Source organism: Gopherus evgoodei, chromosome 4 (assembly GCF_007399415.2).
Source record: "Gopherus evgoodei ecotype Sinaloan lineage chromosome 4, rGopEvg1_v1.p, whole genome shotgun sequence".
NCBI classification, from domain to species: domain Eukaryota; kingdom Metazoa; phylum Chordata; order Testudines; family Testudinidae; genus Gopherus; species Gopherus evgoodei.
The window spans coordinates 17,056,479-17,117,426 of NC_044325.1; the positions used below are offsets into that span (position 1 = coordinate 17,056,479).

General features: G+C 43.7%; 1 protein-coding gene across 1 annotated transcript; it reads right to left on the reverse strand.

Annotated features, from left to right (window-relative positions):
- Positions 1-24,606: 24,606 nt before the first annotated feature.
- LOC115649708 (serine/threonine-protein phosphatase 2A 56 kDa regulatory subunit epsilon isoform-like) lies at positions 24,607-37,004 on the reverse strand. The gene is made up of 3 exons (XM_030558549.1): positions 36,960-37,004; positions 33,518-33,678; positions 24,607-24,789 (listed from the first exon to the last, which is right to left on the reverse strand). Coding segments are annotated over exons 1-3 (261 nt in total). The 5' UTR covers positions 36,962-37,004; the 3' UTR covers positions 24,607-24,691.
- Positions 37,005-60,948: the final 23,944 nt, after the last annotated feature.

Genomic DNA, 60,948 nt, shown 5'->3' on the forward strand with positions numbered 1-60,948 from the left:
CATATAGTTAATTGCAATAATTTTCTTTGTGCTGCAGCAGACAAACCATTAAAACACATTACCTATATACAGAAGGCCGGAAACCTGAGTTTCATTAAGTGCTCTCAATATATTAACCAAGGGCTTTAAAAATACCTAGTTATTGTTCCTTGAGACTTTTGTGATTTTGAGAAAATGCAAGTTCCATTATTTCAACCTTCCTCTATTCAAGGTGTGCTCCCATGTCATATTCATTGCCCTCCATTCAAACATTACTATGAAGACAGAATTATAAATTTTCTGAGCTTCTGTGTAGCACTCATCACTATAGTACAAGAGTGCTTCACAAACAATTAATAGTCTTTTAAAAATCGCTGTGAGGTGAGGCAGTAATATTATCCTCACTTTAAAGGTAGGGAACGGAGACGCAGAGAGATTGAAGTCAAAGTATCCACTAAGATTGGCTGTCCAGTTTAAGATGCCTAGGACTAATTTTTTAGAGAACTCAGCATTATGTAGCAATGTATATGTTCAAGCACAGTTCCCACTGACCTCAGTTGCAGTTGAGAGTGCTCAACTCTCCTACAAATTAGGCCCCAGTGTTTCCAGCTGGGCAGTAAATAAATGAAGAACACACAATTAGTGACCACCTCTGAAAAGTTTGGTTTAAGTGACTTGATTAGCATCACAGGAATTCTGTGGCCGAGGCAGGGACAGAATCTAATTCTCCAAGGCAACATTCAGTGTCTTAACCACAAGACCCTTCTTTCACTTCCTTCAGTCACCTACCTATTCACTTCATACCTTCCAATTTCTTCAACACAAGACCGGGGTCATACAGATTTATACAGTTTAAGGCCAGAAGGGACTAACATCACTTAATCTGACTTCCTGTATATCACAGATCATTACATTTAACTCAGCTATCCTTGTATTGAGCTTAACAACTTGTGTTTGACTAAAGCACGCCTTCCAGAAAGGTATCCATTCTTGATATGAAGACATCAAGACACAGAGAATCTACCACTCCCCTTGTCAATTTGTTCCAATGGTTAATCATCCTCACTGTTAAAAAACTGTGCTAATTTCTAACCTGAATTTGTCTAGCTTCAGATTCCTGCCACTGGTTTTTGTTATGCTTTTATTCATTAGGTTAAAGAGCCTTTTAGTATCTGATTTTTTTTCCCTATGAAGGTACATATATGCTGTAATCAGGTCACCTCTCAATCTTCTCTTTTGGTAAACTGAACAGATTGATCTTTTTAAATCTCTCACTGTTACGCATTTTCTCCAGCTCTCAGATAATTTTCTGAGGCTCTTCTCTGCATCAGCTCCAACTTCTAAACATCCTTTTAAAATCTGGACACCAGAACTGTGCGCAGTACTGATCTCACTAATGTTGTATACAGCAGTAAAATCACCTCCCTATGTAGGAGCTGTGAGGGGATGAAGCATGCTCAGTTGCTCAGTCTATAGGGATGTCCCATATGTAGTTCCATCACTTGTAGATATGTGGGGTTGGAGCATGCTCAGTCACTCTGTGGGGATGGTGCATGTAGTCTAGTGAGCACTAGGAGCTCTGAGAGACTCAAGTATGATCAGAGATGACAGAATCATCTGTGATTTTAGCTGTTAAACTCTAGCAAATTTGGGCAGATTTTCACATGGATAGCAGAAGGTATATTCTGACAAAAGGCCACCCACCCCAAATTTAAAGTCCTTACTCCAAAGCCTGGGAGCATTTAAAAGAAAAAGGTCAAAAGAATTTTTTTTAACATGGGCAAAATAATGTATTTTTCCCTAGTCTTGGAAACTGCAAACCATTTTGGCTGAAATTTTTCAAAAAAAAAAAAAATCAGCCTGAGGCAGACAAAACTGCTACATGGAGAATTTCAGCCCAAACAGTTGAGGTTTGGCAAAGTTTTATAAGTAACTGAAAACAAGGTCTTTAATGGAAGTGTCAAGATCTTAATAATAGGAAGAGCTGCCAACTCTGCCTATAGTCACATCTGGATTCTTGGATATAGCATAACATGCTTTACAGACTCATTTGCTATTTCTGTGCTTGCATTAGAAAAATGTTTTGCTTCATTATGGTAAAATATCTGCATGGGATTAAAGTTCTTAGCTTCACTGGCAGTCAACCACATGAAATGGTCATGCAATTGACCTTTGTGAGTAGGTGGGACATAGGCAAGATTAGTTTTAATGTGGATTGTATTAATGGACTCTTGCCTGTCAGTATTATAGCTCTGGTTATGATTGAAGAATAGACAGCATATAAAAGTTTTATTTTTCAGTACCTAGTATATAGTACCTAGCAGACTTCAGATGTACAAATAAAAAAAAAAAATACAAGTTTAGAAAATATCAAGACCCTAAGAGAAACTCCAACCAACCTGAAAACAAGCTAGTTCAAATGTCAAGGGCCCTCCACTGAAAATGCTCAGCCCCACAGATATACAAATCTAGAGACTGTTAGCTCAAGCATCACGGTAGATGTCAGTGATCAGGATAATGCCCTGACACAGAGAGAGATTCTAAGATACCTATAAAACTGCCATAAAGGGAACTGCACCCAGAAAAAAAACGCAGGTCCATGGTCTCTGCTTGAACTACTATTATAGGCTACTATAGTGCCTCCTGCACTTGCCCTCTGTGAGGAAAGGGGCTTCTTAAATCCTTTCCTCTATTTCCAGCTATGCCAGAGCAAATGGACTGTAAAATGGCCCTAATGCACCCTGAAAGAAAAAGAAACAGTTGAGATGTAGCTCATTCTATGCATCCCTCCTGCAGCCACAATGCATGAGGAATTCTGGGAACTGGAATGATGGGGCTAGAGAATGTCTACAAACACGTTGGCTTTGCAAAAGGAAATAAATTAGAGCATCTCTCAGTGCCACTCTAAACTTCACCAGCGACTGAACTAATCTAAGGATAGTGAAGGTGGGATGCATGTCTCCTCTCTGTCTTTGCTCAGTGCAAGCATAAATTTGGGGTCCAGTCCTAGCAAACAATTCCAGTGCACAACTCTACTACTTTAGGGCTCTCACGTATAGTATTGTGAAATGGATCAAATTCTTGTCAGTCTGACTGCTACCCACAGTGCTCCCAATAGCAAAATTGTAAATTGACAAGACTGCAGATCAATTTTCATTCTTTTGGATCTTGGGAAAGATATGAGTAGCCCAGATGCACTGGAGCTATCTTCCTGTAGATATCAGAAGACAGAATTGCATTGTTTTAAATTTTGTTTGTGTTTGGAAGGTTATTTTGACAACCCTAAGGAATAGAAACTAATGACAGCTTAAATTCTGCAGAAGCTGATGGTACTTATCCAATACAATGTAACAAGATGAGTGATTTTTCTTCAGCTCAAGGGGGGGGGGGAGAATTAATATTTTACATATATATTTCTAACACAATATGAAAATCAAATCCCAGCCAGCAAAATTTTTGTAAGTACATATTTAAAAATCAAAATAAACTCTTGTTTTGTTACTTTTTTCCCCCATTTCTTCCAGTTACTAAAAGGCTTAGGAATGCAGCTGCTTAATATTTCCAATCCATTTTGGTCCAGATAGCATCTGCCAACCTCTCAGCTACATTTAGTATCCATCTACAAATGTAGACTAGCAGACTTCTCCACAGATACTTATAATGACAGTTGAGTATCATTACCTCCATGCAATTAGTGCTTCATAGCACATGGTTTAGGAATACAGAAAGCACAGTGGGAATTTAAGCAGTGAAGCTAATACCTTGGAAGACTACTTTTGGATGTCCTTTAAGGAATGGTACAAACTCTCAAATACAAAGCTTTAGTTATTTCCTCATTTAGAAATTATATTTAATTAAAAGTTTTATAAGGAAATGTATCCTGCAGAATGTGTAGAAATTTTGTTTTTTTAATTACATAATTGTGCAAATAAGCTTTATTTCAACTTACATCTCTGCAGAATTTTGAAAAGTATACTATTACACAAATGTGTGATATCTATTGAAATCTGTGCAGAATTATTTTCTCTCCTGAGTTTTATAATACAGAGCTAGCATTTAAAAAAATCTCTTTGTATTTAAGATTCCACTAGTTGTATGAATAGCAGTCATTTTTAGGACAGCATGTGCCAGCTTCCCTTAGAATTTCTGATCTTTAACTTCTGCTGTAAGATGAACTAGAAAACTCCTGTGGATAGCACATGAATTGTGCTCCCCAAAATAAGTTTTTAGAAGCCATATCTCCTTAACAATTATGCTGTGCTACTAGTGGTCTTCAATCAGAAATCTGTATGCTGTACATCAGTTTGTAGTTTGAATAAAGCCTATGAAAATCCTAAGAAATGTAATATTGTCAGTTTGCTATTTGGGAAAGTGTATTAACAGATCACTAATAAATTTCCAGTACCAAACAATCTTGTGATATCAGATGAACAATGAAACTTGCCTAAAGTTTAGCAACAGATTTTATAAATTTATTTCATTTCACAACAGTCTAGGATTTCTGTCACTTACCAAAACGTGAAAACAAGTGATACTTTTTTAAAAGAATCTATGAAGTATTAATACTTTAATTACTTACTGAAAAGTCAGTCAGCTAGTAATAAAGGTATAAGTAATATACCTAAAACTGTCCTATAGAAATCTTTATTTTAAACTAATACATTTTTAAAAAATCTTATTCCGATATTTTTAGTGTTGATTCTTTATGACGGGTGCTCAATTTTCTCTCAACAAAGTTAATAATACTAAATTCAAAGGAATGCATCATCCCGGAGGCACTATCAATTTTGGCCAACTTTTAGAGATAAGTGACCGTATATAGCAGCAGTGGGCAACCTGTGGCCCCAGGGTAATCTGATTGCCGGCCGTGAGACATTCTGTTGACGTTGACCATCCGCGGGCACAGCCCCCTGCAGCTCCCAGTGGCCGTGGTGGTTTGCTGTTCAGACCAATGGGAGCCGCGGAAAGTGGAGACATGAATCACGGCCACTGGGAGCTGCAGGGGGCTGTGCCCGCGGATGGTCAACGTCAACAGAATGTCTCACGGCCGGCAATCAGATTACCCTGGTGGGCCACAGGTTGCCCACTGCTGCTATATACGGTCACTTATCTCTAAAAGTTGGCCAAAATTGATAGTGCCTCCGGGATGATGCATTCCTTTGAATTTAGTAATTATTAACTTTGTTGAGAGAAAATTGAGAGCACCCGTCATAAAGAATCAACACTAAAAATATCGGAATAAGATTTTTTAAAAATGTATTAGTTTAAAATAAAGATTTCTATAGGACAGTTTTAGGTATATTACTTTATACCTTTATTACTAGCTGACTGACTTTTCAGTAAGTAATTAAAGTATTAATACTTCATAGATTCTTTTAAAAAATGTATCACTTGTTTTCACGTTTTGGTAAGTGACAGAAATCCTAGACTGTTGTGAAATGAAATAAATTTATAAAATCTGTGCTAAACTTTAGGCAAGTTTCATTGTTCATCTGATATCACAAGATTGTTTGGTACTGGAAATTTATTAGTGATCTGTTAATACACTTTCCCAAATAGCAAACTGACAGATATTACATTTCTTAGGATTTTCATAGGCTTTATTCAAACTACAAACTGATGTACAGCATACAGATTTCTGATTGAAGACCACTAGTAGCACAGCATAATTGTTAAGGAGATATGGCTTCTAAAAACTTATTTTGGGGAGCACAATTCATGTGCTATCCACAGGAGTTTTCTAGTTCATCTTACAGCAGAAGTTAAAGATCAGAAATTCTAAGGGAAGCTGGCACATGCTGTCCTAAAAATGACTGCTATTCATACAACTAGTGGAATCTTAAATACAAAGAGATTTTTTTAAATGCTAGCTCTGTATTATAAAACTCAGGAGAGAAAATAATTCTGCACAGATTTCAATAGATATCACACATTTGTGTAATAGTATACTTTTCAAAATTCTGCAGAGATGTAAGTTGAAATAAAGCTTATTTGCACAATTATGTAATTAAAAAAACAAAATTTCTACACATTCTGCAGGATACATTTCCTTATAAAACTTTTAATTAAATATAATTTCTAAATGAGGAAATAACTAAAGCTTTGTATTTGAGAGTTTGTACCATTCCTTAAAGGACATCCAAAAGTAGTCTTCCAAGGTATTAGCTTCACTGCTTAAATTCACACTGTGCTTTCTGTATTCCTAAACCATGTGCTATGAAGCACTAATTGCATGGAGGTAATGATACTCAACTGTCATTATAAAGTATCTGTGGAGAAGTCTGCTAGTCTACATTTGTAGATGGATACTAAATGTAGCTGAGAGGTTGGCAGATGCTATCTGGACCAAAATGGATTGGAAATATTAAGCAGCTGCATTCCTAAGACCTTTTAGTAACTGGAAGAAATGGGGGGAAAAAAGTAACAAAACAAGAGTTATTTTGATTTTTAAATATGTACTTACAAAAATTTTGCTGGCTGGGATTTGATTTTCATATTGTGTTAGAAATATATATGTAAAATATATAATTCCCCCCCCACCCTTGAGCTGAAGAAAAATCACTCATCTTTGTTACATTGTATTGGATAAGTACCATCAGCTTCTGCAGAATTTAAGCTGTCATTAAAGTTTCTATTCCTTAGGGTTGTCAAAATAACCTTCCAAACACAAACAAAATTTAAAACAATGCAATTCTGTCTTCTGATATCTACAGGAAGATAGCTCCAGTGCATCTGGGCTACTCATATCTTTCCCAAGATCCAAAAGAATGAAATTGATCTGCAGTCTTGTCAATTTACAATTTTGCTATTGGGAGCACTGTGGGTAGCAGTCAGACTGACAAGAATTTGATCCATTTCACAATACTATACGTGAGAGCCCTATAAGTAGTAGAGTTGTGCACTGGAATTGTTTGCTAAGGACTGGACCCCAAATTTATGCTTGCACTGATGCAAAGACAGAGAGGAGACATGCATCCCACCTTCACTATCCTTAGATTAGTTCAGTCGCTGGTGAAGTTTAGAGTGGCACTGAGAGATGCTCTAATTTATTTCCTTTTTGCAAAGCCAACGTGTTTGTAGACATTCTCTAGCCCCATCATTCCAGTTCCCAGAATTCCTCATGCATTGTGGCTGCAGGAGGGATGCATAGAATGAGCTACATCTCAACTGTTTCTTTTTCTTTCAGGGTGCATTAGGGCCATTTTACAGTCCATTTGCTCTGGCATAGCTGGAAATAGAGGAAAGGATTTAAGAAGCCCCTTTCCTCACAGAGGGCAAGTGCAGGAGGCACTATAGTAGCCTATAATAGTAGTTCAAGCAGAGACCATGGACCTGCGTTTTTTTTCTGGGTGCAGTTCCCTTTATGGCAGTTTTATAGGTATCTTAGAATCTCTCTCTGTGTCAGGGCATTATCCTGATCACTGACATCTACCGTGATGCTTGAGCTAACAGTCTCTAGATTTGTATATCTGTGGGGCTGAGCATTTTCAGTGGAGGGCCCTTGACATTTGAACTAGCTGTTTTCAGGTTGGTTGGAGTTTCTCTTAGGGTCTTGATATTTTCTAAACTTGTATTTTTTTTTTTTATTTTGTACATCTGAAGTCTGCTAGGTACTATATACTAGGTACTGAAAAATAAAACTTTTATATGCTGTCTATTCTTCAATCATAACCAGAGCTATAATACTGACAGGCAAGAGTCCATTAATACAATCCACATTAAAACTAATCTTGCCTATGTCCCACCTACTCACAAAGGTCAATTGCATGACCATTTCATTGTGGTTGACTGCCAGTGAAGCTAAGAACTTTAATCCCATGCAGATATTTTACCATAATGAAGCAAAACATTTTTCTAATGCAAGCACAGAAATAGCAAATGAGTCTGTAAAGCATGTTATGCTATATCCAAGAATCCAGATGTGACTATAGGCAGAGTTGGCAGCTCTTCCTATTATTAAGATATCTTGACACTTCCCATTATAAGACCTTGTTTTCAGTTATAAAACTTTGCCAAACCTCAACTGTTTGGGCTGAAATTCTCCATGTAGCAGTTTTGTCTGCCTCAGGCTGATTTTTTTTTTTTTTTAGAAAAATTTCAGCCAAAATGGTTTAGCAGTTTCCAAGACTAGGGAAAAATACATTATTTTGCCCATGTTAAAAAAAATTCTTTTGACCTTTTTCTTTTAAATGCTCCCAGGCTTTGGAGTAAGGACTTTAAATTTGGGGTGGGTGGCCTTTTGTCAGAATATACCTTCTGCTATCCATGTGAAAATCTGCCCAAATTTGCTAGAGTTTAACAGCTAAAATCACAGATGATTCTGTCATCTCTGATCATACTTGAGTCTCTCAGAGCTCCTAGTGCTCACTAGACTACATGCACCATCCCCACAGAGTGACTGAGCATGCTCCAACCCCACATATCTACAAGTGATGGAACTACATATGGGACATCCCTATAGACTGAGCAACTGAGCATGCTTCATCCCCTCACAGCTCCTACATAGGGAGGTGATTTTACTGCTGTATACAACATTAGTGAGATCAGTACTGCGCACAGTTCTGGTGTCCAGATTTTAAAAGGATGTTTAGAAGTTGGAGCTGATGCAGAGAAGAGCCTCAGAAAATTATCTGAGAGCTGGAGAAAATGCGTAACAGTGAGAGATTTAAAAAGATCAATCTGTTCAGTTTACCAAAAGAGAAGATTGAGAGGTGACCTGATTACAGCATATATGTACCTTCATAGGGAAAAAAAATCAGATACTAAAAGGCTCTTTAACCTAATGAATAAAGCATAACAAAAACCAGTGGCAGGAATCTGAAGCTAGACAAATTCAGGTTAGAAATTAGCACAGTTTTTTAACAGTGAGGATGATTAACCATTGGAACAAATTGACAAGGGGAGTGGTAGATTCTCTGTGTCTTGATGTCTTCATATCAAGAATGGATACCTTTCTGGAAGGCGTGCTTTAGTCAAACACAAGTTGTTAAGCTCAATACAAGGATAGCTGAGTTAAATGTAATGATCTGTGATATACAGGAAGTCAGATTAAGTGATGTTAGTCCCTTCTGGCCTTAAACTGTATAAATCTGTATGACCCCGGTCTTGTGTTGAAGAAATTGGAAGGTATGAAGTGAATAAGGTAGGTGACTGAAGGAAGTGAAAGAAGGGTCTTGTGGTTAAGACACTGAATGTTGCCTTGGAGAATTAGATTCTGTCCCTGCCTCGGCCACAGAATTCCTGTGATGCTAATCAAGTCACTTAAACCAAACTTTTCAGAGGTGGTCACTAATTGTGTGTTCTTCATTTATTTACTGCCCAGCTGGAAACACTGGGGCCTAATTTGTAGGAGAGTTGAGCACTCTCAACTGCAACTGAGGTCAGTGGGAACTGTGCTTGAACATATACATTGCTACATAATGCTGAGTTCTCTAAAAAATTAGTCCTAGGCATCTTAAACTGGACAGCCAATCTTAGTGGATACTTTTGACTTCAATCTCTCTGCGTCTCCGTTCCCTACCTTTAAAGTGAGGATAATATTACTGCCTCACCTCACAGCGATTTTTAAAAGACTATTAATTGTTTGTGAAGCACTCTTGTACTATAGTGATGAGTGCTACACAGAAGCTCAGAAAATTTATAATTCTGTCTTCATAGTAATGTTTGAATGGAGGGCAATGAATATGACATGGGAGCACACCTTGAATAGAGGAAGGTTGAAATAATGGAACTTGCATTTTCTCAAAATCACAAAACAGTCTCAAGGAACAATAACTAGGTATTTTTTAAAGCCCTTGGTTAATATATTGAGAGCACTTAATGAAACTCAGGTTTCCGGCCTTCTGTATATAGGGTAATGTGTTTTAATGGTTTGTCTGCTGCAGCACAAAGAAAATTATTGCAATTAACTATATGTTTAGCCTAAAAAGCCAAGGTCTATCCAAAAAACCTTCTACTGCAGTACAAGAGAACACTGATGAAACACCAAATTACCACAGTAGGAAGAAAGGTAGTGCAGTCGGTAGAAAGGTGGAAAAGAATAATGAAAAGCCTTAAATTGGATTATAGTCAAAAAGTAAGTTATGAAAAATACACTAAATTAGTACTGCCCGGGAAAGCAGATTATACCAAGGTAGTACATAATGTAAACATTGCTTTCCATGCAGATAAAGCACCATGGTTTTCTTTGCAGACTGAAAGTGGCTCAAAAAGTATACATCCAGTTACAAATGTGGAGGATGATGGTGGTATTCAGCTTCCCAAATCTACTAAGTGCCACTTCACACAGCCAGGACATGTAGGCCTGGTCTACACTACGCGTTTAAAACAGATTTAGCAGCGTTAAACCGATATAACCCTGCACCCATCCACACAACGAGGCCCTTTATATCAATATAAACGGCTCTTTAAACCAATTTCTGTACTCCTCCCCGACAAGAGGAGTAGCTCTGAAATCGGTATAGGCCATGTCGGATTAGGGTTAGTGTGGCCGCAAATCGACAGTATTGGCCTCCGGGCAGTATCCCACAGTGCACCATTGTGACCAATCTGGAAAGCAATCTGAACTCGTATGCACTGGCCAAGTAGACAGGAAAAGCCCTGCGAACTTTTGAATTTCATTTCCTGTTTGCCCAGCATGGAGCTCTAATCAGCGCGGTTGGCGATGCAGTCCCAAATCCAAAAGAGCTCCAGCATGGACCATATGGGAGATACTGGATCTGATCGCTGTATGGGAAGACAAATCCATTCTATTAGAGCTCCGTTACAGAAGACGAAATGACAAAGCATTTGAAAAAATCTCCACTCTATGATAGACAGAGTCCACAGTACAGTGCTGTGTGACAAGCATAATGGAAAGCCAAAGAATGAAATGGACGCTCATGGAGGGAGGGAGGAGGTACTGAGGACTCCAGCTATCCTACAGTCCCTGCAGTCTCTGAAAAGCATTTGCATTCTTGGCTGAGCTCCCAATACCTGAAGAGTCAAAAACATTTTCCCGAGTGTTACAGGGTATATGTCAAATTACACCCTTCCCCCCCGCAAAGAAAAGGGAAAAAAAAAGTTTCTTGCTTTTTTTTTAATGCCACCCTATGTCTACTGCATGCTGCTGGTAGACGGGGTGCTGCAACGCTGAACACCAGCATCCCCTTCCGGATGGCAGATGGTACAATATGACTGATATTCGTCTTCATCATCAGCCCGTGAGTGCTCCTGACTGGCCTCGGTGAGGTCGGCCGGGGACGCCTGGGTAAAAATGGGAATGACTCCCGGTCATTCCCGCCAGATGGTACAGAACGGCTGGCAACCATCTTCATCATAGCAACTGGAGGCTGAGCTCTATCAGCAGCCTCCCCGCCCCCCTTCATGTCTAAAGAAAAGATTCTGTACTGCCTGAACTACCATAGCAGCTGGAGGCTTCCCCCTTCCCCCTTTATCTCACTAAAACGTCAGTGTTTCTTATTCCTGCATTCTTCTTACTTCATCACACAAATGGGGGGACACTGCCATGGTAGCCCAGGAGGGTTGGGGGAGGAGGGAAGCAACGGGTGGGTTTGTTGCATGGGCACCCCCCTAGAATGACATGCAGCTCTTCATTTCTGCGGGATCTCTGGGGCTCTGACACGGAGCAGCTGTGCTCTCTGGTTCTCTAGGACACTTGCCCATATTCCAGGCAGGACTGACTATTTTTAGACAAAACATAAAGAAGGGAATGACCCAGGGAGTCATTCCCATTTTTGTCCTTGCGCCCCGGCCAACCTCAGCGAGGCCAGCCAGGAGCACCCATGACAGCAGCAGACGGTACAGAACGACTGATAACCGTCATCTCATCGCCAATTTACAATGGCATGGCAGACGGTGCAATAGGGATGGTAACCGTCTCTGCTACCTTGCAAAGGCAAACGGATGCTGCTGTATAGCTCTGCAGTACCGTCTGTCAGCAGCATCCAGTACACTACAGTTGCCATGCTATGGCGTCTGCCAGGGCAATCCAGAGAAAAGGGCGTGAAATGATTGTCTGCCGTTGCTTTCACGGAGGAAGGATTGAGTGACAATGACATATACCCAGATTCACCCGCGACGCTGTTTTTGCATTGGGATCTCAACCCAGAATTCCAATGGGCGGGGAGACTGCGGGAACTATGGGATAGCTATGGGATAGCTACCAACAGTGCAATGCTCTGGAAATTGACACTAGCCTTGGTACATGGACACACACTGCCGAATTAATGTGCTTAGTGTGGCCATGTGCACTTGACTTTATATAATATGTTTTACAAAACCGGTTTATGTAAAATCGGAATAATCCCGTACTGTAGACATACCCTGTGTCACATCCGAAGCGCCACGGTGGACAGCATTATGTTGGCAGGAGAACTACCACCTCTCAGGGATGTAGTTTTATTATGCCGACAGGAGAGTTTTCTCCTGTCAGCGTACAGCTTCATTAGATGCACTACAGTGCTGCTGTAGCGCTTCTAATGTAGACTAACCCTAAAACAAGAGACTGCAGGAAGACAAACAAACAGGGGAACATAAGGAAATAATGAAACAATCCTAGTTAGCATGGTAAAAGGCAGTCACAGCACACAAGCTGCTTAAGTAGCGTCAAGTTTTTTGCAGGCACCAAAGCAAAGGAGAGTTTTAAAGAGGAAATTGAAATCACAATGAGGTGACTTTACACAGGTTTACAGAGATCTCTTCCCAAGCAGAGAAGGTGGCATGACAGAAAGCAAAAGGTGTTTGTTTGAAATTTTAACATATGAGTGATGAAGGCTAGCATCATTGGCATAGCAGAAGTGGGAGTCAAAACCTTGACAGAACATAAAAGATAGGCAGTAGGGTGAGAATATGTCATGAAAGGCCTTAAAGGCAAAGATGAATAGTTTGTGTTTGATGTTAGCAAGGTGACGCTTCTAATGAATGTGACTGCCACAAAGGCTGCCCCGATGGACATGAAGTATAAAAGAGCACCTCTCTCAGAGGTTTAAATCAGTGGGTCTCAAACTTTTTTAACTGGTGACTCCTTTCACATCGCAAGTCTCTGAGTGTGACCCTCCTAATAAATTAAACACACTTTTTAATATATTTAACACCATTTTAAATACTGGAGGCAAGAGGGGTTTGGGGTGGAGGTTGACAGCTCGGGACCTCATCTAATAACCTTGCGACCCCCTGAGGGGCCCAGAACCCCTGGTTTAAACGGATGTTAAGAGTGGAGGAGTTGTGTGCTTGGGGAAAGTGGGTCAGAAATGCTCTTAACCTGCCCCACTAGAGTGGGAACCCTGACAGACATGTTAAGGAACACCAACTTTCCCCGTCAAGAGGGAGTGCAGGGAAACAGTGAGAGAGGGGGCCATGTCCCTGTGCTGCCCTGTGGAAACAGTCTCCAAGAGGAAGAGGTCTCTCACTGGGTAAATCCAGGTTCCTGCAACAGGCTCCTTGATTGGCCAACTGGGGCACAGAGCAGTTGATGAAATGGCCATGCCAGATGGAAGAGAGTGCCTTCCAGCCCCACTCTCCACCACACAATGTTGCAAGATGCTGCTGTATCATAATATTTTATGGTAAGCTTCTCAGCATCATCCTGTGGCTTTTTAGACATTAGGAACCCCTCTCTTTTCATACCCTTGATTTTTCCTCAGCTGGGGCTCTTTTCTCAACCTTCCCTCCTTTCCTTTACAGTTCTTTTCCTCCTGAGCTTACACCAACCACCAACCCAATAACTACCCTGCTGAAAAAAAAGATTTCTGACACTACTGATATGACCTATCACTACATAGGCTGCTAGCCTAGACCTTAGCTGTCATACCCCACAATCACTTTTCAATTCAAAGACAACCTAATTGACTACATCAGCTCCCCAGCATCTGAAAGTCACATGCACCTGGACAAAGAAGCTAGGTGGAGCTGCATGAAACGTCCCTTACGCTTCAGCATCTGGCCTCCTGACACTAGCTCTTTTAATCTGCGTGAGGAGGGAAAAAAAGTGGGAAGGAACAGGAAAGCCAGGTAATGAACCGCTCTGCCAGCTGATGAAAGAAAAGTTAAATCCATTTGGACCTATGTCCTAAAGGAGATGGAGTGTTACCTACCAAATCCCTGACCTCAGAAAATCCAGCCATAAAACAAACTTTGCGGCTCTGATCCTAAATGAGTCAAAGACTATCTGGTCCTACCCTACAAAACTGAATGCCTCCTTCTACACAGCTGAAAACTGATACTGAGTGAGAGAGAAAGTAAGCCATGCAAGAACCGAAGATCAATATTCAAAAAGTTACCAATGGAAATAGGATGACAAAGTGGCAACTTGGCAGCCCAAACAGCATGTCACCTCATGGAGACCACAGATTCAGTTCAAAAGGAATCTGTTTTAGAGAAATGGAGATGAAGGTCAAAATCCTTCAAGCTATCCATGAGAAAGGCTATAGGATGAGGTCTACCTCAGACTCCACAGCTAATGGCCATGGAAAGGGCAGTATCCAAGAAAAGAGACTCCTATGTAGACACAGAATGAAATCCTTACATGGATCATGGTACTTGCACCAGGGGCCTGCATGAAATAGTTGCTATATATGAGGCTACTGAGGAGTGAGCAAGGCTTTGCTCCATAGGCTCCAGAAGGAACATTCCAAAGGAATGAGGCACAGAGAATCCAGCAGTCTCCCTGAAAGACAAAGAACTGGGTAAGCCCACCATGGTAGCACCACAGGTGCTTGAGGCCAAAGATTGATCCACCAGTGCCAAACTTCTCAAATGCACCTTATCCAGAGATGGGCAGGCATTATTCTAGGTCTCTACTCTGCATTATGGGCAAAGAGCCAAAAGCTCTTTCACTGAAAACAAGAGATTCTGTTACTGATATCTGCCACATGCCCAGCCCTGAAGTATATATGCATCCCTGGCATTAAAGAACAAAGGTCCTCAACAGTTTCATAGCCTGGGCAGCGTACCTGGACATATAAAAATACTCCATGCATTAAAATAATTTAGGAAATAAAGCATCAGGAGATCTACATTACTCACTTCACCTCTCTACAAAGAAAAAAGGACTGTAAGCTGTCTAAACTCCTACCTGCCACATGGGGCCACAACCGTGGTACCCCAACCCACCCAGCAATACCGTTAATCTATCCAACTACACACTCAGCCCAGAAAAAGTCTGTCCTATCTCGGGGACTCTCTTTCTGCCCTGCCACCCCCACCAACATGATACAGTTCTGCGGCGATCTGGAAGCCTACTGTCGCCATCTCCGACTCAAAGAATACTTTCAGGACAACACTGAACAGCGCACTGATACACAGGTACCCTCCCACCAACAGCACAAGAAGAAGAACTCCACATGGACTCCTCTCGAGGGTCGAAATGACAGTCTGGACCTCTACACTGAATGCTTCCGCCGACGTGCACAGGCAGAAATTGTGGAAAAACAACATCGTTTGCCTCATAACCTAAGTCGGGCAGAATGCAATGCCATCCACAGCCTCAGAAACCACCCAGACGTTACCATCAAAGAGGCTGATAAAGGAGGAGCTGTTGTCATCATGGACAGGTCTGACTACCAAAGAAGGCTGCCAGACAACTCTCCAACACCAAATTCTACAGGCCACTTCCCTCAGATCCCATTGAGGAATACACTAAGAAACTGCACCATCTACTCAGGACACTCCCTACACCAACACCGGAATAAATCAACATACCCTTAGAGCCCCGACCAGGATTATTCTATTTACTACCCAAGATCCAAACCCGGAAATCCTGGACGCCCCATCATCTTGGGCATTGGCACTCTCACTGAAGGACTGTCTGGATATGGGGACTCTCTACTCAGACCCTATGCCACCAGCAATCCCAGTTATCTCCGTGACACCACTGATGCCCTGAGGAAACTACAATGCATTGGTGACCTTCCAGAAAAAAACATCCTAGCCACCATGGATGTAGAGGCTCTCTACACAAACATCCCACACACAGATGGAATACAAGCTGTCAGGAACAGTATCCCTGATGATGCTACAGCACAACTGGCTGCTGAACTCTGTGCCTTTATCCTCACACACAACTATTTCAAATTTGATGACAATATATATCTCCAGATCAGTGGCACCGCTATGGGCACCCGCATGGCCCCACAATATGCCAATATTTTTATGGCTGACCTGGAACAACGCTTCCTCAGCTCTCGTCCGCTCACGCCCCTTCTCTACCTACGCTACCATTGATGACATCTTCATCATCTGGACCCATGGGAAGGAGACTCTGGAAAAATTCCACCACAATTTCAACAGCTTCCACCCCACCATCAACCTCAGCCTGGACCAATCTACACGGGAGGTCCACTTCCTAGACACCACGGTGCAAATAAGTGATGGTCATATTAACACCACCCTATACCGAAAACCTACCAACCGCTATGCCTACCTTCATGCCTCCAGCTTCCATCCTGGGCACATCACACGATCTATTGTCCACAGCCAAGCACTGAGGTACAACCGCATCTGCTCTAACCCCTCAGACAGAGACCAACACCTACAAAATCTCCACCAAGCATTCTCAAAACTACAATACCCGCCGGAGGAAATAAGGAACAGATCAACGAGCCAGATGTGTACCCGAAGCCTCCTACTGCAAGACAAACCCAAGAAAGAAACCAACAGGACTCCACTGGCCATCACATACAGTCCCCAGCTAAAACCTCTCCAACGCATCGTCAGGATCTACAACCCATCCTGGACAATGATCCCACACTTTCACAGGCCTTGGGTGGCAGGCTAGTCCCGCCCACAGGAAACCTGCCAACCTGAAACATATTCTCACCAGTAACTGCACACCGCACCATAGTAACTCTAGCTCGGAACCATCCATGCAACAAACCTCGATGCTAACTCTGCCACATATCTACACCAGTGACACCATCACAGGACCTAACCAGATCAGCACACCATCACCGGTTCATTCACCTGCACACGTCCACCAATGTAACATATCGCCTCATATGCAAGCAATGGCCCTCTGCTATGTACATCGGCCAAACTGGACAGTCGCAACAGAAAAGGATAAACGGACACAAATCAGATATTAGGAATGACAATATACAAAAACCTGTAGGAGAACACTTCAACCTCCCTGGCCACACTATAGCAGACTTAAGGTGGCCATACTGCAGCAAAAAAACTTCAGGACCAGACTTCAAAGAAAAACTGCTGAGATTCAGTTCATCTGCAAATTTGACACCATCAGCTCAGGATTAAACAAAGACTGTGAATGGCTTGCCAATTACAAAACAGTTTCTCCTCCCTGGGTTTTCACACCTCAACTGCTAGAACAGGGCCTCATCCTCCCTGATTGAACTACCTCATTATCTCTAGCGTGCCTGCATTATATATACCTGCCCCTGGAAATTTCCACTACATGCATCTGACAAAGTGGTATTCACCCATGAAAGCTCATGTTCCAAACATCTGTTAGTCTATAAGGTGCCACAGGATTCTTGCTGCTTTTACAGATCCAGACTAACACGGCTACCCCTCTGATACTTGACACCATGTGGCTTGGACTCTCTGTTGTGTATATAAATGTGATACCATCATTCTTAAGACAAGCAAAAGACTGTACTGAGATCTCTCTGTCGTTGATTTCCCATAAGAGTCCTCTTGCCTCTTCCCTAAAATGTAGAATGCCTAACTCTACTCCGAAGTAAAAAAATCAACTGGCATAAGTCATCTGGATCTTCTCTAAATTTAGAATGAGAGTTATCCCACCAGGATCTAAGCGGCATGCTGATTGTCCATAATGCTTTGTCTCTGGCCTGAGTTCAGTTTAGCAATTCATCCAGGGAAGGTATACATGGGCTTCTCGTCTGAAGACCACAAGCACATTTATGAACACCCTGGGAACTGTGACCATTCCAAAGGGCAAGATTTTTTTTTAGAAATAATGCCATACAAAGGCAAAATAGAGGAACTTGCTAAGGGTTTGGAGAGTAGGATGTACAGGTAAACAAGCCTCTTCAAATCCATCAACATAGAAAAGTTAGCTCTGCCTGTCTTGAATTTCAGTGTTTTTCAAATTTGTTTGGAGAATCAGGTCAGTTTCCTGTTTCATCACAAACTTTCAGAGAGACCTCTGGCAAGTCACTTAGGCTCTCGGTGCCTTAGTGCCTCACCTGAAAAAAAACCACTACCCTACTTCACAGGCATGCTGTGAGGATAAATATAGGGTGTAAGTTATGAGACACCCAAATACTACAGTGATGGGGGCCATGTAAGTACTTAAATTAGAAAGCATGCCTGTTCATACTAGGATCGACTGGGCAAAAGAACAGTGACGCTCTGAGGTCAACTGAGGTCACTTCGTAATTTCTTCTGAAGGGTCACAGCAGCCCTCCTTTCTGTAGAATCCTTGATTAGGAAAGCTCCTACAAAGGAAATGTCTTTAGCCTTTCTGAGAGAGGAAAGAGCAGTGTAGATAGGTAGACTGACAGATATTTCAAAACCTTTTTGTTAATCTGCTTAGCCTTGTTTCCCTATGCATGCCCAGCATTCATTATGTTTGTATTTACAGGGATGTATAGTTTGAATATGAAGGGAAATACTTTCATATTGTTTCATTCCACTCTCTCTTGAACTTCCTATGTCTTTCCATCTAGATGAGAAAAAAAGGAGGGGGCTAACAGCCTTTTTTTTTAAAAAAAAAAAAAATTAAAAAGATATTATCTGGAATACTTTGCCCTGAGATTTTATGTCTTAAGGCTCTCTCCTAGATCAGGGGTCAGCAACCTTTCAGCAGTGGTGTGCCGAGTCTTCATTTATTCACTCTGATTTAAGGTTTCGCGTGCCAGTAATACATTTTAACCTTTTTAGAAGGTCTCTTCTATAAGTCTATAATATATAACTAAACTATTGTTTTATGTAAAGTAAATAAGGTTTTTAAAATGTTTAAGAAGCTTCATTTAAAATTAAATTAAAATGCAAGCCCCCCAGAGTGGTGGCCAGGACCCGGGTAGTGTGAGTGCCACTGAAAATCAGCCTCGCGTGCCATAGTTGCGTACCCTTGTCCCAGATCAAGGAGCGAGCTGCACCATGTCTCTGCTTCTCAGGCACGTCTGTATTCCTAATGGATCTGGTATGCTAGTGACAGTCAGATTCCAAGACTTACAGAGAACAAGGGAACACATCTGTGTATGTATGCTTCCAATTTTCCAGCACTTTCTCTGAAAGTAGGGAAAACTTGAGAGTTTGGATGCGTGTTCAGAGGCTGTTTTCTTGGGGCATTTTTCGTTTCTTCCAAGTCTGAAGGGTACAGACAAAATTCTCTTTGCAATCCAAGTGATGATCAGTGGTTTCACTTCTCTTTTCTTCTGAGAGGCCTTTTCTTGCTAGGACTTCCTTTGGCTATTCCTGAGATAGAACCAAGCGCCCAAATCTTCTCCTGACAACAGAAGGGCCCCAGGTTAGGCCTGACTCAGAGAAAAGATCCCATGTGCTCATTACTCTAAGATTAAGGGGTTCACTGCAGTCTGTTTTCCCTGCTAAGAACTATATCAAACCCAGCAGCTTTAGTGGTATCCTGGAGCAGGCTGCAAGGGAAACCCCATCTGGTTTAGGGCAAACAAAAATAAGGGCTAAACGAAGCTCTGGTACATTGGAAGGAAGTGAGGGTATACAGAAGCAGACAGGTCTATTTATAAGGCCCCTTACCACAATCTCCCTGGTTTCACGCACTGTCTTCCATCCACAATCTGAGGCAACTGTTCAGTTATTCCATGTCCACAGCTATGGCTCTGCCACAAACCTGCAAACTTCCCCAACGCATTAGAGACACTCTTCTGGCACTGCTCCCCTCAGTGGGAACCAGCGACCACACCCTCAGCTGCACCTTCTCCTCTGCAGCCAAGTGGGCCTTTCCTTGCCCTGGAGAAGTAACTGGAGTGATCCCCGCCCAGAATGAATAGCCTGTGAAAGGGCTAGTTTTCTGCCAACAGTGGACACAGGCACTCATTTACGGAAGTAGTGGAGAGGCACACGTTTTTGCATTTCCCTCTTCCATGCTTTGTTCACCATTCTGCACTTCCTGTGGATAAGGAGAGGCTTCAGCCACCTCAGTGTCTCAGCACCAGGGAAAGAATGCATTTATTCCCTCTGCCAATACACAATCTCAAGAAATGAGTGGGTAAATTATTATATCAAAGAGGAAAGGGGGAAGAAGCTCTGCCAGGGAGAAGTCTTGAACTGTCTAACTGAAGCTATGGAGGCAGAATGAAACTAGCGTGTTCTTCAGAGGGATAGACAAACCCCTTCCTGAAGGGTCTGATAAACTGGTCCAGCCTTCAAAGCAGCTGCAAGCAGACTGAAAGGCTCACTGTAACAGATCTGTGGACCTCAGGAAGATGAAGAACAAGCTATTTGTCTTACTCAAGCAGCTAATTTTATTGACTGTGATTGGAAGGATCACTCTAACCCAGCGGTTCTCAAACTGTGGATCACGTCCCAAAGTGAGTTGTGAGTTTCTTTGAATGGGGTCACCAGGGCTGTTGTTAGACACCCTGCCACCAGGGGCAGAAGCTGAAGCCCGAGCCCCACCACCCGGGACCGAAGGACAACACGTGAGCAACTTAGCTTCACTTGGCCCTCTGGAAGGGGACCATGAGCAACTGCCCTGCTTATCGCCCCCAAATGCCGGCCTTGATTCTAGGCGCTAGAATAAAAACAGGATACTGGGGTCATGTAGCAATTTTTGTTGTTGGAAGTGGGTTGCAATGCAATGAAGTTTTGAGAACCCCTGCCAACCTATCCCCAGCATTCATAGTATTGTTCACATGCGAGGGAACATAGCACCCTCTAGTGGCTGCAAAAACACTGGCAGCGCACAGAGGACAGAAAAGGAGCAGGAAAAGAAAAGTGATAAAAAGAAAGGAGAGGGCGAGGGCCTGACAAGGAAAATTGAAGAGGAGAAAGATAACTGTCTTAATCTTCCAATTTAGGAGTGTTTTGCACATAGACCAGCTAGTCTAATTGAAAAAATAAGTCTTCTCCTCAAAGACTAGCCTAACACTAAAATACCATTTGAAAATATCTCTGATAATAGCCTCCCATCTACAGCATGTAGCCCTCAAAACATCCAGCAAATAAATTAAGTTTGCTGCACTGGCTACATTTTGCCTGGTTGTACAACAGGTTTTTCAAACTTCGCAACGGGAAACAAATGGAACTGAACAAATGGAAATATATGCTACCATATTAACCACAGGAGTTAACTGTTCAAAATTAAACTGTACAAATATTTTCTTGGAGAGATCGGTCTCTTTACAAAAAGATTATTCACAACATATCTAAACCATATTGCAGAAATTTAAAAACATCCTAAGAGAATCTAAACAATTTCTAGAGAAAAACTAAATAGAAGTTTATGTATTCTCATTGAATGCTTAGAGCTTCTACATAAAAGGAAAGTAGAATATTACATCTCCCTGACCCTGAATCATTTCTGACCCAATTTCCAGGCTATTCCAAATACCAGTTGATTTTACAGTAATATATATCCAACCCACCGTACCCTTTCTAATACAATATAACCTGCAAAACAATACCTGCATAACCCTGAAGCAACACACACAAAGAACCAGACTGCAACAAGTATTTTAAAACCTGAAAATATAACAGTTCTGGTATCCAGAAATCAAACCAGGGTTAAACTTGACCTATGACAGCGCAAATGAGGCAGAGGTCCCTAGTGATAGAAAAAGGGTCAGGATGGAGTGACACAAAGCAGTGAGACACTTTTTGCATGGCAGTGGATGGTGTATTGTCAGACCTCACAAAACATAGCTCCAAGATATCCACAAGATTTGCCAGCAAAACCTGGACAAAATTTCAAACACATACTCCCAACAAAAAAAAAAATGTTTTAAAGAAAATCATCATCATATCTGTCAGGTGTTTTAATGCAGTGGTTCTCAAACTTCTGTACTGGTGACCCCTTTCACATAGCAACCCTCTGAGTGTGACCCCTCCTTTTAAATTAAAAATATGTTTTATATATTTAACACCATTATAAATGCTGGAGGCAAAGTGGGGTTTGGGGTGCAAGCTGACAGCTCATGACTCCCCCCAGGTAATAACCTTGCGACCCTCTGAGGGGTCCCGCCCCCAGTTTGAGAACCCCTGCCTTAGAACATAAGAAAGGCCATACTGGGTCAGACCAATGGTCCATCTAGCCCGACATCTTCCGACAACGGCCAATGTCAGGTGCCTCAGAGGGAATAAACAGAACAGGCAATCATCAGGTGATCCATCCCCCTCTCGTCCAGTCCCAGCTTCTGGCAATCAGAGGTTTAGGGACATGCAGAGCATGGAATTGTATCCCTAACCATCTTAGCTACTAGCTATAGATGGACCTATTCTCCATGAACTTCTGATTCTTTTTTGAACCTAGTTATACATTAGGCCCTTTACAACATCCCATGGTGATGAGTTCCACAGGTTGACTATGCACTGTGTAAACAAATACTTTCTTATATTTGTTTAAGCCTACTGGCTATTATTTCAGTGGGTGACCCCTTCCCACCAATTACTGTGTTATGTGAAGGTGCAGATAACACTTCCCTATTTCACTTTCTCAATACAATTCATGATTTTATAGATCTCTATCACATTCCCACTTCATTGTCTCTTTTCCAAGCTGAAAAGTCCCAGTCTTTTTAATCTCTCCTCATATGGAAACAGCTCCACACTCCTAATCACTTTTGTTGCCCTTCTCTGTATCTTTTCCAATTCTAGTATATCTTTTTTAAGAGGGGGCAACCATTACTGCATGTAATATTCAAAGTGTGTGTGTACCATGGATTTATAAAGGGGTATTATTAAATTTTCTGTTTTATTATTTATACCTTTCATAACGGTTCCTAACTATCTGTTAGCTTGTTTGACTGCCACCACACATTGAATATACGTTTTGCAAGAATTATCCAGTGACTCCAAGATCTCATTCTTGAGTGGTAACAGTTAATTTAGAACCCACCATTTTGTATGTATAGCTGAGATTATTTTTCCAATATGCATTACTTTGAATTTATCAAAACTGAATTTCATCTGCCATCTCATCTCCCAGTCACCCTGTTTAGTGTGAACCCCTTGTAAATCTCACAGTCAGCTTTGAACTTAACTGCCGGTACTTGAGTAATTTTTTATCACCTGCAATAGGTGGTTCCAGACACTTCACTGTTTACTCCCTTTTCCAGATCGTTTATGAATGTGTTGAACAGCTCTGGTCCCAGTACAGATCTTTGGGAAACCCCACTATTTACCTCTCTCCACTGTGAGAACTGATACAGTGTACTTTATCACCCTTGCCCACAAGCTTTATGACACCTTTAAAGTTGTTCCCCTCCCCCAGGCAAAATGGGCTTCATTGGCACAGAAGAATGTGCCTTACACTTTCCCGGTTTAAATCTAGTTTTAAATACATTACAAGGCAGTCTAGTTTTAAGTACACTGCAAGGCAAGAGATACGATTTATCCTGTGAGCTGTTCCTGAGCATATGGAAAAAGAGTAATTTAAGAATTATGTTTCCCTGCACAGCTTAAACTATAACATTTATATCTAACTACTGTTTATGACAACAGCATAAAATAGATAAGGGATTAAGAATGCAAATGTTACGTACATTTCACTATTTTAATCAAAATCTGAAAACATATCAGTTCTCTACCTAATATACAACTTCAAATTATCTTTCTGATCATACACCGTCAGCAGCAGACATTTTCTGAATACAATTTTATAGTAGAATGCTTAATTAAAATTCCCTAATTGGGAGATCAGTCCTGAAAGTGAATATTTTAACACTGGGGAATATACTCATCTTACACTTCGATATCATCCCTCAACCCCCCTCCATTACAAAATATCAGTCAACTAGTGACGACAGCTAGATCAGGCGCCAAATAATTTTTTTAAACTACAACAACTCAATACTTTTAAAGACTAGATTAATCAATCAACAGTCCACAAAACTAACTTATAATTATCAAATTAACCTACTGCTGTTACCTCCTCCCTCTCTTCTAATCACCACATTCACTGGCCATGTCTTATGTTTAAGGCTAAGATTTTGTCATGGTTATTTTTAGTAAAAGTCATGGACATGTCATGGGCAATAAACAAAAGTTCATGGAAGCTGCGACCTGTCTGTGACTTTTGCTGCTACGGCTCCATGGTTTCCCCCACCATGGGGTGGTGGCTGGGAGCTGTGGGATTTCCTCTCTGCCTGTGGCAGCTGGAAGCTGCAGGGGGCCCTCCTCCTACAGCGGCTGGGAGCTGCAGAGTGACCATATTCCCCAAAAAGAAAACAAGACACGAGAGCCTGCAGCCCAAGGCATTCTCTCCCCACACCCCAGCACGAGGCTGTCCCCGCCACTGAAATCCTGAGGAGGACCCCCTCAGGAGTCTGTCACCTGTCACTGGAACCCTGCCAGGGGCCTGCTGCCTGCTAGCTCTGGAGTCCTGCAGTCCCTTGGGCTGAAGCAGAGAATGTCATGGAGGTCTCTGGAAGTTCCTTGACTTCCATGACCTCCGTGATATAAACATAACCTTACTTATGTTAATTACAGTGCAAGCTCCTTATGGCAGGGACCATCTCTTCCTATATGTTTACTAAATAACTAGCACAAAGAAATCAGCAACACAAACAATAATGTTGTACAGCCACACCTGTTACTTCTCCTTGCTGTTTAAATTTGCTGAAAAATATTTGGAAAGCATCTCTCCTCTCCAGTTCTCCAAGAAGATCCCAACACAAGTAGACTGTGCTCCTTATATGCACAAAACTGACATTAGTACGAATGCTCCATATGTACACACTTGATATTCTAAAAAGAAAATCACAGTTAAGACTCACCACATGGACTGGAGAGGAGAATTTTTCCCAATATTTTCAAGAAATCAATAGTGACTTAAAAATAGTAAGACATACCAATATAAGAAAGCAGCACAAAAAAGTAAAGAGGCTTTTTAAAACAGGACTATTAAATCATAATTACTTTTCAAGCAATGCAAACGTTAACAGAAAGCTAATCAATGATAGTACAAAGAATACTGCAGAATGGCAGAGATTCATACATTCTATGTAAGGCTGAAAAGCCTGCTGCTTCATTAAACAACCAAATATGATAACATGCACATTTTCAAATTTGTATACACACTAGAAAAAGCCACTGATCCAAAACCTATCAGGAGCTCATATCTGTAAAAGTACTGGCCGGGGGGGGGGGCGGGGAGAGACTACACACCTTTACTACCCCACCTACTTAATACATAGTTAAAGGCAATTTACCAAGGGGCAAATGCTGCTCCTTTTTCTGTATCTGGAATCACCAATCATTCCTCTACAGACTAGAGACAGCCAACAAGGGTAGAGGTTATTCCCTCTGACCATCATTGAGTTCCCTTGTATCTTTGCTCTAAGACAAGGACAGGGCTTCCCCAAAAATAAAGATGAAATAATAAGTGGGGACATTTGCTTATATTTAGGTTATCAATATTAACCTGTCACTCACCAAGACCCTAATCCTTTAAACACTCCTATTACATCCCATTGGAGTCAACTGAACTACTCACATGTGAAGTTACACACAACTAAGTCTTTGAAGGAATAGGCCAAAGAAGAACAAAGGTTTGATGGAAGAGACTGGGGGCTTGTCTACATCAGAAAGTTGCAGCGCTGGTGAGGGAGTTACAGCGCTGCAACTTTGAAGGTGTACACATCTGCAGGGCATCACCAGCGCTGCAACTCCCTGTTTGCAGCGCTGGCCGTACTCCCGTTTTGTCTCGGGTGTAGAGGATCCAGCGCTGTTGATCCAGCGCTGGTAATCCAATGTAAACACTTACCAGCGCTTTTCTTGACCTCCGTGGAAGGAGGAAGCCTCTGGTAATCAAGCTGATCTCCTTTCCCGGTTTGCTCTCTCGTTCCCGGAACCCCGAGCAAGCAGGTCTCCTTCCCTGCTGTTTGCTGGGTGGCTCCGGGAACGCTGAGAGCAAACGCGGCGAAGCTGGTCTCCTTCCCCAGGTTTGCTCTCTCGGTCCCGGAACCCCGAGCAAGCAGGTCTCCTTCCCTGCCGGTTTGCTGGGTGGCTCCGGGGAACGCGAGAGCAAACCGCGGCGAAGCTGGTCTCCTTCCCCGGTTTGCTCTCTCGGTCCCGGAACCCCGAGCAAGCAGGTCTCCTTCCCTGCGGTTTGCTGGTGGCTCCGGGAACGCGAGAGCAAACCGCGGCGAAGCTGGTCTCCTTCCCCGGTTTGCTCTCTCGGTCCCGGAACCCCGAGCAAGCAGGTCTCCTTCCCTGCGGTTTGCTGGGTGGCTCCGGGAACGCGAGAGCAAACCGCGGCGAAGCTGGTCTCCTTCCCCGGTTTGCTCTCTCGGTCCCGGAACCCCGAGCAAGCAGGTCTCCTTCCCTGCGTTTGCTGGGTGGCTCCGGGAACGCGAGAGCAAACCGCGGCGAAGCTGGTCTCCTTCCCCCGGTTTGCTCTCTCGGTCCCGGAACCCCGAGCAAGCAGGTCTCCTTCCCTGCTGTTTGCTGGGTGGCTCCGGGAACGCGAGAGCAAACCGCGGCGAAGCTGGTCTCCTCCCCGGTTGCTCTCTCGGTCCCGGAACCCCGAGCAAGCAGGTCTCCTTCCCTGCGGTTTGCTGGGTGGCTCCGGGAACGCGAGAGCAAACCGCGGCGAAGCTGGTCTCCTTCCCCGGTTTGCTCTCTCGGTCCCGGAACCCCGAGCAAGCAGGTCTCCTTCCCTGCGGTTTGCTGGGTGGCTCCGGGAACGCGAGAGCAAACCGCGGCGAAGCTGGTCTCCTTCCCCGGTTTGCTCTCTCGTTCCTGGAACCCCGAGCAAGCAGGTCTCCTTCCCTGCGGTTTGCTGGGTGGCTCCGGGAACGCGAGAGCAAACCGCGGCGAAGCTGGTCGCCTTTCCCGGTTTGCTCTCGCGTTCCCGGAACCCCCCTTGAAGCCGCCCAACAGCGCTGCAGTGTGGCCACATCTAACACCACTTGCAGCGCTGGTTGCTGTAAGTGTGGCCACTCTGCAGCGCTGGCCCTATACAGCTGTACTAATACAGCTGTAACAACCAGCGCTGCAAAATTTTAGATGTAGACATGGCCTGGGTGAATATGAGTTACCTTTAATCTAAAAAAAACAATGACTTTAAAAAAGGAAAGGTGCAATCGATCTTTTAGCATCTTCTCAAAAGGAATACAGTGCCTAATGAAGAAAACAGAATGAGTAGTCTCCTCACTACACAGCAACTTAAACCAGTGAAAGGAGCAGCATTTGCCCCTTGGTAAATTGCCTTTAACTAAGTATTAAGTAGGTGGGGTAGTAAAGATGTGTAGTCTTCCCCCTGCCCCCCAGTATTTTTACAGATATGAGCGCCTGATAGGTTTTGGATCAGTGGCTTTTTCTAGTGTATCCCATTATACTATACCTATTTACCTGTGAATACATAATGAAAAATAAAAAAGAAAAACAATTACACACACATTTAACATTACCAGAGATATGGAAGAAAATTACATCATTTCTGTGGATGTTCAATTCTTCATATCACTCACAATTAATTTCCATTTTTAGCCTTTCATCTAAGATATCATGACAGCAAAAGAATATAAATTAAAATGGAAGAAGCCTCAAAGCTTTATTTTTTTAGGCTGATATGAACGATAGGGCCTTTGAGATCAAGCAGCACACCCAGTCAACAGACAAATATTAATGTTTCAAAAAAAGGGAATTTAGTTCACTTATGGAATGTTCCAAAAGCACACAAATTTTAGAGACAGCTAAAGACATCTTTAACAGACACTCCATAACTATCAGATATACAAATGCAAAAATTCAATTTAAACAATCCACATGCAGTAACAAGAGAGCAGGAAAATGGAAGAAAATGGATGGAGTTTCACCACAGATTTGAAGAAAACCCATGAAGTAATGTTTACAAGTATTTAAAATAAAACTGTAAAAGTTTAAGACATGGGATAAAACTGTAAAAGTTTAAGACACAGGGGTAAAGCATAGAGTTAAGGATTGGGGCCATAATCCTTGTATGTAGATCGGGGTGGGCAAACTTTTTGGCCTGAGGGCCACATCGGGTTCTGGAAATTGTATGGAAGGCTGGTATGGGGAGGCTGTGCCTCCCCAAAGAGGCAGGCATGGCCCGGCCCCTGCCCCCTCCTTCTCACCCCCTGATGACCCCTCCCGTGACCTCTGCCCCATCCACACACACCCCCACTCCCTGTCCCCTGACCGTCCCTGGAACCCCCCCCATCTGATTGCCCCCTGCCGCCCCATTCAACCCCTCCTCTCATTCCTGACTGCCCCTCCCAGGACTCCTGCCCCATTCATCCACCCCGTCCTCCCTGACTGCCCCCAGAACCCCTGCCCCAACTGTCCCCCATCATTCCTTCCAACACCCCCCTCCTTCCTCACTGCCCCCCGGGACCCTTGCACACATTCAACCCCCCCGTTGCCCGTCTCCTGACCACCCCGATGTCTATCCACACCCTTGCTCCCTGACCACCACCCCGAACTCCCTTGCCTTGTATCCAAACTCCCCCCAGTTCCCACCCCCTTACCGCGCTGCTGGAGGCACCAGTGACTGGTGGCACTACAGCCCGGGCTCTGCAGCTGCGCTCCATGGCAAGAGCTCGCAGCCTGCCACCCAGAGCATTGCACCAATAGCGGGGGAAGGAGGAAGTGCAGGGGAGGGGCCAGGGGCTAGCCTCCCAGGGCAGGAGCTCAGGGGGCCGGCCAAGAGGGTCCTGCGGGCCAGATGTGGCCCACAGGCCGTAGTTTGCCCACCTCTGATGTAGATGGACCCTTCTGCCCACAAGGAGGCCACTGAAGTCAATGAGCCTCTGAAAGGGTCCCAAGGTTCTACATATGCAGATTCAATTGCAGGACTGGTATCTTAGTTAGCATTTGAGGATTAAAAGCACAACTAAATCCCAAATATTTACGATTATACAAGAAGATTGTCTAATGGAGAGATCACAGGACTGTAAGTCAGGAGTTCTGGCTCTATTCCCAATTGTGCCACTACAGCACTGTGTGATCTCGGGAAAGTAACTGAATCACTGTGTCCCCAGTTTCTCCATCCATACATTAGAAATAAGTATCTTGCTTAGACACTTATTAAGGTATTGACATTTGTAAAGCATTCCAAGTAACTAAAGTGAAAATTACCATATAAATGCAAAGTAATCCATTCCCAATGAAATCAACAGAAATACTAAGGTAAGAGCTAAGTTTTTCACTATAATAATAATAATAATAATAATAATAATAATAATAATAATAATAATAATAATAATAATAATAATAATAATATACATGTGATTGTTGCAGGATTAGGGATTATGACATAATAATGAGGGTAGATAAATAATATTCTTACGATAAGACAAAGAAGAGATCAAATGTAGTTATACTTGGAAAAACCAAAACCACATCCCACAGTCCTTCCCCAGGCAAAACTCCATTGAACTTGCTGGGATTTTTGCCTCAGTAACACCTTCAGCACTTAGCCTAAAGATAGCCTTTTATAAGAAGATCATAATAAAACTTCACCTGTAAAGAAAACAATACAATAAATCATATATATAACAGAACATGCAACAAAATGTTCCGTTTTCAGTATACAGTGCTTCCTTTTTGCTGTTACAGAAATAGTTTCCATGGTATTAAACAATCTGATAAACGTATTAGAACCTTAATAAATTTCATAATATTGCAGTAGCAAAGCTATTGCGCTTGGTGACGGAGGACTTTCCCTCTGTTTTGGGCAAAGTAAAACTTTTCCAAAATTAAAATTAACCTTTGAACTGAAAGTTCTTGTTGTCAGCCTAAATGTGAAATAGTTTTAGGCCAAGTCTACACAATAAATTTTCATCGGTATAACTACGTCATTCAGGGGTGTGAAAAATCCACACCCCTGGGTGAGGCAGTTATACTGACCTAATCCATGGTGTAGACAGCACTATGTCAATGAAAGGGCTTCTCTTACTGACACAGCTACCGCCTCTCGTGGAGGTGGATTAACTACACCAATAGGAGAAGCTCTCCTGTCAATGTAGTAGCATCTTCCCCAAAGTGCTACAGCAGTGCCACTATAGCATTTTAAGTGTAGATCTGCCCTTGGAAAAACAAAGAGCAAGCAAACAGAATTATACAAACGTATCAAAGAATATGGAATGGGCTGTGGGGAGTGTTTATTCCTGAAGTACTTTAAATGTGTCCTGGTAATACAAATTAGTTTGAATTTAAAACTTCACACTTGTCACGTACCTCATCTTCCCTGAGAAATCAATTGCTTTACTTGATGAAACTAGACACATTTTTAATGACAGAAAAAACAGTGTGCACTACATTCTTTTCCTATCCAATTTCAGTGTACACCACTCAGCGCATTCTTAAGCGCACATACGAGTATAAGGCAGCACTGGAAAGAGTCTGGAAAGTCTAGCAACATTTTGGTCAGGTTTCAGTGCTTGATATTAAAAATATATACAGTATATTTTTCTACCTTCTTCTCACCAACGTCTCCTTTGTAGCTTGCACCCATATTGATCTACTTCTAGATATGTTTACAACAAGAGCAACACAATGTGTGAGGCAACCCAACGTTAATCAAAACAAAATAATCTCCAAACAAAAACCACACAAACAAACAAAAAATCAAACACCACACAAGCAAAACCAATTCTTTCATGATTTAACAGACAAGACTTGAAGATCAACAAATTAAAGCTGTGTTGTTGGACTACTGGATTGAGATGGGAACATAAATCCCTGAGATGAGGTCTCTCCATCAAGACTGCTCTCCCACAAGCTCTCAAATCTAGTGGACTACCAGCTCTGACGATCTCAACAGCCCCTTTTAAAGGGCAAGAAGGCAGCCTCCAAGGTAGTCAGAACTCACAATATACTATCAAGGTGGTCAAACTGTGGCTCATGAGCCACCTGCAGCTCTTTTACAGTAAAAGTGCAGCTTGCGGAGCCCCCAACACCCACCAATTCTCCACCTATCAGAGCGGGGCGGGGGAGAGGGAGCTTGGGCTTCTTCCCTACAGCAGGCTGGTGGGGCTAGGGGCTTCTGCCACAGATGATTGGTGCCTGCTGAGAAAGGGAGAGCACAATTTAAAGGTCTCCTACCCCGACAGCTTGAATCACGCCCCCTTGGGAGGCGCCGGGGGGAGGGAGAGGAGCTGATCTACGGGGGTGCTGAGCTCCCACCATTTTTTTCCCCATTGGTGCTCCAGCACCCACGGAGTCAGAGCCTATCCCTCAGTGGCTCTTCTCTGCAGCTCCCAGGTAGTAACTCTTCATGGACAGGCATCAGAAAAAGCAGCACCTCCCCCAGCAACTCCCAGCAGGCGTGCCCCGGCTCTCGAACTTCTGAAGATTGTCATATGTGGCTCAGAGAATTACTAAGTTTGGCCACCCCTGCAACATAGGAATCTATAAAATCTACCAATATCTTAAATCACCTGCTCTTATTAATGTTCTTATTCCTATTCGAGAGAACTATACAAACAAAAGGGGAAATTATTAAGTCAATGGGAAATTTACTGAAGTCCATGGAATTACCCTTGTGTTTCAAGTTAAAGACAAGCCAAACAGTTTGCAGAATTGGGACCTAACAGCCTATCCAAGGTGAAACTGACTATACATGAAGGGTTGGCAATGCACATGGTAAGTAAAAGTTAAATATATATTCATATTTTTCACTCCTTTCAGCTTTAGTAATATTGGGTATTACTGGTAACAATAATAAATAAAGTATATTCTAGCAAAAGTGTGAATTTTAGTTGATGGTGTCCCTTCAATAGGGATATAACCTATCTGAAGCTGCAGTATTAGGCCCAAATCCCACAAATGAATCATCACAGGTGGACCCTTGTGTCAGCATGAAGGCCTCCCCATCAAATCAATGAGAAATAACTTACAAAATCAAATCTTCAGTTTGTAAGACAGGACACTGTTACTACTGCTTATTACACTAATCGTAATTCTCTCACCAATACTTAATGCTCTGTGTTTGTCAGATTCACACACTGTCTCTTGCAGTTACAGTTAGGACCCAACCCTGCAAACACTTACACATTCTTAACTTGACTACCACGAGTAAGTGTTTGCAGGGCTGGGGCCTTAGATAGTAGAGACCAAATTTTTGTTATATGTGCATAAAGTACCTAGTGTGTTCTTTGAATGAATCACTAGGAACCACTGCAATGCAAATAAGAAATAACAGTAGCAGCAACAGTTTGTTCTTTTTATATAAAATGTATATCTATTTAATTTCCAAATTTTAGTCATTTTAACCAAAGGGCAAATTGTCCCTCTTTATGAACCAGAGCCGTAGGTATTTCAAAAGGAAAGTGTCAAGGATGACAGCCGAAAATTTAACCTGCCATTCAAATACTATTTTAAAAAAGTTATTTGGCTCCTGATGTTAAAAACTCTAGTAGCTCCACAAAAAACGGTTCTCAGACATGTTAAATAAATGACAACTCCATTGAGTAATCCACTAACAAGAATTCAGGCAACCTGTTTTTCTCTCAATTGATAGATGCATATATATGTGTGTATTTTTCATGTGTCTACTGCATTCTTGTGAGCAAACAGGGAGGAAGGATTCTGGTCAGAGCAGGTCCTTTACATATTTTAAATACTTTGACTAATTACAAAAGTATCAGACAGGTAGAGAGAAGGGATGTGGGAAATGTACATATCTGCAAACAAAACAAAGGTGATAGGCCTAAACCTACTAACCCTTGACAATGTCCAGAATTATGAACTCCAATATCAACTACCACAATGACCAACTCTAATATTAACTTTAGTTAACTGTACTTATTTTCTTCGCTTGTAAACAAAAAGAATGATAAAATGTAGAAATCTGCATTTGACCACATAAACCTCTTCAAAAACAGTTTTGGAAGGCTGAAAGAATGAGAAAATGAAAAATACACTGGTCCTTTTCCCTGCAAGGACATAATTCTAAAAACTGCGCTGCCCCCCAGACTTGTACTAAAAATCAGTGGGAGTTGAGAGCACTTAGCTCCCTGCAGAAAGTGCTTGGCAGATCAGAGAATTCAATGCTAAATTAATATTGTTCACACCTGCTAATGAATCATCTCATTTAAAAACTATTGCCACATTGGATTAAATGTTAAAGGTTGATAACCTAAAATATGTGCAAAAAGCTTGTGTGCCTTCAGACTGCCAGCAATGGTTCTGTTAGTATTAGCATTCAGAACTTCCACAACTATGGCAAACAGTAAACACATATCCATTCACAGATGCAAGTTATCATTTTAAATACATTAACTGATGCCAATTTTTTTAGCTTATTAAATACTTGAACGGCATGAACTGTTTCTCACTCACAGGCCAAATTCCCCCTCAAATTTCTGTTACAACAATACTTTTTATCAGAATTTAGATGTCTGCTGTAAAATAAAAATGTTTTAATCATATAACTGGTCTTGAGCCTTACCTTTTAGAAGAGGCAGAGGAGTTAATTCAATAGGCTTGCCCTGAGACCTAAACTGGGAGGAGCTTTGTGACCTCTTCTGTCTGGCTTTCCTGACGGACTTCCGAGAAAATCCGTCTACTTTATCCACTGACGGAGGAGTGGTTGGTGCTGCGGACATATCCCTACTGAAGGGAAACACGCATTATAAATACATTCCCAGTGGATGAAAACAGGTAAAGATTAAATGAGTTTGTCAAGAGACACCTCCTCCTCCTCATTCACATCTCTCCTAAAAACTCACTTCTGACATCAAAGAGAAACGGTCCATCAATTTACATATAGGTCTTATGAAGTACACCTCTACCCCTATATAACGCTGTCTTCGGGAGGCAAAAAAATCTTACCACATTATAGGTGAAACCGCGTTATATCAAACTTGCTTTGATCTGCCGGAGTGCTGCTTTGCATCCAAATTCATGTTATATAGTGTCACGTTATATCGGGGTAGAAGTATAGCTTCATGGTACTATTGTAATTATTGTCCATCCTCTCCATTTCATCTATGGTCCTCACTTGTTACATCATGTCTGAATTTAGGCACTGATTCTGCGATCAGATCCACATGTAGACACTTGTGTATCCACCGAGATCAGCTTATGTCTCTAGAACTCGACAGAGGTCCAGGAGTATGCCTGTGTAGACCTGTCTGCAGGATCAAAACCTTAGATCACAAGCTTTTTGGGTCACAAAATATCTTTTACTTGTTTCACAAAGCACCATGCACACTTCTCGGCGCTCAAAAATAATAAAAATTTTAATACTAAAGTCGCAACTATTTTCTAGGACAATTAAAAACAGAAATAAAATTCAGTTTACTATCCATAAAGAAAGGTGTGTGTTTTGTGGAAACATTAAGTTCATTAAAATATACTGCTATGCTTTAAAACCAAAGAAAGTTCACTAGACTTGATAGACTTAGGTTTGGTCTACACTAGCAAGTTATGCTGGTGTGACTACATCCCTCGGGGTGTGGAAAATCCACCTCCACGAGGATGCAGTTATACTGACCTAACGCTCGAGTAGACAGTGCTATGTCAAAGGGGGTCTTGGCTCACCTGTTCCAGAGAGGCAGTAGCTATGTTAAGGTGGAGTACCTACTCTGACAGGAGATACCCTCCCATCAGTGTAGGTATCATCTTCGCTGAAGCTCTACAGTGCATGCTGTAATGATGCAGCTGCACCACTGCCACCTTTTAAGTGTAGATAATCCTGTAACCTGTCACTTATTTATTCTCCACTCTAGAAATATCCAGCTTTCATATTGCAAATCTCTTTGCAAATTCCTTTTTCACATTCTAATATTTCTGGAGCATATTCCAGGCTACTTCTGGAAGATTAAAAGAAAATACTAAAATGGTTAATTCAACAACCAAATTCTTGATTTTTACCAGGCTTACCTTCTCAGTCAAAAAAGTTATACCACATTTTCTCAGTGAAGTGGAAAGAACAGATTTAAGAAAAAAGATTTAGCCCCAGATCCAGCAAACACTTACAGGTGTTCAACTTTAATCAGTGGGGCTACTCACATTAGTCAAGTTAAATGTGTGTAAATGTTTGCAGGATCAGGGCCTTAGAGCATGTTTTTGGTAGGTCCTGAGAGCTCAATGTCCACTGATTCCAATTATCTAAAAGGACTACTATTGCTGATGGGAGATGATTTTGCAACCTGCAGTGCACCTTGAAGTCCTCATTTTGTTAAAATATTTGGGGACTGATCTGATTCATAAATAATTTAAATCAACATTATTTGGATTTTTCTTATTATGCAAAATACTTCATAAGTATGATTTTTTTTTAAATTATGTATGTTTAGAAAAATGAGAGCTATTAATTTTCCACATATTTAAGTTGAGAGGGTTTCATTTATCGTGTGTATATATACACACACACACATAAAGTCTACTGAAAATATAAAATACATAACTTCTTAAAGGAACCAAGAGGAATCCACTGATATTGGACAGTGAAGCTGGCATCATCTAAAAACAATTCTTATTGTACCAACTTAATTTTTCCTCGGGTGTGGCTTCATTATTATCCCAAATAATACATCCTACATTTAATAGACTATGAGCAACACACTTCTATACTTGAAACAGATGTTATTTACCAACTGTAACAGATGCCAACATCACCCATGGCATCAAGGCCCTATTCAAGATTCATGGGAAAGTCAGACAAACTATATGGAGAAATGGATATATACTTTCACCTCAACAAACCAATCTGTGATTCCTAAGTAAGGGTAGAGAAAAAGAGTCCCTCAAAATATACAAACACAAAAAGTTACCTGTTACATCAGCAGGATTCTGGAAACATCAACAAAAAATGACACTTAGATTCTAGATTTGTTAGTCCTATTTTGCCTCATTAAAAAAAAGTTTTCATCTCCTTGTCACATGTAACTATTGAAAAATCTAACCATTTATCCAGAAATGTTTGTACAGTCTCAAAATGGAATTGCTAACAACATTAAGGGACAAAGACTAGAGCAGATCATTCAAATTGCAGGATCATTCTGTCAGCAACACACTTTACCCACACTTCTCTGCTGTAAATTTATTAACAGTTTCTCTCACCTCATTTATAAATTATTAAATTCTAATTCTAATTCAACAAGACTACATCCAGCCTTTACAACATTACATTAAACACTGATCCCTTTTTCACATTCCTAAATGATCATTTAAATGCACTGAAAAACACTATTTCCATGGGTGGGGGAATGAGGTTATTTATTGAGTGCAGCCCAAGTGGTGGATAACTGCATTTATAGCTATAGCTTTCTCAATACGAAAGTGTTTATTTACAACACGGGAAATTTTTAAGTATTTTGGTAAATGCACAGCGACATACACTAGACACTGTCACCGCTGGGGACAACAATACGAGGAAACGCGAGTGAATGTGAAAATACCGATGGATGTCACTGCAAGCGCCTCCGCTAAGCACTCCGCCAAAGCAGGGGTGTAATTAGCTGCATGCTGACGGGTGTTGTGGGATGTCATTTCCATCCACCAGGGGATAAGGAACCCAGCTGGACTCTGTCCTTTACCACCCCCGCCCCGTGGTCCCCATCTTCTCTAGCGCCCCCGATCCCCCCGCGCCGCGGCCGGGTGGCTGCCCGCTCGGGGCTGGGGGTGAAGTTACCTTGCCCCTCCTGGCAGAGAATTCGGAGCCGAGGAGGAGAAGGCGGAGTGAGCTGGGCTTGGCGGCAGCGGCCGGAGCCTTGTGCGCGCCGGGCTCTGTCCCTGCAGCTGCAGGAGCCTGTAGGCCTCGGCGGCGGCCTCCTCAGCGCAGGGCGGCGTTGGCGGCGGGTTCGGGGCAGGCGGCTGCTCGGGCTCCGCTCAGTCCCGTGCGCTCGGCGCGGGCCCCAGCCTGCGATGGCTGCTGCCTCACTCACATTCCCGGCGGAGCCCTGCGGAGGGGCCTGCGGAGAGGCGGCCGAGCGCGGGCCGAGCGGAGAGGAGCCGCGGTAGAGCGGGCGGGCGGGCGCGGCGGCGGCTGGCGCTGATGGCCTCCTCTGCCGGTGGCTGGCTGGGAAGCGAGGGGTCCCGGCTGTGTCGGGGTCGCGCTCAGGCTCGCTGGCTCCTATTGTCAGCCACTCTCACTGGGCTCCGGCCATGGCACACACACAACCAAACCTGCTACTGCCGCCGCCGCCCACAGCCCGCCCCCCGCACACGCCCACTCAGCCTGCCGCCGCCGGGGCGCGCCGCCTCATTGGCGCCCGCCGCCGGGATGTGGGAGCGCCGCCGCCGGCAGCGGTACAGAACGGGACGGGGGCTGCGGCGCACACCGGGCGCTGCCGCTGAGCCAGGCGGCGCCCAGGAAGGAGGAGCTGGGCTCTCCCTCCCCGCCCAGGGGCTGGTGCTGCAGGGAGTCCGGCCCGCGGCTGGCGGTGCTCCACGGGGCTCCTCGCCCACTCTCCCTGCCCAGGGAGCGGGCCGCCGGCAAGGCCTCGGACCGGGTAGCGCTGCCCGCCCGGCCCTGCAGCTCGGGGAGACCCATGCCCTGCTGCGGAGCTGGCACCCAGGCCTGTGTGCTGGAAGGCGCGCCCCGAAAAGAGACCCCCCCCTTCGGAAAGGGCAAGGCCCCCCGCACCCGGCCGAGCGAGGAGGGGCTGCCTGCAAGGTAAAGCCGAGCCCTCCCCGACAGAGCCCCGTGCGCCTCCGGGGCGCTCCACACCCCTTCTGCGGGGAGGCGCTGCCGGCCGAGCCCCGCTCTGAAGGGGAGGGCCATGAACCGTGTCGTCCGGCCGGTTCCCAGCCGGGATAAATATGTTCTGCCTCCGTCTCTCCACTCCCCTGTGGCGTCGCTGCCTCACACGTGTGTGGCGGTGGGGTGAGCTGAGCTGCCCAGCTGTTCTCCCTGTGGTCTGTGTAGTGTCACACCATACCCGGCTACGTGACAAGGACTGCAGGGAAAGGTGCTGAATAAATGTGAATTTATATCCTGTAACTGAAGAAATAAAACTGCTTTTAAAAAGTATTGTTTAACATCCTCCCCCCACCCTGCATTGTGAAAATAAAAACGGGGAAGACATTTGCTGAATTCTCCAAGTTATAAGATTTATGCCAGCCCTCCACATCTTATAGTACAGGGCACTTGGGCTTCCCAGCGCAGTCAGCTTGGTGTTTTCTAAGGATTGGTTTTTTTTAATGGGTACAAATATATGTGTGCAACAAAGTGAGTATTTTTAATAATAGCTAATAACTTTCATATTATAGTTAAATATATATGTCTCATGTTATAAATATAATGCAATATTTCCCCCATGATTTTGACAAAATTATTCCTTGTTCTCACAGAACAAGGAGTGATGGTCTCAAGTTGCAGTGGGGGAGGTTTAGGTTGGATATTAGGAAAAACTTTTTCACCAGGAGGGTGGTGAAGCACTGGAATGGGTTACCTAGGGAGGTGGTGGAATTTCCTTCCGTAGAGGTTTTTAAGGTCAGGCTTGACAAAGCCCTGGCTGCGATGATTTAATTGGGGATTGGTCCTACTTTGAGAAGGGGGTTGGACTAGATGACTTCCTGAGGTCCCTTCCAACCCTGATATTCTATGACAAAGTAAGGTCAAACCTTACTGACTTTACAAGACAGTGGCTGGGAGTATAATGCTATAACAACTGTTAATATATATAGGTACTCATCCTCCCTCTCCCACCTTCACTTGCTCCTCTAATGGGTATTTTTTGAAAAAGTTGCTCTTTGAACTATTTAAGAGTGAATTAATTTTTTTTTTGTGAGTTACTAAAAAGTATGTTTGTAGTTCGTAAGCATGGGTAACGTACTGAAAATCAGGGTAGCTACTAGTATTAAGACCACATAGATGTTCTTTGCCTCATTTTCCGTTTGTCTTCCCTCATCTCATTTGTTCTTTATAATTGTCTCCCCAATAATCAAGGAGTATACAGTAGTGCCACACTAAATACAGGAAGAGTTGAGGAGCTGATTGCCAGCTTCCTTGGTAGGAAACTGACTTAGGCCATGTCTACATCTAAAATTTTGCAGCGCTGGTTGTTACAGCTGTATTAGTACAGCTGTATAGGGCCAGCGCTGCAGAGTGGCCACACTTACAGCAACCAGCGCTGCAAGTGGTGTTAGATGTGGCCACACTGCAGCGCTGTTGGGCGGCTTCAAGGGGGGTTCCGGGACGAGAGAGCAAACCGGGAAAGGAAACCAGCTTCCCCGCGGTTTGCTCTCTCGGTCCCGGAGCCAGCCAGCAAACCGCAGGGAAGGAGACCTGCTTGCTCGGGGTTCTGGGACCGAGAGAGCAAACCGGGAACGCCGCGGTTTGCTCTCTCGGTCCCGGAGCCAGCCAGCAAACCGCAGGGAAGGAGACCTGCTTGCTCGGGGTTCCGGGACCGAGAGAGCAAACCGGGAACGCCGCGGTTTGCTCTCTCGGTCCCGGAGCCAGCCAGCAAACCGCAGGGAAGGAGACCTGCTTGCTCGGGGTTCCGGGACCGAGAGAGCAAACCGCGGCGAAGCTGGTTTCCTTTCCCGGTTTGCTCTCTCGGTCCCGGAACCCCGAGCAAGCAGGTCTCCTTCCCTGCGGTTTGCTGGCTGGCTCCGGGAACGCGAGAGCAAACCGCGGCGAAGCTAGTCTCCTTTCCCGGTTTGCTCTCTCGGTCCCGGAACCCCGAGCAAGCAGGTCTCCTTCCCTGCGGTTTGCTGGCTGGCTCCGGGACCGAGAGAGCAAACCGGGAAAGGAAACCAGCTTGATTACCAGAGGCTTCCTCCTTCCACGGAGGTCAAGAAAAGCGCTGGTAACTGTCTACATTGGATTACCAGCGCTGGATCCTCTACACCCGAGACAAAACGGGAGTACGGCCAGCGCTGCAAACAGGGAGTTGCAGCGCTGGTGATGCCCTGCAGATGTGGACACTCTCAAAGTTGCAGCGCTGTAACTCCCTCACCAGCGCTGCAACTTTCTGATGTAGACAAGCCCTTAGTGTGAGAGCCATGAAAGATTTAAAGCTTCACTCTTCTCATTGCTATACAGGTGGACAACCAAGCAATTGTCATTTCCTGTAATGGGACAAAAAGGTAGTAAACTACCTAGCTTGTCATGTCCCCAGAAAACTTTTACTTAAAAAAAAACTACAATATAGACTTAGATCTTAACTACATTAGAAAACTTGTATTGATGGAACTATAAAACATTTAGTTACAGAGGAGCAAACCCCTAATACAGATACACTTAAATCACTTTAAATCCACTTCAACCAATTTACCTTACTGTAGTAATGTATGGTATTAAACTAAATTGGTTTAAGTGAATCTATTCTAGGGGTTTGCACCAGTGTAACTAGATCAGTTTTTGTTACACTGGTGCAAGCCTCTAATAGAGGGAAGGACTTCACTATTTCAGTTAACAGAGAGTTTCACATAGTTATGTCCCTCCATGTCTATTAATTAAAATTCTCTGCGTTATCCGAATTCAGTGTCCTCCATGCTATTTGGATCATGTATAGAGCACTGGAGTGAGGCTCAGGAGACATTGACCACTAGCCTGCTGGGGACCACAGGCAAGTTACTAAACCTGTCTATGCTTTAATTTTCTCATCTGTTAAATGGGGATAATATTTACCTCCTTTGTGTAAAGTACTTTGATATCTACAGATGAAAGGCAGTATATAAGAGGTTATTATTCTTAAACGAAGTTCCTAGTGATAGAAGGGCTACTGCAATCCACATCTCTGCAGATAGCAAGAGAGGAAGGTCATGAGACTATTTTATAGAAGTTAAGTTTATGTAATCTAATAATATTTATATTAGAAAATGAATAAATCACATTTAAATTATGTATTCCATATAACTAAAAAATTGCTGTACAAGGACTCGCTATTTCCATTTTGACTGCTACCAGCATGTTTATACTGTTTTTTGTAATATTTATCAGTCTGATGTGGTGGTGAGCATCTCAAAATCAGGAGACCTAACAATGTATAAATGAGACTTACTTTTTCTTTATCTTCTGGCCAGCAAATTTTCCACAACTTTCCTTTTTCTTACAGATTTTTTCTTTTCTTTCCTGGTCATGTCCTATGAGTTCTTGTATTCCTTTAAGAGAAATACGAATCTTGTCCTCAAATGTGCAGGGAGATTTGTCTGCACTCTCATGAACAGCTGTTGTCATGTTAAAGGGACACAGCAACTTTTTTTCATTTAATGCTTGATTTACATTTTGTGAAATCTGTATTTCCAAGAAATTACATATTCTGGTGTCTACACAGCAATATAGAAAATCCTAAAAATTCACAAATGTATAGTTAGCAAGAATAAAAGCTACCAAACAAGCAGCGTCAAGTAAAGCTCAGAACCCCCAACATCTTCAAGGAAAAGCCTGTATTCATATATAAACCTTTCAATGTGCCCTAAAGGTTTAGGGGCAGAAAAAGCACTCTATTGGACTGTAGCACTCCTCCACTGATATATCCCTATCTTAAGTGAACAAGGTGAAGGACTGTCATCTCAAACATCCCAGGTTGTCATTGATAGAGAGAAGTGTTCTCTACAACTGCACTGCTCAATTCATGCTGCACAATGTGAGCCCAATTAATTTTTTTTTTCAGGAAAGTTCAACTATAAGCCTTTAAAACAGATTTTAAAAGAAATTTTCGAAGGTCATTTGTTTTGTTTTTAATAGGCACTAATGCTCTGTGGAGAATGGTCTGCCCAGCTCAACATCTATAGTGCTAAAACAATACTGGTGGGCAAAGCCTACTCTGCAACAATTACTCCCAGATTTGGTCTGCCTAGAAGTTCCAAAGCATGACTAAATATCCACTATCTAGGGTTCATGGACCTGTCTGTGGTACAGAATATGAATTAAATATGTGAAAAGGGAAGCCACGCTGCCCAGTACTGCCTTCCCGGATTGGCACAAGGGAAGAACCCTCTGTAAGCTTTATCTAAAAACTTTTACCAAAGACAAGGTCACTGAATGGATAACATTGTGGAAGTCTTGCTCTGTTTGATAGTCAACAGTTTTATTTAGCTACTTCATCCGGTCTGTGTGTCCATGCTGAGAGTTATATAATGCTCTATAAAGTAGTGGTTCTCAACCAGGGGTACGTTACCCTTGGGGATACACAGAGGTATTCAATGCAGTACATTAACTCATCTAGATATTTGCCTGGTTTTACAACAGGCTACGTAAAAAGCACAAGCTAAGTCTGTACAAACTAAAATTTCATACAGACAAAATGAGAGAGTGAGCAATTTTTCAGTAATAGTGTGCTGTGACCAATGTTCCCTCTAATTTTTTACATGCATGTGCGGAATGAATTTTGTTATGTGCACCAATATGGAGGTGGTGTACATAACAAAATGCATGGGGTGGGGGTGGGGCTGAGGGGTTTGGAGTGTGGGAAGGGGCAGAGGGTTGGGGTGTGGGGGGATGAGGGCTCTGTCTGGGAGAGGCAGGCTCTGGGGTGAGGCTTGGGAGGAGAGGTTCAGGATGTGGGAGGTGGCTCAGTGTTGGGGTGTGGGCTCTGGGGTGGGGCTGGGGATGAGGGGTTTGGAATGCAGGAGGGGGTACAGGGCTGGGGCAGAGGGTTGGGATGCGGAGTGGTGGACTGTGGGCTGGGGGTGAGGGGTTTGGGGTGTAGGCTGCCCTAGGGAGAGAGGACTCACCCCAGCCCTCTCTCACCACAGCAGTTTGGGGTCAGGGGAGAGGCGCCTCTCCCTGGCTGGCCTCAGCAGCTCCAGTGGGCCTGGGCCAGGCTGAGGTAGGGGATCCTCTCCCCAGCTGGCTGCAGCAAGTTTGGGGCAGGCTGGCGCCGTAGCAGGTCAGCGCTGGAGCTTAATAGGCAGTTGCACGGCCACACAGCTTAGAGGGAACTTAGGCTGTGACACTTTTGTATTTTTGTCTGATTTTGTAAGCAAGTAAATTTTATGTCAGATTAAACTTGGGGTGCACAACATAAATGCAATGCCTTAATGGGATACAATAATCTGGAAAGGTTGAGAACAACTGCTATAAAGCATCTATACATTGAGGGGAAGATTCTCATTAGTGCCATGGGAATTGTTCAGACATTTTCCTGCTTACTAATATTGGAATTAGAAAGACCTTATGTCCCCAGACAACTAATTATTCCTCCCAACAGGAAAAAGACCAGAAAATGTTTTGCAGGAACAAGTCATGCCATCTGAACAGAGGAATCAGGCCACAGAAATTGTCAAAAGTGAACAAGCAGTGAAATTGTGCTTCAGAATAACTAAACAACTCTAAAATAAATTAAGTGCACCAGAGTCGAGGAGTGTTATTTTAGCATAAGTCCTCTTGAACCAAATTCAGTCCTGGCGCAAGACCGTTGTATTTAATCTGCTTACAATCAGGATGACTTTTGCTTCTAACTTCATTGTTAGATTTGTTTTGGCGAATGGCATATCCAACTTTTGCTTTAATATTTATAATTTATAGTTTGCATATTGCCACACTTTAAAAATGAGTCTTATACTTGTTTGGGTTCTGTATGGAGCTCCTGTTCCTGAGCCAACAGTGGGAGAATGGAGAACCAGGTGGTAACTTCAGCAATGCTCTCAAAAAATGTGATCCCAGCTCTGAAGATGGTATGGGAATTTGAAAGTCAGAGCCATGGCTAACAGCATGGGACCCAATCCCTAATTTCTCTGTCTATGGGTCCTTAGAAGTCTATTCCTACAGTCAATGCAATGCAATAGGCAGACACTAGCTCACTTTTTTGGGTGGATGTCTGTCTTTCACTAACACTTTCTCTGCTCTCACTTTCCCTCTGGTTTGGTTGGTTTCTTCTTTTGCCTAAACCCTTTTTTATTTCTAATTTGCTTTCCTGCCCCTGCCACGCTTCGTCTCTCATAAGTTACAACTTCCTGTTACGTCCCCTGCCTGCCTGTTTTCTCTGTCTTCTTAGGGGTATGCTGGTCTTTCCTCTGGCCCTATCCTCTCCAACTGTCATTCCCCAACTGCCCCTGAACCTCCAGTTCAAACATTCCAACCCTTCTCCTGTGTAAAGGACACCACCCAAATGGTTCTGCTCAGTGGGTGAAAAGCAGTATGGGAAAAGATTGCTGCCGCGTGTGTCACATGTTACATTCTCCCTTTCTTTATCACTGTGATTGTGTGTCTGTTGCAAATGAAACAAGGTGAGATCTCATTTCGTTGATTTCTTTCACATAAAGTCTCTCTTTCAGCTCTGAAATCAATGCATCATTTACCAAGAGCGTACGCAGTCTTTTGTTGTTACCATCCTCAGACAAAACCATTCTCTTGAGATTAGTGCCTCATTTCCTGTCTGAAGCTTCTCAAAGGGCCTAGCTGCCTTTATTCTCATCTTAAAAACCAACAACCAGCAGCCATTACACCAACAAGAATATTTTCATATTTTTACCATGTCTGAAAGACATGTTCCCTTAGACTAGTAATGAATTACTCACCATTTTATCTGGATCTCCTAAGCTTGCAACATCCTACTTTCTTTGTTCCCAACTTTTCTTGCAAATTCAGAGCATGTGCCCCACATGTTCCTGTTTCTCCTTACACATGAAGAAGCCAGCCATGAAGATGGTATCCTGATGTAATATACTGTGTGTCTGTAACAGGGTAGACTTAGTCCCTGGCACATCCAAGAACGCTCACAAAGCATCCCCTTACATTTTGCAGACACCCGTTACACACAAATGATTTTTCATGATGATATATATTACATAGGTAATGCACAACTGGGCCAGTAGCCACCTAATTGCTGGTAACTTGTCTTTCAGGCACATAGGGAAATAAAAATGTAGTAATGTCAACTTTAAAAAGCCACACAAGGGGAAATCCAACAACCACATTCAGAGTAAAATCCTGATTACTGTAATAACCAAAGAAGAGAGTTTATCCCAGGTTTTATACCGTATCTGGTTCATGCTGGAACAACATTTTGGGGATTGTAGTCAATACTCGGGGGGGGAATGCTCTTAATGCATAACTGTCAGCTTTATCAAGTCCCCATGCTTTGATTTAAAGAGTTACCTATATCTGACACACAGCAAGGGTGGTTATAAGGAAATCCAGCTGCCTTGGTGAAAGTTTGCATTGACAGCTTTATTGGTAGCTGATACTAGACGAAGACAGAGAGGATCAAAAGGAACATATTGAGAGAGAAATAATGCAAGAATTAATTAAAAATAGGATTTGCAGATAAGAATTAGCTAAATTAAGGGGAGGAGCAAAAGATCTCTAGGAAATTCACTGTAAACCAAAAATTCCAAGACAATATTGTGGATGACCTTTTATTAGAAGTGAGATGAAGTAGAGGCTACAGCCTCCTGAGCCTTGGCAGCAACTCACCAAGTCTTCTAGCAAGAGAGAAACAATGTTATTGTCCAATCTGAAACCCATTTTGTTTTTCTCTGGCCAGAGTGGTTGTTTCCTTTGCCCATTCATCCTCTAAAATTGGGGCTCCATCAAAGTAGATTGTTTCTGCATCACAGACCAATGTTCAATGCATTCCATGAAACTGTGTCCTTCTGTCAGTTAAATACATGTGGTTACTGAATGAACCAGATAATTGAATGTTCCATTGTCCTGATTAAATAACTGTTTGTTGTAGTCATGTTTCTGAGTCTTGTGTGATCCTGGTCTCTCTTGTCCCCTCGCCATTCTTAGCTTACTCCACTTTCTATTAACTTTTAGCCCTGAATAACCCTGCTCACACTTTCTTCAATTTCCTCCTTTTCATCCTCTCCACCTGCTATTCACACTGCCGCTAACCCTTCTGATGTCCAGATCCAGGCTCTGCTCCTGTTTGAAGTGATATCAGCCAAATTCTATCATCACTTGAAATAGCAGTGGTGAGAAAAAGACCACCTCCCGTCTCCCTGCTATGACAAGATTTTTGTTAGATCTGCTTGCTTTTCCAAAGACCAGTATCTAGTCAGTTTAAGAACCAAGATGAGTTTGTGTCCCAGTCATCAGATTTCTGAGAGGAGGAAAGAAAACCCAGCTTGAAGAGCTCTACCTTTCCTTGTTCTTTATCTCAGGACTTCAGGAAGTTTATTCCCAGATGTGAGAGCATGCAAGGCAGTTGCAGTTATGTTTGCCTGCTCTGTAAACTGAAAGGAAAGGGGCGTGACTGAGCCAAAAGAGGCTGGGTTAGCAAAAGAGGCTGAGGCCTTGGCTACACTGGAGAGTTGCAGTGCTAATGGTGGCTTTACAGCGCTGCAACTTACTCACCGTCCACACTTGCAAGGCACATACAGTGCTGTATCTCCCTGGATACAGCGCTGGCTATACTCCTCCTCTGCCTGGGGAATAACGACTGCAGCACTGGTGATGCAGCGCTGCTCGGCCAGTGTGGCCACCAAAAGCGCTGTTATTGGCCTCCAGAGGTATTCGGAGGTATCGCAGAATGCCTGTTCAGCCACTCTGCTCATCAGTTCAAACTCTACTGACCTGGCCTCAGGTGACCTGCCTTTCAAATGCCCCGGGAATTTTTAAAATCCCCTTCCTGTTTGCACAGCCAGGTGTGGAGTGCAATCAGTGAATCTTTCCAGGTGACCATGCCTCCACGTGCCAAACGAGCTCCAGCATGGAGCAATTGCGAGTTGCTGGACCTCATCAGTGTTTGCTGGGAGGAAGCTGTGCAGTCACAGCTGTGCTCCAGCCGTAGGAATTACGATACCTATGGGCAGATATCAAGGGCCATGCTGGAAGGGGGCCATGACCGGGACGCGGTGCAGTGCAGGATTAAAATGAAGGAGCTGCGGAGTGCCTATTACAAAGCCCATGAGGGAAACTGCCGCTCTGGTGCTGCCCCCACGACCTGCCGTTTTTACAAAGAGCTGGATGCGATACTTGGGGGTGACCCCACCGCCAATCCGAGGACCACGATGGACACTTCAGAGCGGGGAGGGGCAGGCGGAGGCGGAGGAGGGGGGAGGAGGAAACCAAGAGTGAGGGTACTGGGGTTGGGGGAGATACCCCAGAGTCCCAGAAGGCATGCAGCCAGGAGCTCTTCTCAAGCCAGGAGGAAGGCAGCCAGTCGCAGCAGCCGGTACTTGGTGAAGGACAAGCAGAGGAGCGGGTTCCCGGTAAGCGGTTTTTATTTTCTGGATGGAAATGTTTCGGGAGAGGAGGAAGGGTTAGGGCTGCATGCATGCATGCCTAGATGTGGAATAGCCCATTGATGTGGTCTGTCATGTCGCGGTAATCGGCCTCAGTAATCTCTTCAAAAGTTTCAGCCAGAGCATGGGCAATGCGCTTCCGCAAGTTTATAGGGAGAGCCACTGTGGTCCTTGTCCCAGTCAGGCTAACGCGTCCACGCCACTGTGCCGTGAGTGGTGGGGGGACCATTGCTGCACACAGGCAAGCTGCATAGGGGCCAGGGCGGAATTCGCATTGCTGTAGAAGACCCTCCCGCTCTTCCCAGGTGACCCGCAGCAGCGAGATAGCTTCCAGGATTAACTCCTGTGGAAAATGTTGGGAGAGTGTTCACTGTAGGTGCCCCCTGCAGCAGTTTGCTTTCCCCAATGCACAGAAACCCCTGCACAGCCCTGAAGCAATCAGTGCCCCTTATTCACCATTTCGGGGCTCCTGTGGGTTATGTGCACTCTCTGTGGTATGGGAAAATTATGCTAAACTGAAGACTGTAAACTCCTTCTCTGTCTGGGAATAACTGTCTGAGATATAAACAATTCTGCCTCTGTTAACTGTAGCCTTTTTTTCCTTTCCACAAGCGATCTTGAGTTCTCAGCTGCCCATGTTAACAGCAGCTCAGAGACTCCAAAACCTGCGGAAGAAGCCACGAAAAAGCAAAGACGACCTGCTGCAAACAGTTATGGATCACTCTGCCAGAGAGAATAAAAAACTGGAGGGAAAGGGAAAGCAGGATCCGCCAGAGAAACGCAGCAGCCAGGAAGAAAAGCACAAAGCAGCTGATAAGCAGCCTGGCGTGCAAAGTGGACTCTATCCAGGTGCTCGTAGCCATGCAGGCAGAGCACTACTGCATCGCCCCCTCCCCCCCCGTCCCAAAGCTCTTTCCCTTGTGCCCCAGTGTCAGCTCCAAACCCCTTTCTCCAGCATCCAGGTTCTTACCTCCACCAGCTGGCTCCAACCCCTGTACATTCACCAACCAGCCCTGAGAACTACGACCCTTACCCTCTGCACTCAACCCCCATCACTATGCAGTATAGGCATCCTGAAGTGCAGCAGTCATTGCACAGCACTCCAGACAGGACATAGTCAAACCTGTGACTGTACAGTTCCCCACCCCACCCCCCTGCCCTTTTAGGTTCCCGAAATGTTGTGTGTCTGTCAAAGTTATTTTCTCTTCAATAAATGAATTCTTGGCTTTGAAAACAGTCTTTATTATTGCAGAAAGTCAAAGATAACTTAGCCCAGGAAAGAAACAGGCACTGCAAATCAGCTTAGGAAAAACGGATTCCTACTAACATTGTAACCACTGCACTTCACTCCTGTGCAAGGCACCAAACATTACTGTTGGTTTTCAGCCTCAAATTCCTCCCTCAAGGTATCCCTGATCTTTGAAGCCCTGTGCTGGGCTGTTCTAGTAGCCCTGCTCTCTGGCTGTGCAAATTCAGCCTCCAGGCATTGAACCTCAGAGGTCCATGCCTGACTGAGTGTTTCACCCTTCCCTTCACAAATATTATGGAGGGTACAGCATGCGGATATAACCGCAGGGATGCTGCTTTCCCCCAAGTCTAGCTTCCCATACAGAGATCACCAGCGTCCTTTTAAGTGGCCAAAAGCACACTCCACAGTCATTCGGCACTGGCTCAGCCTGTATTTGAACTGGTCCTTGCCCCTGTCAAGCTTCCCTGTATACAGTTTCATGAGCCAAGGCATTAACGGGTAAGCGGGGTCTCCAAGGATCACAATGGGCATTTCAACATCCCCTACTGTGATCTTCCGGTCTGGGAAAAAGGTCCCTGCCTGCAGCTTCCGGAACAGGCCAGTGTTCCGAAAGATGCGTGCATCATGCACCTTTCCAGGCCAGCCTGTGTTAATGTCAATGAAGTACCCACGGTGATCCACAAGCGCCTGGAGAACCATAGAGAAATACTCCTTCCGATTAACGTACTCGGATGCTAGGTGGGGTGGTGCTAGAATAGGAATATGCGTCCCATCTATCGCCCCTCCACAGTTAGGGAAACCCATTTGTGCAAAGCCATCCACAATGTCCTGCACATTCCCCAGAGTCACCGTTTTTCTTAGCAGGATGCAATTAATGGCCCTGCAAACTTGCATCAAAACAACTCCAACGGTTGACTTACCCACTCCAAACTGGTTCCCGACCAATCAGTAGCTATCTGGAGTTGCCACTTTCCAGATTGCAATAGCCACCCGCTTCTCCACTGTCAGGGCAGCTCTCAATCGCGTGTCCTTGCGCTGCAGAGTGGGGGCGAGCTCAGCACACAGTCCCATGAAAGTGGCTTTTCTCATCCGAAAGTTCTGCAGCCACTTTTCATCACCCCAGACTTCCATGACGATGTGATCCCACCACTCAGTGCTTGTTTCCCAAGCCCAAAAGCAGTGTTCTGCGGTGCTGAGCATTTCTGTCAAAGCCACAAGCAATGTCATGTTGTACGTGTCAGGTGACTCGCTATCATCGTCGGACTCCTCATCGCTTTGGAGCTTAAGGAATAGCATAACTGCCAAACGTGATGTGCTGGCAACACTCGTCAGCAAAGTCCTCAGCAGTTTGGGCTCCATTTCCCACAGAAATCGTGCTGCACAGAAACCGTTGAGAGCATCACAATGGCGCCAAATGTGGATGGAAAAACAGAGACTGCTGGGATGCAAAGCGATGCATCACGGGGCATTGGGACAGGAAGCAGAATGACCCGCACCCTTCCGTCCCCTTCCGACAACCCACGACGCCAAAATGGGACGAGGTGCTCTGTGAGATAGCTGCCCATAATGCACCACTCCCAACAGCGCTGCAAATGCTGCAGATGTGGCCACACTGTAGCACTGGTAGCTGTCAGTGTGGCCACACTCTAGCACTTGCCCTGCACAGCTGTACGAAGACAGCTGTAACTCCCAGCGCTGCAGACCTCCAAGTGTAGCCAAGGCCTGGGTTACCATCAAGATACCTGTGTAAAGTTGGTGAAAATGGCTTGCTCCATTCTGAAATGCAAAGCTAGCCTGGAGGTACTTCGCTCAGCAAGGGTCACATGGAAGGTAGTACATGAGCATTGCAGTAGGACAGACTTTGAGGAATTTTCCTGTGGCTGTGTCATAGGAGTGACACACCTTTTTCAGAGGAGCATTTTTCCTGTGCTCATTTATTTCAGCATTTTCCTATGTACCTTTTGCACCTCTTTTCGTAGGCAGCTCCTTGTGGTATTCTCCAGATTTCCCCAACAGCAGTTCAGGGATTACAATTCTTAAGTTACAGTTGACAAGAAATGTTAGAAACAAAAAGAGGTTCTAAAAATATGTCAGGGTTTGACTACACTTGCAGCTGTACAGTGCTGGGAGTTAAAGCTGTCTTTGTACAGCTGTGTAGGGAAAGCACTGCAGTGTGGCCACACTGACAGCAACCAGTGCTGCAGTGTGGCCACATTTGCAGCGGTGTAGGGAGTGGTGCATTATGGACAGCTATCCCAGCTTTCAAGTGGCTGCAACGTGCTTTTCAAAATGGGGGGGGTGGAGTGTGACAGGGAGCGTGGGTGAGACAGAGGGAGTGGATTTTTTGGAGCTGACACTCTGTCAGCTCCCTGGCTTGCAAGTTCCGACCTTTCCCCCACCCGTCTCTCATTCACTAAATGCAAATAGCCTTCTTTGTTTTTTTCCTCACAGACCAGATAAGCAACTGCTCCAAAATAGACTCCCCCCCCGCCCACAGTGCTGCTTCTCTCCTCAAGCAAACACTAGCTGTGGACATTCCAAAGGGATCCCCCTGCCTCTGCTCATTCACTGCAAACAGTAGCTGTGTTTGTTTTGTAGATAAGCAGCGAGTTCGCAACAAAACAAAGAGAGGCATCACAACAAAACAAAGAGTGTTATCTTCACTTAAAAGCATTATGGGAAGGTTCCGGAGGTCAGTTACAGCGTAGTAAGATTAATCACTATTTACACGGGCACCCCAGTGCTGCAACAGCAGCACTGTTCTCTTTATTCCTCTCGTCGAGGTGGAGTACATGCAGCGCTGTAGCCAGGGAGATATAGGGCTGTATGTGCCTTGCCAGTGTGGACGGGGAATAAGTTACAGAGCTGTAAAGCCACCACCAGCACTGTAACTCTCAAGTATAGCCAAGCCTTTAGACAAAAAAGAAAGATCAGGGATGGTCCATTGAGCAGTGGATCCACAGAAGGTGAGCTGGTAACAGAAGATGATAGGAAGGCAGAGCTCCTCGGGGCCTACTTTGCTTCAGTCTTCTCACAAAAAATAACGTGGCTGGATGACTAGTGAAGTCACCATAGACAATAAAGGGGAAGGGATGCCAATCAAGATAAGTAAATTGTCAGAGATCTTCTGACAAATTTGAGTGAATTCAAGTCAAGAGGGCCTGATGCTGTTCACCCCAGGATGCTGAAGGAATTAACTGAAGAAATCTCAGAGCCTCTAGCAATCATATTTTCAAACTCATGGATGACAGAAGAGGTCCCAGAAGATGGAGAAGGACTAACATGTAGTGCCCATCTTTAAAAAGGGAATAGAGGAGGAGCCAGGGAACTATAGAGCAGTCAGCCAAACCTCGATACCTAGTAAACTATTAGAGCAAGGTATAAAACATTCAATTTGCGAATACCTGGAAGATGAAGGGGTAATCACTAGCAGCCAGCATGGATTTACTAAGATCAAATCATGCCAAACCAGCTGATTTCCTTCTTTGACAAGGTAACTGGTTTGGTGGATGGGGGAATGCAGTGGACATAATATACCTGGACTTTAGCAAGGCTTTTGACATAGTCCCACATGACATTCTGCTAAGTAAGCTGAAAAAATGCAGGCTTGGCGGAACTATCATTAAGTGGATATATGGATATATAATCGGTTAAACAATTGCAGACAAAAAGTAGCTATTAATGGAATGTCAGATTGGAAGGAGGTCTCAAATGGAGATCCACAAGGATCTGTTTTGGGTCCAGTGTTATTTAACATCTTTATTAATGACCTGGATGTAGGAATAGAGAGCATACTCATCAAATTTGCAGATGACACGAAGCGGGAGGGGGTTGCAAACACTTTTGGAGGATAGACCTAAAATTCAAAGGGATCTTGATAAATTGGAGAACTGAGTTCTAGACAACAAAATGAAATTCGACAGACACACACTTAGGGAAGAAAAAACAAATGCACAAATACAGAATGGGGGATAACTAGCTTGGCAGCAGCACTGCTAAGAAGGATGTGGGAGTTGTGGTGGATCACAGCCTCAACATGAGTCAACAATGTGACGCTCTTGCAAAAAAAGCAAATGCAATTATAGGTCGTTTTAACAGAGGCATAGCAGGCAAGGCACAGGAGCTGATAGTACCACTCTATTCTGTGCTGGTTAGGCCTCAACTGGAGTACTGTGTCTAGTTTTGGTCATCAATGTATAGAAAGGATGTAGATAAACTCGAAAGGATCCAGAGGTGAGTGACAAATATGATCAAAGGGATGGAATGCGAGTCATGTGAGCAAAGGCTGAAGGAACTGGGTATGTTTAGAGTGGAAAAGAGAAGATTAAGGGGAAACATGATAGTGGTCTTCAAATACTTGAAAGGCTGCCATAAAAAAGATGGAGAAAGGTTGTTCTCTCTTGCCACAGAGGGCAGGACAAGAGGCAATGGGTCCCAACTACAGCATAGCAGATTAGATTAAATCTCAGGAAAAACCTCCTAACTGTAAGAACAGTAGGACAATGGAATAGACTGCCTCAGGAGGTCATGGAAGCTTCTTCACTGGAGATTTTCAAAAAGAGGCTGGATAGTCATCTGTCTTGGACGGTTTAGACACAACAAATCCTGCATCTTGGTATGGGTTTAGACTAGATGACTCTTGCGGTGCCTTCTAACCCTATGGTTCTATGATTCTATACCTCTACAACCTGCTGCTGTGGAGACATAACAGGTACATGGGTGTGTGTCTGCAAGGTGTCAGTATTCCTTTGGCTCCTTGTCTTACTCAAAGGACAGACCTCCTGTTTACAGTTGTGCATTTCTGTTGTAAAAACTACTAGAGCATCAAGATGGTATAACTTGTTATACCGTTTTCACCAATAGAACTGCAGCTGCAGCACTGACTACAAGTCACCTGAATCAAGCCCATTGTCTCTTAAAATTTAGATCTAGTTTGAATGCCAGCATTTCTAAGGGTCAAAATAATACATTAATTCAAAAAGCAGATGGTTTTAGTAATAGTTTCACATTAATAATGCTTGAATTAAAGAAATCCCTAAATTAAAGAGAGCCTAGAATTTGGGGTACCGGAGAGGATGAGGGTCCTATTACAGAATTATTAAACTAAATGTCTGATTATGGGAATTTCAGTGTTTTGTGGAAAATCTCACTAAAATCACAGCTCTCCTAGATTTGCATGGTGAGTGCATGATGTAGCAAGGTAAGTTCATGAAGAGAAATTGAAACCAGCGGTGGTTATATTGGAAGTGTTTAAATGTGATGCTGTGGTAGTTGCTGAGAAGTTGTCAACCGTTTGGCCCTTTGGGGGTTGTGTATACTTGTTACGCTAGTTGTCCTATATTTGCATGTGACTTGTCATAGCAAACCGATTACAACCCTTCTCTAGTCAATCTAGGCTTTTATACTGTGCTCATCACTATTGTATCTGATTGCCCTAAAGATTCCTGTTTCAGGCAGGTGTTATATTTTTAAAATGTGGTCAGCCTTTCAGGCTGCTGTTTTTAGGGTGGGGATGCAGAGAGTTATGCAAATATCCCAGCTGAGTCTCTCTCTATAAAGTGTCTGCTGAGGATCAGCCACACTACCAACAGTGTTGTTTATAGCCAGAACATTCCTTTTAATTTATTTACTCTCCTCCGAAGAATAAAAAAGGAACTACGCATAATAAGTGGTGGCTTAAAAGCCCTTATGGAGTGCTTACAGCTCAGACATGAATTGTTGGGCAAAAGTCAACATGGTTTCTGTAAAGAGAAATCATGTCTTACTAATCTATTAGAGTTCTTTGAAGGGGTCAACAAACATGTGGACAAGGGGGATCCAGTAGACATAGTGTACTTAGATTTCAAGAAAGCCTTTCTCAAGTCCCTCACCAAAGGCTGTTACGTAAATTAAGTTGTCATAGAATAAGAGGAAAGATCCTTTCATGGATTGAGAGCTGGTTAAAAGACAGGGAACAAAGGGTAGGAATAAATGGTAAATTTTCAGAATGGAGATGGGTAACTAGTGGTGTTCCCCAAGAGTCAATCCTAGGACCAATCCTATTCAACTTATTCATAAATGGTCTGGAGAAAGGGGTAAACAGTGAGGTGGCAAAGTTTGCAGATGATACTAAACTGCTCAGGATAGTTAAGATCAAAGCAGACTGTGAAGAACTTCAAAAAGATCTCACAAAACTAAGTGATTGGGCAACAAAATGGCAAATGAAATTTAATGTGGATAAATGTAATGCACATTGGAAAAAATAACCCCAACTATATATACAATACGATGAGGGCTAATTTAGCTACAACTAATCAGGAAAGAGATCTTGGAGTCATCGTGGCTAGTTCTCTGAAGATGTCCACGCAGTGTGCAGCGGCAGTCAAAAAAGCAAACAGGATGTTAGGAATCATTAAAAAAAAGGATAGAGAATAAGATGGAGAATATCTTATTGCCCTTATATAAATCCATGGTATGCCCACATCTTGAATACTGCGTACAGATGTGGTCTCTCATCTCCAAAAAGATATACTGGCATTAGAAAAGGTTCAGAGAAGGGCAACTAAAATAATTAGGGGTTTGGATTGGGTCCCATATGAGGAGAGATTAAAGAGGCTAGGACTTTTCAGCTTGGAAAAGAGGAGACTAAGAGGGGATATGATAGAGGTATATAAAATCATGAGTGGTGTGGAGAAAGTGAATAAGGAAAAGTTATTTACTTGTTCCCATAATATAAGACTACCAAATTAAATTAATGGGCAGCAGGTTTAAAACAAAAGGAAGTTCTTCACGCAGTGCACAGTCAACCTGTGGAACTCCTTGTCTGAGGAGGTTGTGAAGGCTAGGACTATACCAGGATTTAAAAGAGAACTAGATAAATTCATGGAGATTAAGTCCACTAATGGCTATTAGCCAAGATGGGTAAGGAATAGTGTCCCTAGCCTCTGTTTGTCAGAGGGTGGAGATGGATGGCAGGAGCAAGATCACTTGATCGTTAGGTTCACTCCCTCTGGGACACCTGACATTGGTCACTGTTGGTAGGCAGGATACTGGGTTGGATGGACCTTTGGTCTGACCCAGTATGGCCATTCTTATGTTGATTTAAAGTTAACTCCTACTAGGTAGTTTAGAAAGACTACACTAAGAACTATTCAGTACCTATTAATTCACTGTAACCTGTGCTAAGGACAATCTCCAGTGAACAGCCCAGCTTTCTAACATTTCCCCAAAGTTTGCAGTGCTATAGTGTTTAACCTTTAATTGAAGACCACCTCAGCTGGGTACTGATCTATGTTGTTCTTTTGGGTGGTTGCTTACAATAAATTCCACTATATTTCAGGTTGATAATTATGCTTCAAACATAGGATTACAGGAATGCTTCTGTAATGGTCATAGTAGAATTCTAGCACATTCCAAAATAACTTGAGTGTTAACATCTTTCTATAAAGTCTCAATTTTCGGTTGCATTAACTTTTTTACTCTTTTGCTTGAAGGTGTGGCAAGCCTCTACCGGTGCGGTTACATATTTCCATCAGTTTTCAGGAGATACATGAGCTAATCAATTCCCATTATTCTGGGACAGTGTAAAAGAACACTAGAGAAAGATAACATCATGTAGTTTCTCCCAGTTTTAGGCCAGGTCAGATGCCTCTTGCAAGTTGAAAAGAAAAATAAACTGTGACTAAAGCATAGGCCAAGGACGCAGGGGAGCTGGTATCTGTTCCTGGCTCTGCCACAGAGTTTCTGTGCCACTTCAGGCACGTTGCTTAAGCGATCTTTAAAACAAGGCTAATATTTCCCTCCAAACAAAGATGTGTGAGCTAATTAGTTAGCCCCAGATACTCAGAGGTAGTTAGATTCATAATGTCCATTGAAATCGATGGAAGTTAGGAGCCTAAATACGTTAGAGAACCTGGGCCTTAGTGTTTGAAAGGTGCCTTGAGAGTCTCAGATGCACAGTTTTATAGAGTTGCAAAGTAGAAGTAAGAAATTGATTTATAAATGATTATTATTCACTTGACCCTGGTTTACAGGTGTGTGTGTGTGTGTGTGTGTGTGTGTGTGTGTGTGTGTGTGTGTGTGTGTGTGTGTGTGTGTGTGTGTGTGTGTGTGTGTGTGTGTGTGTGTGTGTGTGTGTGTGTGAGAAATGGAGATGAATGTTCTTTCCCCTTCATAAGTTCTATTCTCCTAATTTATTACATTTTAATGCATTCATTTTTAAATGGTGGGGTCAGGGTTTGCACTGATTTTGTTACAGAATAAAATTCTATTATTTGAAACATAATTAATCTTTGTCATTTCACACCATATGCTGGCTGGTGCTCAACAGTTCTGAAAGTGACCATTTACCTGTTACTACATGGTGTCACATAACACAAGATCATTCACAAACAAAATTCCAGTCTTGTGAGTAAAAAATGCCAGTGTGCCTTCAAATGACCAAAGGCACATTCAACTGTCATTCTGCACCTGCTGAGCCGGTAGTTGAAGTGCTCCCTTGGTGCTGTTAAGGTGGCCAGTTTACAACTTCATGAGCAAGGGGTAAACCTAGTCCTCCGGTGTCAGTACCAGCCTTTCAACATTGCCAATGGTAATATGCCAGTCGGGAAAGAGAGTCCCTGCTCGCGGTTTTCTGAACAGTCCTGTGTTCTTAAAGATGTGAGTGTCATGCCTACACTGATGTCGCTGAAGCATCCCTGGTGAGCCACCAGCGCTTGCATAACTACAGAAAAGTAGCCTTTTATGTTGATGTGGTCTGTGGCAAGTGGTCTGATGCCAAAATATGGACACACATGCCATCTATCACTCTCCCCGCAGTTCAGGAACACCCATGGTTGAAAATCCATCCACTATGTCCTGTCTATTGCCAAGAGTTACAATCCTGCATATCAGGAGGCGATTAATGGCCCGGCACACTTGCATGATAATGGCCCCTGCGATGGATTTCCCGACTCCAAATGGATTCTTTGGCATTGCAGATTTCCACAATGCTATTACCACTTATTTGTCAGTGCACCTTTAATTTTGGTGTCCCTGAGCTGGAGGTCTGTGATGAGGTTGGCACACAGATCCAGGAACATGACCTTGTGCATCCAAAAGTTCTACAGCCACTGCACTTCATCTCAAACCTGCATGATGATTTGATTCCACCAGTCAGTGCTTTATTCTTGGGCCCAGAAATGGCACCTCACCATCTGCAGCTGCTTAGTGAATTCCACCAACAACTTTGAATTGGTTTTCACTATATCCTCAGCAAGCTGTCCTCCAAGGAATCATCATGGTCCCCATTCCTCTGCACATACTCCAGGATCACGCATCTTGTGCTTGCAACACTCATGTCAATAGTGCAGAGCTGTCCAGGCTCCCTGCTTCTGTCATAGATGATGGACAGTAAGGAGGGTCATGCAGGTTTGGGATTTTGAAAAAAAGGTGTGAAAATTATGGGATATAGATGACATGGGAAGGAGACAGTTGCAAACTGGGAATTTGACTCCATGCTCCCAGTCAATGCTGCACAACTCATTTCAGCCTCATCACGCATTGCCAAAACATCCCAAAAGACAGAGCACTGGATGATGACAAGTTGCATACCTAACCATTGTGCACTGCACTCTGCATCAATACCAGCACTCCTGGTGAGTACATGCCCCACTGACACAAGGCGCCAAATATGCATGCACATAGCGATGAACAAACTGCAGCAGCTATATGCAATTGCTCTGGGAAGATTTGAAACTTTCTGGAATACTAGTGGCCTTGAAGTGCTCTCTTAGAAGAGGCAGATAAAAGAAATCCATGGAGCTGGACTGGCAACAGGCAAGTGAAGAAAAGTAACATCCACTTAAGAAACTGTTCTCCCTTCTTTCTCACTCTTTTAAAGAAAAATCCCTTCTTTATGTTAGGCCATGTCTACATCTAAAATTTTGCAGCGCTGGTTGTTACAGCTGTATTAGTACAGCTGTATAGGGCCAGCGCTGCAGAGTGGCCACACTTACAGCAACCAGCGCTGCAAGTGGTGTTAGATGTGGCCACACTGCAGCGCTGTTGGGCGGCTTCAAGGGGGGTTCGGGGAACGCGAGAGCAAACCGGGAAAGGAGACCAGCTTCGCCGCGGTTTGCTCTCGCGTTCCCCGAACCACCCTGCAAACCGCAGGGAAGGAGACCTGCTTGCTCGGGGTTCCGGGAACGAGAGAGCAAACCGGGAAAGGAGACCAGCTTCGCCGCGGTTTGCTCTCGCGTTCCCCGAACCACCCTGCAAACCGCAGGGAAGGAGACCTGCTTGCTCGGGGTTCCGGGAACGAGAGAGCAAACCAGGAAAGGAGACCAGCTTCGCCGCGGTTTGCTCTCGCGTTTCCCGAACCACCCTGCAAACCGCAGGGAAGGAGACCTGCTTGCTCGGGGTTCCGGGAACGAGAGAGCAAACCGGGAAAGGAGACCAGCTTCGCCGCGGTTTGCTCTCGCGTTCCCCGAACCACCCTGCAAACCGCAGGGAAGGAGACCTGCTTGCTTGGGGTTCCGGGAACGAGAGAGCAAACCGGGAAAGGAGACCAGCTTCGCCGCGGTTTGCTCTCGCGTTCCCCGAACCACCCTGCAAACCGCAGGGAAGGAGACCTGCTTGCTCGGGGTTCCGGGAACGAGAGAGCAAACCGGGGAAGGAGACCAGCTTGATTACCAGAGGCTTCCTCCTTCCACGGAGGTCAAGAAAAGCGCTGGTAAGTGTCTACATTGGATTACCAGCGCTGGATCACCAGCGCTGGATCCTCTACACCCGAGACAAAACGGGAGTACGGCCAGCGCTGCAAACAGGGAGTTGCAGCGCTGGTGATTCCCTGCAGATGTGTACACCTTCAAAGTTGCAGCGCTGTAACTCCCTCGCCAGCGCTGCAACTTTCTGATGTAGACAAGCCCTTAGTATTTTCATATGATGGTGGATTGCTGCCACTTTGGATTAGATGCATCATGTGGTTCCACATTGGGCAATGTTGCCAAACCAAGTAATCGTGTTAAACTTTTAAAAGTTTCATGTATTTTATATAACAATTTAGGAATAGCAACATGGCTGGAGAAATGAGGAGAGGGTTTAGAGTTAAGAAGGCTTTGGGTAAAACCTGGGCCCCAGTAGCAAAAGTCCTATTGACTTCAGGGGGGCCAGATTTCACTCTTAATTTCTAATCCTCATTCACCACTGACGTATTGTGTGACCTTGAGAAAATCTCTTCATCTCTCTGCTTAGTTTCCCCTCTAACACAGGGTAACAGTAGGAATTTACCTCATAGGACTGCTGTTAGAATTCAATAGCTGATGTTTGTAGTGCTTTGAACATGCCAGTTGCTGAGTATTATTGGTTTTGCCAATCCATGGGAGAAGCAGTAAATGGACACTGTCCAAATCACTCCATTTGTGCAGCAAACACTCCACGTTTCTTGATGTTTTCAGTTAGCTGTATTTGGAGTGGAATTTCTAAAGCTTATAGTGAATAGGAAAGGTTGATCAAACACTCAGAGATGTATTCGGGACTTTGAATTTTGTATGATTTTATAACTGAAGAACAGTGTTCTGCTCTCTGAATGGTGGCATTCACTACTGTGGTACTTGGAATATTGGCAGCTGGCTGTGCACGCAGCCTTGTCACGATCTGAAGGAAGGCTCAAGCTGTTGATTTTGTATTTAGAAATTACACATTTAGGACTCAACTTTCAAATGTGCCTAACCTAAATTCAAGACCTTCTGAAAGGTAGGGGACAAAGGTGGTGTTATGACCCCTCTCCATCTCCTTTAATCCTGGGGCTGCCCAGGGGCCAATGTGAGCCCTGGCCTAAATTAGAGCAGCCTCCAGCTATTGAAATATGTGTAAATAGAAATAAAAATTTGAATAAAACAGTTCTACAAGTATTTCATTCCATAGTAGGTGGGCATGTGTAAACACAAAATGCTTCTATGCTCTAATATGTAATGAACCCTATTTTTTGCAACATTTGTGATCTGTATAAGGAAAAAAGGACAATTATGGGACCTTGCTCATAGGAGTAGTTCTTCTGTCACTGAACACAGTAGACTATCTGTCTGCATAAGGGTGGCAGGATCAGGTGCCTAAATCCTTGAACTGTTACCATTTTACCAAGAATATTGGCATCTAGTGGTGTTCCACAGAAACCCCTGTTAAATACACGATGGGATTACTGAAATCTGTCTAAGCATCCAATACAGTAAAATATAGGAATTCAGAATGATATAAACTTAATCTTTATATGGGACATAGTATTAAAGCACATTAAAATATGTAGCAAAATTACACTGAGTTAGCTGTAAGGTTGGTTTGTTGTGCACAGTTCTAGGTTACCAATACAGACTATGTTGCTATGTGCAGAGCTCATGGTAAGTAGGAATTTACAGGTTGCAGCGGGTTAGTGTTATCAGCTGTTATTGTTTGTTTCCTTCCCTAGAAGATGCCAGACCCAAACATTTAAAGAAAGAGGAATGAAACAACAATTGTAAAATAAAGATGAAAGGAAGACGTGAAAGGAAGAATTCTTAGGGCGTGTATTCATAACTATTCGGCAGTGT

Coding starts and splice junctions, on each gene's coding strand:
- LOC115649708 (XM_030558549.1), bottom strand. Junction 24,790..33,517: donor TCCTCTGCCTCTTCTAAAAG/GTAAGGCTCAAG, acceptor TGTGCATATAAG/GAGCACAGTCTACTTGTGTT.